This window comes from Schistocerca serialis, chromosome 5 (assembly GCF_023864345.2).
Source record: "Schistocerca serialis cubense isolate TAMUIC-IGC-003099 chromosome 5, iqSchSeri2.2, whole genome shotgun sequence".
Classification (NCBI taxonomy): domain Eukaryota; kingdom Metazoa; phylum Arthropoda; class Insecta; order Orthoptera; family Acrididae; genus Schistocerca; species Schistocerca serialis.
This window is the reverse complement of record NC_064642.1, coordinates 536,663,962-536,736,050: the sequence shown is the minus strand read 5'-3', so window position 1 is coordinate 536,736,050 and position 72,089 is coordinate 536,663,962.

The window sequence follows — 72,089 nt, the reverse complement described above, 5'->3', positions numbered from 1 at the left end:
TAACATAAACTATGTCGGAGTTTTGGTTGATTCTCTGTCGGTAAACAACGTTTGGTACCTGTCTGACTGTCTGGCATCTGGAGGTTTGGGTGCCAGCACTGAGTACAGAAGTGTGTGGCTTGTGAGGAGATAAACAATTAATGTACCACTTTCTTTTTAACTCCCTACACGTAGTCACTGTACTATCTGAAATGTTGGCAGTACTCTGTAACTTGCGAGTGATTCCTCCCGCTGATTTCTGCTGATTTTGGAAGGCCTGCCTCGTGTTGATTAAGCTGTGGTCGATGGCTCCCATAACCGGCGGCAAAGGGGGTGGCGGCTGAGGCCCCCTCCTAGTTCTTCAAAAAACGTTCAAATGTGTGTGAAATTTTATGCGACTGAACTGCTAAGGTCAGCAGTCCCTAAGCTTACACACTACTTAACCTAAATTATCCTAAGGACAAACATACACACCCATGCCCGAGGGGGGACTCGAACCTCCGCCGGGACCTGCCGCACAGTCCTTGACTGCAGCGCCTTACACCGCTCGGCTAATCCCGCGCTAGTTCTTCATGGAAAGGAAAAAATATATTGCAGTCAGGTGTTTTTCTTTCAAGAGGTATCACGCAGGTATTTAACAAGATCGCAGTTGGACCTTTTTAATGGTTACTTGCAAGCCGCCATTCCTCTTCAAAAATAGTAAAAACACTCCATGCCCCCAGGTCTTGCGCCCCACCGTCTCCACCCCTACAAAGTATCACATAGGCGCTCTTGGCTGTAGTTGTTTCTTCGCGTTTCCACTTCACTGGACAGTTTTGGAAGGCCTGAATTATTCTTTATGGATGTTCGAAGGCGGTGAGCTCTCCTGGCCGACTCAATCTGCTGTTACTGCTGTTCTACTGACAATATAATAGTCCCCATCTTCTTTTATACTGGAAGGTCCACCTCTCGTGAGATCTGGTAGTCAAATTCGGATTACGTAGGCGTGTCCAGATACTTTCGATGTTACCTATTTCGGAGGGCAGCCGAGCGTTATGTGGCGGTGATAAGGCAGTGGAGATGACGATTCAGATCCCCGTCCGCCCATCCGGATTGAGGTTCCTCGTGATCCCTCCCCCCCCCCCCCCCCGCCCCTAAATCACTTGAGGCAAATGCCATGATGGTTCCTCTGAGAACGATAGGCCGGTTCCCTTACCCACCCTTTCCCTATCTGAGTTTACGCTCCATTCCTAACGACCTCGTAGTCGATTTGTCATTCAACCCTTTTCTTCCAGCTTTGTTTCTGACAGCGCCGTTGCTGAGAGGTCACGTGTAGCTGCAAGGGCTGTACTCACTGACTGCAAGGCTTTAGGTGGTTTGTTAATTCTTTCCAGATGTTTATATTGAAACTGAAAAGGGTGCGATTATGTTTTCAAAACCTATTGCTACATTTCATTCGTTATACCTCCTTAATCTTACGAAAAACATTTGTCATAGCCTTAAACTCGTCGATGAATCTCTAAATCTATACATGATTCCTTCTCTGCCATCCCGACGCTTTGAGTTTGATGTCTTCAGCGTTACCATGGAAGTGCTCACGGAACAGGATTTTAAATCATCTCACGGTAATATGTTGTGACTGACATTTTTTTTAGGTGTTCCCAGTTGTTTAGAAGTATAGACCTGCTTTTTGATTAGTCTCTACAGCGCCTCTATAAGGACTAAATTTAAATTTTGACTTGATTCTTTTTTGCACATCAATGCGCATGCCTCTCATGGCGGAAGTTCCGTCACAGCCTTGACCGAAAAACTTGTTCAAATCTAACTTCTTTCGTTCAGTATATTCAGTTAACTGATTTTCGTGTCCTAATGGAGGTTTATCTTTGCCCTGTGTCAACGTGGTCAATAATTCGCGTGTCTTTACAACAGAATGGTTTCCAAAGCAACCTTCTAGTATTTTAACATAGTCATAGCCTTCTCTTGGCTGATAGATTTTACTAATATGTCCAGTTTTCCGTCCCCTGTTAATTTTTTATCATTTTTAGGGTACCGTATCTCAATAGGTAAAAAAGGACCCCTTACAAGATCACTTCGTTGTCCTTCTGTTTGTTCGTACCTTTCTCTCAGGAACGGGCAGAGGTATAAAGTTGAAATTTATGTCAAATGCTGAATTCTACTGTTCCCTGGCAGTGTAAAACACTTAAGCTTCTAAGCTAATGCACTCAAAAAGTATGGCAATTAATGTGATATATTTTGATATTTGAAAACTCATTCATCAAAACCTATGTATATAATTAAGTTTGCCTCGGTAGTCCCAGCCTAGTTACGCCCCTGCTATTACTGCCGGGCAGTTTCGTTAATTGAACGCTCATTCTTTACCGCATACCTTCTTGTTAAAGTAAACAACATATCGCGACGTGACGTAGCTCCCAATGTGGTGTCACCGCCAGACACCACACTTGCTAGGTGGTAGCTTAAATCGGCCGCGGTCCATTTAGTACATGTCGGACCCGCGTGTCGCCACTGTGTGATCGCAGACCTAGCGCCACCACAAGGCAGGTCTCGAGATACGGACGAGCACTCGCCCCAGTTGTACGGACGACATTGCTAGCGACAATACGGACAAAGCCTTCCTCTCATTTGCCGAGAGACAGTTAGAATAGCCTTCTGCTAAGTCCATGGCTACGACCTAGCAAGGCGCCAATTGTAACAGTGCATGTATCTTACGAGTCTCATTTGTATAGCCAAGAGAGATGTATCACAAGGAATAAATAAAGTTGAGTATATTCCAAAGCTACGTATTTTCTTGATAGCAGTCATAACGTATCTTGTTCCAGACTTGACGCCAGTCGGCGTGTGTGTACGCGTGCCTTTCTTTCGGCTACTTCAGTGTGGCGTAACAGTCTTGTTACGTCACAACACCCAACAATATAGGTGTCTTTGCAGCGGGCCATGCCGTTTCTGAGCGACAGTTTGTGGCGAGGCGACTGGCGAGCATCGTGAATGTGTTAGACCCTAGTCAGCAGTCTTAAGAAAACCCTAAGTTGCAGTAAGGACACGGAGTAACGATAGCAGTCAGAAGGTAAGTTATTAACAAAGATCTTATGTTAGTTTCACCAATCCTTGGCACCCAAAACACAGGCGTCAAATAAAATGTACCTTTCTGCGGAGGCTTAACTGAAATTCTCACATGCATGAATGTTTAATGTATAGGGAGATCATCTACACTTCAGTTATATTCATAGTAATTTCATTTTGCAAACCAGTCATCTAACCTGTTTGTCAGAGGCAATTTGTGTTGGAGAAGCATGAATTTTATAAATGTTGTAATTACACGAAAATCAGAATACTACGAATTTTCAATGCCTAGTGATCTGTATCTTTCGTGCAGACATTGTTCAAATAGTCAAGACTGTCACCGTGGTGTCTAGAAATACGCATTTTCCATGCGCATCTTGTAAGAAATAATACATTGTACAACAATTTGCAATGATTACAAATTAATATCGCACATTAATCTCAATTTTTGTCAGAAAACTAATTTGTCTTTTAAATGACAAATGTCTTATTAACAGAATAATTTTTTTTTGAAATCGTTTATTCTGCTTATTTATAACTGAATAATGGATCAGCTTTCGTCTTTGTGCAAATGCAGTTCGTATTCTCAATTTCAGCCTAGTGCGCCCACATTTTATTTACTTCTCGTCTTCCCAGTGCAGAATCGAAAGCTGTCGCTGGAATTCGAGCTGCTAATTTGTTGATTGTTCTCCATGACAACTTTGGCAGTCAAATGATGATGTGAGCAATAGATCTGACATATCGTCACTGTTCGGCTGCTAATTCATAGCAGTGAGTATAATTTTTTTCATGGCTTCTTACATCATTCTGTACCCAATTATGTAACCCAACTAGTATTAAGTGTCCAATACCACTCTTCGGCTTTGAACATTAACATCGTAGTAGAGGCAAGGACCGTTGAGGTAAAAAAGGAAGGGAGATGGCATTGTAGATTTACGCTCCACGTTGTTTTGAAGTCAGAGTGGACGGTATCTGCCTAAAACATTAACCAACTGCTTTTTACGATTGCTTCTTGTTCATTATTTCTGTCGGTGCACACAAGTGTTATAAATACTAAAAATTACAGTGCTTACACGAATAACATAATGTCAAGAAGGAAATTTCGAACGTTGCTCTGTGTTTGAATACATATTTGCTCTAGTATACGACACGGTTGGCCTTGTTAATGTAATATGATTTTTGTTTATACATTTCGAATAATCACGAAGTGAAAGAAGTGATGTTAAAAGCATGCTTTCGTAATCTATTTAATTCCACTTTTACTGTATTTGTATCGATAGGAAATGAAGTTGGAACTCCGAAACCAATGCTTGTTTGCGGAATTTTTTATGAAACAACTACGTCTGGTACTCCGAAACCACAAAAGTCTACAAATGTTCCCAACGGTCGCAACTGAACACGGACATGTTACAGTGGCATCGCGGGAAAGTATCACGACGGCAAACCATGGAGGTATAAATATGATAAATCTAATGTTTTGTCTACATAAGATGGCGAACGGCGACTTCAAGTTTGTGACGTAATGACAACTCCCTTCTTTTTTTACCTCTACGGCAAAGGCAATGGTGGTAAAAAAGAAGGGAGGTATCATTATATCACAAACTTGAAGCCGATGTCCGCCATGTTCACTAGTCTAAGACATTAGGTTCACTGCATTCATATCTCCATGGTTCACCGCTTGGATACTTCCCCGGGACGTCATTCTGACGTGCCCGAGCCCAGTTTCGACCGTGTTGGGTGCTTTGATTGTGTGGAGACGTAGTTGTTTCAGAAGAAACGCCAGCTTGCTTTGTTTACGCATCTACTAATCTATCCCATTGTAATCTTAAGTTTAAAGGAATCACATTTCATTCGTAAGTGTAGCAATTCACGCAATATTTTCTTTTGTATACATGAATTATTTCGCACTGTTTACTTTTAGTCTAATGGTTTTATTTCTGTCATTTGACTTATGATTTATCTTAATTTACTTAGTGTCCATTCTTTCACGTCTTACCTGTGATTTTTTATTGCCTTCTAAGTCGCGAATGCTCAGACATCAGAGCCACGCATTATCAACGATCTCGTCCCCACACAACACTCAGCTACGTATCAGCGCTGATAGTTGGGGCAGCATCTGATGCCCTAAATTCCTCTTGCGGATAATTATTATTGATTGTTCATATTTCCTCCCCCTTTAAAAAAGATTTTGGCTAGAACTGCCAGAGACAGGGGTCACGACTGCGTGAGTTTTGTGTGTGTGTGGGGGCTTCTGTTCAAAATTTACGTGAACATTGTTTCGTCGTGCCTGCCGTGTAATCGGCGAGCGAGTAGCAATCTATTCGTTTCACAGTATTGTCATTTCGTCATGAAGTTTGTTGTAAATAATCCACTGCACTTCAACCGGAACAATGTTGCAGATAATTACAACACAAGAATAAAAGTAGCATTCATTAAGCCACATTAAGGTTGTCTGTAGCACAAAAAGAGGTTCACAATGCAGCAACCAAAAGTTCTGATCACTTACCCATTGATCTGAAATGCGTGACACACAGCAAAGTAAAATTTGAAACTAAACTGAAAGTGTTTCTCTTTCCTAACTCCTCCTATGTCGCAGAAGATTATCTGTTACTTAGTGTGCAAATGGTGATGGACAGGAATTACTAACATGTCTGCCTTCAATCAAAAAAAGTAAAAGCTAATAAATGATCAGCATGGACGCATATTTAAAAAAAATTGATGTCAATATATAATGACTCGTTGAATATCATTACGATTTATCATCAAATGATACATGGAACACGAAACTAAGTAACTAACTATTGGTATATCACAAAGCATTGTATAGACTTATATACTTTGAAAACCTCAATATTAAATTCAAAAGTATAATCAAGAAAATGATAAAAATAGACGTAAATTCCAATTGTGCTGTGTTTGGTTATTCCTGACCAATGGTGTCTGTAGAAATCGACATGTCATCTGCAAATAGATTTTGTGAACAGCAGTCAGTTCAAAAAATGGTTCAAATGGCTCTGAGCACTATGGGACTCAACTGCTGAGGTCATTAGTCCCCTAGAACTTAGAACTAGTTAAACCTAACTAACCTAAGGACATCACAAACATCCATGCCCGAGGCAGGATTCGAACCTGCGACCGTAGCGGTCTTGCGGTTCCGGACTGCAGCGCCTTTAACCGCACGGCCACTTCGGCCGGTCGCAGTCAGTTCGGTTTGTAAACGAGATTAACGTTTCAGAAAGGCATTCTATACAGTTTCCTACTATCTTCAGTGAACACAGTGTGACCTTACCGACTATCAGACCACACTTGTGCTTGAATTCAGGACTTACTTGCAGATAAAACTTAATAGTGTTTCTTAACGGAGCAAAATCGAAGATGTTAGGAAATTTCAGGAGTACCCTGAGGAAGTGACATGGTTGTTACTGTTTATAGTATGTACACTGCCAAAAAACTAGTAGTATACCTGGAAAGGCGACGTCGATTTTGATCCGATGACGGAATATGCCACCTGGGGGATAGCAAGTGTTCTGATAATGGTAGAATAGCTACCAGAGCGCTATCTGTATCTATCGTTTAATATGTGGTGCAAACATGTGAAGCAAGCAGCTAACCGTGCCACGGAGACGCGCTCATGTTTCCTACAGCTAACTGAGCGATTTTGAAAGGGGTCAAAGCGCGGCCTTCCGAGTGTCGGGATGATCGTTTCGGAGAATTGCCAAAGTTGCACGTTCTGTGTCAGTTGTGCAACGATGCTGTTATCAGTAGTCACGTAAACATTCTCACAGTGGTAGACGAAGTCCTGGACGCCCACGCAGCACGGACGCCCACCAGGATCATCGTATTGTAAGGACAGCAGCGGCAGATCGTACAGCTAACACAGCTCATTTTAGAGGAGTTGAGCCCAGACGTGTCAACTGCATCCGTTGCGAACCGGTTATTAGCAGTGGGATTGCGGGCATGGATCCCTCTGGTCCATCTTCCATTCACAGCATCAACGTGACCGCGTCGAATCGTGCATTCAGAGGATCACTTGGAAGATACAATGACGCGCCGTGGTCTTCAGTGATGAAAGCAGATTCTGGCTGCACGCAAGTGGTGGTCGTTTGTGTGTGCGATGTAGAGATGGTGATCGCCGTCGCGGAGAGTGCTTTCGTCCAAGACACTGGCCCCACCCCAGGCCTCATGGTCTGGAATGCGATAATCTCCAACCCTCGCTCACCTCTGGTATTTCTGTAGGGGACACTAACCAGCGGTCGGTACGTGCAGAACGTTGTTAGACCCATTCTTCAGCCGTTCTTGCAACAGACAGGCGATGTGTTGTTCCAACATAATGCTCGCCCGCATTGCCTGTGAAACTGGCTCTGCAAAACGTGCAGTAACTTGTCTAGCCAACACGATGTCCGGACTTGTCTCCAATCGAGCACATGTGGTACTCTATGGAACGAGAATTGACTCATGCGAGCCGGTCGGGGTGGCTGAGCGGTTCTAGGCGCCACAGTCTGGAACCGCGCGACCGCTACGGGCGCGGGTTCGAATCCAGCCTCGGGCATGGATGTGTGTGATGTCCTTAGGTTAGTTAAGTTTAAGTAGTTCTAAGTTCTAGGGGACTGATGACCTCAGAAGTTAAGTCCCATAGTGCTCAGAGCCATTTGAACCATTTTTTTGACTCATGCGACTCGTCAACCAACAATTCTCACAGAACTGCTGAAAAGATCGAGCAGGTGCAGCACAACGTATCACAGGACAGTATTCGCCATGTCTACGGTCAACTGGATGCCAGAGTCAGTCTGCATGGCCGCCCGTGGACGCCACACCACGTATTAACATGGGTGTTCCAACATGGATCGATACCTGGTACCTCAAAACTGTTTGTGTAATTGATCCTAAAATGGAATCATATCATGAACTCCACATACACTGTTACTGTTACTACAATAAATCTTGAGTGATTTGGAAACCTCTAAAAGGGTGTACTAATTTTTTTCCGAGAGTAAATAAATGATCTCGTCGATTCCGTCGGAGGCTCCATGACGCTGTTCAAGACGATGAAGTTGTCTGTAGCAACGTAGCAAAGCCACAACATTATAGCGAAATACTGGAATACCTTCAGAAGAACTAAGTTCGTTTTAGGGACTAGCATGTGACCCTGAACATAAATAAATGAAACGTATTGCGCATAAATAAGCGAAAAGATACACTACTGTTCGATTACACTATTGGAGACAAATCACTACAGAAAGCAGCTGTCGCAAAATACCAAGGACTAACAGTCCGGAGCGACATAATGTGGAATGATCACATAAAACAAAAAAGAAGAGATGGAGGGGATTCAACAAAGAACGGCGCATTCATCACAGGTTAGTTAAAGGGACCTGGACTTGAAGATGCATTTTTATACCTCGCTCTCAGTGCACATTACTCTTGATCTACAAAGCGGAGGAAGTTGTGGCTTTTTACCAACAATGAATGACATTAACTCAAGCTATAAAAGGAAATTTATTGAAATATCTCTTATAGTTTAAGAATTACAGCTTTTTGCATAATAGATTTTTTTATAATACACGTTCTCATTCTGATACTATTTTCTGGTCCATCATCAGTCTAATAGCATTAAAACTGTGGCAGGCTGCTGTCAACATTCATAGGATAGGAACACATTATGCCTCTCGTTTTGTAGTTTGGAGTATATCTGAGGAAATAGAAAAACCGTTATCATACCACATTACTATTTTAACTAAGAAAATACCGCTAAAATTATAGACGGAATGAAAAACATAGATCATTTCTGCAATGTATTAGGCATAATACATTATTCACTTGAGAGAAATTTGGTGAACATGGATAAAACCATTGTGAAGTTATATGTACCGAATGTTCTGAAAATGCAGTTTCGAGAAAAGGAGAAAAGAATGTTCAGTGTTTTTGACTCACTGTATGCCTCTTTCAGAACATTCCAGCAGCATAATCTTGCTGACCAGCTGCTTCTTTATCTTCTTTAGATTTCTTCAGTAGCCTTTTCCTTACTCTGGACTCTTTAGTGGTGGCTTCAACAGCCCTTTCAGCTTCAACCATTCTCTGACGATCGATGGCAATCAGAGCAGCTATCGTATTATTTCCTGGCTGGATCCCTAATTTGTCCATTACTTTCGTCCTGCTGATTACACCCTCACTGAAACAGATGACAGCATCCATCACACCCATTTTGAGTACTGTCCATGCCGGTCGTTGTGACCGAGCGGTTCTAGGCGCTTCAGTCTGGATCCGCGCGAGTGCTACGGTCGCAGGTTCGAATCCTGCCTCGGGCATGGATGTCTGTGTTGTCCTTAGGTTAGTTAGGTTTAAGTAGTTCTAAGTTCTAGGGGACTGATGACTTCAGATGTTAAGTCCCATAGTGCTCAGAGCCAATACTGTCCATCCAACAAACACTGTTTTTGGTACTCGTTGTCACACGCAGCTGTTGAAACTCTCATTAGGGTTTTGTGTACGGCCATGTAGACATTTGCTAAGTAATTCTGTATCTGCAAGGTACCTGTATATTGCCTTTACTGTTTACATGACTGTGGCAGGCAAGAAATGTTTATGGTGATATTCATTGCCTGCCGCATGAGCGTCGCTGATTTGCAGAAATTTGTTCAAAGAGCGTTTAAGACCAAATCAACCATTGGGAAGTAGATAAAAAATACATTTTTTTGAAGCGGGATAAAATTGTCTTTCAGATGGTGACATAAAAATGTTTTCGAAAATTTCGGTCATTTCACGTCCAGGTCTCCTTAACTCGGCACAAGAGCGTTACGGAGGTGACCAACAAACTCGAAGTGTTCGAAATCTTTCACCGAAATCCAGGAAGACCTATAGGATGCAGGGCCGCTGACACTCAAATAAATGTAACGTATTGCTGATAGAAAGGCGGAATGGAAATCAGTCACTGAAAACAGTCACAAACGTTAAACTTCAAAGAACTTATATTCGCCCAGGATGATTTACGAGTAAAGGGGTACGGTCACATAAGCTGCATTGCAGGAAAGAAAATTGCCGGAGAGATTGTGATTGGATGAATTCTGAAGTCACTAGAACCGAGCTTACAAAACTGTCGTTCCACCGATTCTTGAGTATCACACGTCAGTTGGGACTCTTTATCAGATGTTGTTGTTGTGGTCTTCATCCCAGAGACTGGTTTGATGCTGTTCTCCATCCTACTCTATCCTGTGCAAGCTTCTTCATCTCCCAGTACCTACTGCAACCTACATCCTTCTGAATCTGTTTAGTGTATTCATCTCTTGGTCTCCCACGCTGCCCTCCAATACTAAATTGGTGATCCCTTGATGCCTCAGAATGTGTACAACCAGCCGATCCCTTCTTCTAGTCAAGTTGTGCCACAAATTTCTCTTCTCCCCAATTCTATTCAATACCTCCTCATTACTTATGTGATCTACCCATCTAATCTTCAGCATTCTCCTGTAGCACCACATTTCGTAAGTTTCTATTCTCCTCTTGTCTAAACTATTTATCGTCCACGTTTCACTTCCATACATGGCTACACTCCATACAAATATTTTCAGAAACGACTTCCTGTCATTTAAATCTATACTCGATGTTAACAAATTTCTCTTCTTCAGAAACGCTTTCCTTGCCATTGCCAGTCTATATTTTATATCCTCTCTACTTCGACCATCATCAGTTATTTTGCTCCCCAAATAGCAAAACTCCTTTACTACTTTAAGTGTCTCATTTCTTATCTAATTCCGGCAGCATCACCCGATTTAATTCGACTACATTCCATTATCCTCGTTTTGCTTTTGTTGATGTTCATCTTATATCCTTCTTTCAAGACACTGTCCATTCCGTTCAACTGCTCTTCCAGGTCCTTTGCTGTCTCTGACAGAATTACAATGTCATCGGCGAACCTCAAAGTTTTTATTTCTTCTCCATGGATTTTAATGCCTTCTCCTGCTTTATCAGATAGGATTAGCAAAAAGGGTTGAGAAGATCCAAAGGAGTACAAGTTCGTTTAGAAGCGCAACAGCAACACGTAGATGCTCTGCAACTCTGGTGTGGTAGGCCTTAAGAGGAACTTAATGCTTCACTAAGAGATTCAAAGAGTGAACGTTCCAGTAGTCAGGGACCTAATACTTCTTCCCTCACATACATCTCGCGAAACACCCATCACGAATAAATAGGAGAAATTGGATCCCATACGTTGATTGACCAACGACGTTCATCGAGTGCTCCATTCGCCACAGAATTTTCTTTTGTTTGGGGGGGGGGGAGGCGGGCGATGGGAGGGGGAGGGGAAAGGGGCGAGTGGGGCATGGGTATCAGTCTTGACTCATTTCATGAGGCCTGCCACAAATTTCTCTCCTAAACCAACCCCCTTAGAGTAACACTTGTATCCAATGTCCAGTTACTTATTGCGCACATTCAGATCTCTGTCTTTTCCACAGCTTTTAACCTAGATGCCTCAACACATGTTCTGTCATTCTATCCCTTTTTATCAATGATTTCGACGTGTTCCTCTCTTCGCCGATTTTACAGACAACCTCCTCATTCCTTACCTTATCAGTTCACCTAATTTTCAACATTCTTCTGTAGCACCACGTCTCAGACGTTTCTATTCTCTTCTTTTCCTGTGTCCCCACAGTCCGTGATTGCTTTGCTCTAAATGTACATTCTCAGATATATCTTCCTCAAATTAGGTTGATGTTTCATAGCAGTAGATTCCTTTTAGCCAGGCACACCCTTTCTTCCTGGGCTAATTTGCTTTTTTGTCCTTCTTGCTTTGTCATATGTCATTTTTGTTTCCGACATAGCAAAATTTCTTCACTTTGTCTACTTCGTGTTCCCCAGTTTTGATATTTAGTCTGTCGATGTTCTCGTTTCTCCTACTTCTCATTGCTTTCATCTTTTTTCAGTTTACTTTCAGTCCAAAGTCTGTTAGTCAGTAGACATTTTCTTCCATTTAGTAGGTCTTCAAACTGTAGTTCACTGTCATCGAGGATAGCAATGTCATCAGCGAATCTAATTTTTGTTATCCTTTCATCTTGAATCTTAATTCCACTTCTGAATCTTTCTTTCATTTCAATCACTGCGTCTTCGATGTATAGGTTAAACAGTGGGGCGAAATACTATATCACCATTTTATATCCTCTTCAATCCAACTCTTCGAGTTAAATAAAAGTTTTCAGGGTCTAAAAGTGTGTAATATACATTATTTGTGGTGTGAATTCGCGAACGCGCGATACAAGACTGTTCTTATTATGTTTATTCCTTATAGCAGTTTTTGTAAGTAATATCTTCCTTTTTGCAACAAACAGGTCAGTTCAGAGAAATGCTAGGAACAAGAACAAATGACGTAAAGACTTAAGGCCACTTACTTTAGTCCAAAAAGAAGACTACCATTCAGGAGCAGTCATTTTCAATAACTTGTCAGAAACCATACAAATTTTAGCTACAAATAAAGTTCGGTTTTGAGGAGCCTGAAAAACTTGTGGCCAATTACTTTTACTCGATTGACGAATTTCCAAACAGAGCCAGTTGATATGCTGTATGTATTATTACTGTTTCTATAATTACTTTTCAACATCTGTAGGGACGAAGGACTACATCTTGTCTTACGCCCTTTTTCATCTGAATACACTGCTCTCTGTCTTCCATTCTTATTGCTCCCTGCTGATTCTTGTATACATTGTATAGTAGCTGCTCCCCGCGGTGTTACCCACGTTTAAACAGTTGTTTATGAAGGAATATAAATGCCGAAATTCACGATCTATGCGACTGCGCCATAACGAAAGTTCTCTTGGAAGTATTGGGGTGTGAGCCACGAACGGCCCAGCAGACCGCGCGTCATCGGCAATAACCCACCAAATTTGACAAAATACATGTCCCTCACAACTCGTTTATTAAAGGAAAAAATGTTCACACGACCGAGTAGCGAATTACAAAATGTTCCAAGTAAGGGAGTAAATAATTTCACGACTGTTTGCAACGGGTAAAGCTCGTTTCACACTTCCCCCAAACGTGACGTCGCTTTGACGCCTCGCGCAATATCGACTATCGCATGATCGGCTATCAACTTTGTCAGCATTCGGTACGAGCCTCTCACAAGACTACATACGCGCCCACCGGAGATTTGCAAAAACACATCATTCTTGGAATGATTCATTATAATTATAGCTATAATAAAATATCCCTAATGTTTTGTCGATGGTTAACGCCTTCATATAAGAGTACTCTCAGGAGTGAGCTATTATCGTCAATAATATGCAAATTAAGCATGCAACATGCTTGTTTTATAATTTGGTGCCTTTCACAAGATAACGGGGCACTGAAAATTTATTACAACCACGTCACCATTATCATTAAATATCACTTAATAACGCATCAACAATATAAGCCTTCAAGAGGGAGTATCGTAATAAAAACAGGAGATAATCAGCAGATGATTAAGTGCTAGCGTAATGGATAACGTCATTGTTTTTGCAGTCGAAGGATGTGGGTTTGCATACTGTCACACGCAACTTTTTTAATTTTTTTTTAGCTTTGTTAACACGTTCTGGGACTTTCTTATAAATGTAATACTAGTACGTTCTGCAATATTCTATGTTATTTACGTTCTGTCTGATTTGAGAACGAGGGATGAAATAGATATTTAGCGATTTCTGAGAGTGTGGTTAGGTAGGAAGCTAAGAGGACAGCTTAAATTGCTGCGACTGAAATGAGCAACAATACAATTCATATTCTTCCTTCTGACAAATATTTGGCGCCTTGTTTCCGAATATATGCCACCTTTCGTGTGTGTGATTAAGCAGGAACCTAAGAGAACAGTTTAAATTGCTGCAAGTGAAGCAAGAAACATTGAAATTCATATTCTTCCTCGTCACAAATATTACGCTGCTTATTTACGAATTTGTGGTGATTTCCGGGTGAGTGGTTAGGCAGCAACCTGGCAGTGCAGCTTTACATGCTGCAGCTGAAACGAGATGCAATTAAATTCGAATTTTTCTTTCACAAATATTTCATTCTGTATCTAAGAATATGAAGCGACTTCCGAGTGTGTGGTTAGTCAGGAAGCTAAGAGGACAGCTTAAATTGCTGCGAATGAATCGAAGAGCAATAACATTAATATACGTCCTTGCAACAAAGTCGATAGCCGATCATGCGGTCGTCGATATTGCATGTGACGTCACAATCACGTCACGTTTCCGGGAAGTAGTGTGCAACAAGCGTTGCCTGCTTGGCGATGTGCCTCACAGGGAAAATACCGTTATTGTCTTGGAGTGTGTATATCATCAGATTCAACCTCACTAAAAGCTTACCACGTTCTGCGCGTAAGGGCACAACGTCTCTGTATTTTCCCAAATACGATACAGTTTAAAAGTCAAAGAGTGAATAACTTTTTCTAAGAATAATTATTGTTCCACATTTCGCGTTATAGCCTTCAAATCAATAAATATCTTGCACTGCACATTTTCAAAGGTAGCCAATGTGTTAATTTAGGGTATAAGCTAATTCCATTCCATATTTCTTCCAAATCTGTGCAGCCGTTTCATCATGGAGTAACAAACATAAACACAAAATTTCGCTTTTATAATATATATGGTATTATCCGTCTTTCCCTGTAGCTTACACTTATTATCCTGACAATTTCGAAGATCTTGCACCATTTTACTTTGTCCGACGCTTTTCTAGGTCGACAAATCCTATGAAGATGTCTTGATTCTTCTTAAGTCTCGCTTCAGTTATCGCATTATCGAGCGCAACTGTGTGTGCTTGCGTGGGTGGTGAGGGGGGGGGGGGAGGGTGTGCGGAGCGAGAGGTACCCTCCACCGTACACTGGAACATGGCTTGCGAAATATGGATCTAATGGGTGAAACCCACTTCTAGGAACGCTAAAATGACCATGACGAATTACACGTGCAATAGTCTTCCTGGCATAAAACAAGTACTTGGACTGCCGTTGTAGCTGCGAGTAACAAATCGAGCGTGTCCCGTTCCTCTGCGTGGCGCCCCTGGCGACGAAAAGCCGCCGCCGTGGCCCTGGCCTTGGCTGTCGCAGGGCGGGACCGGGCGTGGCCTCTCCGGATGCGAAGCCTTGTCTCACCTCGTAAGGCCGAGTCACCATCCGGCCTTGCCATTGAAATAGTCCTCCTTTTGTAGCGCGAATGTTTATCGATCGAGGTAGCGGGGGGCTTACAATCTGGAACATTCGAAGCCCAGCTACCGGAAAAGACCACGCCTCTACTATGTTTGATGACGGGAAAAGAATCAAGTGGCCATGGTTTCAAATTTTTAAAGGACACATTTTGTCGACGTTGCTTGCTGCAAATAATGTAAACATTAATTAAAACCACCACAGCTGTAATTCACGATCGTTTATTACGCCACAACCGGTTTCGTTCTAATAAGCATCTTCAGATTACCTGCAGTTCAACAAGACAGAAATTACGCTAAAAGCTAGCAAAACACGCACGTAATATACGACATATAACGCGCATAGAAAACTCGCAAACAGTCGCCGTAACTAGTTCTCGTAAATTGGTAGAAATGTGGTGGTGTCATGACTTACAAATGTCTAATCGCCATACACAGCGCTATAAGGCATATCCAAGAACACAATGAGCACACTGAGTTACTTCGTCGACCACCTGCTAGTACCTGCAGGGAACATAACTACACACTGCACTATACTTCGCGAGATATCGGCACAGTCCTAGCACTTTTTGAGAACAATTTACGAAGACTGTTGATGAATTTTCGATGTGAGCTAGATATCATACATTATCTGCATGTTTTAGTAGCTTTTAATCTAATTAGTGTCTTATTGAACTTCAAGTCGCCTGAACAAAATAGTTCAAATGGCTCTGACCACTATGCGTCTTAACTTCCGAGGTCATCAGTCGCCTAGAACTTAGAACTAATTAAACCTAACTAACCTAAGAACATCACACACATCCATGCCCGAGGCAGGATTCGAACCTGCGACCGTAGCGGTCGCTCGGTTCCAGACTGTAGCGCCTAGAACCGCACGGCCACTCCGGCCGGCGGTACGGAGGTGTGATGTTAAAAATTAAGCTGGTAGAGGGAGTACTAACAAGGGATTGGAAGGAATATGTATTGCAATCAAGTCTATTGGTAACTAATACCAGAACAATAGAGCGGCTAGTTGGTCATTCACTGCGCTATCAAACAAATGTAAATCTCTCTCTGAAACAGTGCTATAAAACATTATGAGCAAACAAAAAATACAATATGTAGAACAGACTATACCGTGAGTTTTGGATTTAACGTATGTGAAAGAATGAAAATTAACACAGTGCAACAAGAGATGAATGACGCCACGGAAACCTTATGAATGTCGATTTTTAAAAGGGAGCATTATATATTATTAACGGCAAGCATTAGTATGCAAGTCGAAGCTGCGTTTCCCTTAGCACCGGGGAAGGGACCAGTCCGAGCCACTGGCTATGGTCCATTCGCCGTGTATCTGCGTCTACATACATACTTCGCAAGCCACCGTATAGTGCGTGGCGGAGGATACCTTATACCAATACTAGTTATTTCCTTTCCTATTCCGTTAACAAATAGAACACGAGGAAAACGACTGTTTGTATGCCTTCGTACGGGCGTTAATTTCTCTTATCTTCGTCGTCCTTACTCGAAATGTACGTTGGTGGCGGTAGAATACGTCTGCAATCAGCTTCAAATACGGACTCCCTAAATTTACTACACAGTGTTCCTCAAAATGAACGTCACCTTCCATCTAGGGATTCCCATCTGAGTTGACGAACCATCTCCGTAGCACTTGCGTGTCGTTCGAACCTACCGGTGACAAATATAGCATCCCGCTTCTGCGTAGCTTCGATGTCTTCCTTTATCCAACCTGGTACGGATTCCAAACAATCGAGGAGTACTCAAGAATGGGTGTCATTAGTGTTCTACATGAATTCTCTAACAGATGAACCACACTTTTCCTAAGGTTCTTCCAATAAACCGCAGTCCACCATTCGTCTTCCCCACTACAACTCTTACATGTTCGTACCATCTCGTATCGCTCTGCAACGTTACGCATGGATATTTAATCGATGTGATTGTGCCAAGTAGGAAACTACTAATGATGTATTCGAACATTTCGGGGTTGTTTTCTTACTCATTCGCAATAACTTACATTTCTCTTCATTTAGAAAAAGCTGCCATTCATGACGCCACCCAGACATTTTGTCTAAGTCATCTTGCATCCTCTTACAGTCTCTCAGCAAAGACATCTGCCCGTACACAACAGCATCATCAGCAAACAGCTGCAGATTGCCGCTCACCCTGTCCGTCAGGTCATTTATGTATATTATGTATATAGAGGATAATATCGGTCCTATCACACTTCCCTGAGGCACTCTTGAAGATACAATTGTCTCTGATGAACATTCGCCGTCGAGGGCGACGTACTGGGTTCTATTACTTCAGAAGTCTTCCAGCCACTCACGTATCAGGAAACCTATAAAGAATACTCGTGTACTCCAGAATAACTTCTGCCTAAGAATTACTATAAATATTGTTATCAAAGGCAGCAGCAGTCGCACTTAGCATACGTGGCGCGTGACGTAAGAAAGGAACTTTCCGAGAACTCAATAGAAGGAAACCAACTTCTAGTAAGGCAATAATGGACAACGCGTGTCTGTTGTCAAGCAGAGTAATATGTGGACCTCCGCGTTGAGAGTCCTAAGAGAGTGAATATAGTCAGCAGTTGGGGGTTGTTGATCTTGTGACTTCTGCCTTGCTCACCCTACAGTAGCACTGCTCAGCGAAGTCTTGCCTGTGTATTTCAAAACTCTGAGTGTTTGTAGCTGTCAGCTCCATTCTTAACATAGCCTCAGTATTGGGTCAACTGAGAGAAAAAGCAGTGTAATCCTCGAGTGGTATATTAAAACTTTTGTATCAGAGTCCTCCTCTTGAAACAGCTTCAGAATCTTCTAAGTTTCCAGACGACTTCTTAACTCAAAATTACAGCTTTTGCTCTTGTGCCTTCTGCTAGATGATCCCACCTCTGGTGACATCTTGAAACCGCTCACAGGTCGAATTCAGAGGTAACCGTTCTGTTTTATTGGTAAGGATAGCACAGGGACATTAGTCATGTAGATAATCAGGCACAACGTAAAGTGATTTCTGGAGTCTTCCCCACCTAATGTGTCAGATTATTTCTTTTCTGATAAATATGTTCGCAGAATTACTTTTTGCAACCGGAAAAGAGCTAAAGCTTATACACTGGTTTGCGAATTTTATTCTCGTCAAAAAAGGACCAAAATACAATGTTGAGTTCTAGATATCTGGCTTTCTTGAATTTCTTCCTCAATCCCACATAAATACTTAATAGCAGAAGCGCTCTTTCATTGAAAATAAATCTATTCTATTCTGCCAATCGATTTTCAGTACTTTGCTTCACGCACCCTGAGGAATCCGAGATATGAGAACTACTTTGCTTGTTTTTCTACTGTGTCATTCCTAGTAGAGGTGATTAGTAAGTTTCAGTTCTTCTTTCCACGCCAAAAATCTTCATCACCTTTGTATTAGCATCAGTTTTTCTCAATCCACATGGTGTGCTGCATTTTCAACAGATATGGTTAAGTGTCCTTCCTTCGATCACATGTAGCTCACATATTTCACCACTGTATTTTTTTTTCCAAATAGCAATGATGATTAAGGGAGGTTTGCTACAGTGAGGAATGGGAATGATCCACCATAGTTCAGTACTGAAATTACATTGATGAACCAAAACATCATGATCATTGTCCACCACGAATTTCTATGACAGGCTGGCGGTGTTTCGGCAAATGATACGGTAAGTAAAGTACGTAAGCGGAGCAGAGGCGAATGAAGATTCATTCTAGCGACAATGCGGACCACAAATAAGGAAATCCAGTTCACTGTCATTTCAAATTTTTTTTTTAATCAGCGCTTTCCTGGCTGGTTTCTGGCAGCCCGTTCACATTCCTCTCTGGTGCCAGCCTCTTCACGTTAGAGTTGCACTCCTCATTCCTTACCTTATCAGTCGAACTAATTATTAACTTTATTTCGTAGCAGCACATCTCAAACACTTCGATTCTCTTCCGTTCCGGGTTCCCATAGTCTCTGTTTCACTATCATACAACGCTGTACTCCAAACACAGATTCACAGAAACTTTTTCTCAAGTTAAATTCTATGTTTGATACTAGTAGACATATTTTGGCCAGAAATGCCCTTTTTGCCTGCGATGGTCTGCTTTCAATGTCTTCCTTGCTCCGCCCGTCATGGGTTATTGTGCAGAGGTTCTCCACAAGCTCCCATGCTAAACCAAGGACATAGTCAATTACGACTGCAGTTGGCACAGGATTATTGAGATTGGATCGTGGAGCAATGGAACCGTGTCGCATGATAGGGCGGTCATGTCTGAACATAATATGTCGCCCTCCAATAGAACTTTTGCAGCCTGGCTGGTTATTTCTTATTTCTAAACTAAATCTTTCAGAACAGGACGTGGTTGAAGAGATACTCCCATGGGTTATTCTCGAGGACAGACTTGCGACAACTCTGATAAAAGCTGAGAAGATTCCTTTACGATGGTCACGGTTGAGTTCTACTCCCTTCTCCTCGTCCATTCTCATCAGCTAATGCTCACTTTCCACTGACATCGACATTGACGAGACATTATTGTGTAGCCATTCTTTCCTTTTTCGGAGAGGAACCAGCCAGTGAGAAGAAAGGAAAACGGTCTCAGAGGTGAATGGAAGCTATAAGGAATTATTTCAGGTTATCTACCTTCATTTTTTACTATTGGTGACCATTTTCGAAATTTATTATCCGCTTAATCAGAGTGGATGATCCCAGCCAACCCAAAATTCACATTTTCGCCCTCATCCAATATAACTGATGGAGGATATTAATTACAAATAACTGTCAAAATAAATGACATTTATAAAATTGTACGGAGTAAATTCGTTCTTTATATGTTTCCTTTTCTGTTAGTAGTCTTCAGACACAGTAATGTCATCAGAGAACTTCTAATTACCACAGTTGCAAGGGAAACACAGTTTTCACGTAAAGAGTCTCTCCGATGGAGATTGGTACTGGTAGACTGACGGGAAAATAGGAAATGGAAAAGGAATATGCAGTATGGAAAATTAACGACAGATGTTTTTCGTGCCAAAACCGTTACCAAGGAGGTGCGTTTCCGGTTATTCAACTGTATTGGCGACTCCATTTTTCTGTACCATATTTCGACCACTATCACAGTCGTTTTTTGTTCAAATGTATGTGGAATCTTATGGGACTTAACTGCTAAGGTCATCAGTCCCTAAGCTTATACACTAGTTAACCTAAATTATCCTAAGGACAAACGCACACACCCGTGCCCGAGGGAGGACTCGAACCTCCGCCGGGACCAGCCGCACAGTGCATGACTGCAGCGCCTTAGACCGCTCGGCTACCGTTTTTTGTCCAGGCTGTGATGTGCTGCTGGCAATACTAAGTTATGTAGACTCAAGCTCAATTCCTGCGATCTGGCATATTCTTTTCTTGTTTTCCTTAAAACGTATGTTGCGGAGAAACATAGTCGATCACCCCTTTTTGGGACATGGAACAATTCAGAAATTAAAATACGGTATTTGTCTGCGCCATGCTACTGTGAGTGGGTTGCGAACCTGCCTTAATCTAGTTGCGTATCAGTTTAGTGGCGCTCCATGAGCTCGTTTATTTTTTAAAAACAAGCTGAGGGAAGTAGATTGCGGCCTGGAGCCGCAGAAGTCAGTTTTACTGGGCGCTACACAGCGTCACATTGTAGAACGCACCAGTATTTCGGTCAGCATTGCTAAGTGTCCCTCGTAAGAGTTGTAATACTGTATTCTAGACCCTGATGAACGGCTCTTTGAACAGACAGAAAAGTTAGTTCATGCTACAGTCTTACTGGGTACATGGCCCAAAACAATTTTGTAGAAACTAATGATTGTAAAACAAAGTCTATTGTGAGGAAGGAAAAACACAGAAAATGAATGGTTGAATGCTGGGCAGAATGTAAAGCCCAGACGCAAGGCAAGAAAAATTGCAGTTGAAACAGCATTGTCCGGAGGTGGCCAATGTGAAAGGAAGAAGAAGAAGGGGAAGAAGAAAAAGAAGAAGACAGCTGAATATTTCTGGTTTGTCGCTGTTCTCAAAGCACGGAACGCAAATTCCAAAGAAATTGTCAGCAGTAGCTCAAGTGGGAATAAACGTGCTGTCACGTAACGTTGGTGATCGCAGGTTAACAGAGATTGTGATTAAAGCGGTAACAACAACTTTTCGAACGTAGCTCGTATCAGACGAGCTGCTACGCAATAAGAGACTGGGCGTATCCTTCAAAGGCAATAGCAGTCTTTAACATCAAATACTGCGCAAAAAGCGCACAGAAATTGCACAGTATTCGCAGAGAATAATTTTTTTACAGGACTGCTGTATCAGAGGCGAGTTGAAGACTGAACTGGACGCGAAGCATGCGGAAACAGAGCCCAAGTGTCCAGGGCTGTGTAACGAGGGGGCGGAGCGCGCTGTCTGCAAGACAGATGCCAGCGGCGATGGGACAGAGATAACAACTGCCGGCTGCTGCCTGCTGGCTGCTGGGTGCAACCCGTTCTCCTGCCATTACCAGCCTAACGGCACGCACGTCCGAGCACTGCTGGGGCGGTAATACTAGCCCAACTGCCAAACACTGGCGGCAGTCCTTAGTGTAGTGCTCTGTGCGGGGTACTTCAGGTATATCACAAACCAGAACATTACCATCTGCAAAACAACTAGTACAGTAGGCTCACCTGAGAGTGTACTTTCACAGTTTTGCAAATGGAGACGCCAACTAAACCCAGGTAAAATAGAGGTGACAGCGTTCCATCTCAATAATAAAGGGGCATACGGTAACCTGTACGTGTTATTTGACAGGGTCGAAGCTTCGCACACCTGCGTCCCAATATAGTTAAGTATCATTTCCTATGAACACTTATTTAAGCAGTAGTTATTTATTTGTTTATTGCTTCTATGAGACCTACTCTTTCTATTTACATTACACATGGTGTTATTAACATTTTTGAAGCTGTTCCGTGTTCCAACTGATTACAAATTTGTGTCCCGATAACAGTAATAATAGCAGTTTTAATGGTAATGACGACGGTAATGATGATTAAATAATGATGAAAGATATGAATCAGTAACTATGTTAATTATGAATAAATTCAATAGCATCACCTTATAAAAATATGAGGACTTTATAAATTATTTACATAGGCGATTCTTGTTAAGGGGGGTAGGTCGTGAAACGGGCCGACTTGGAGCAGGAGAGGCACCACAGGACATTTTAATTTAGACTGTCTATTCTTTTACAAATAAATTCATAAGACTTTGTTAGCATGACCAGGAAGGATTCAGGATTCACACTCATAGCAGAGGAAGTTCAAAAACATAACAAAACAATTTTTTTTATATGTGAAATTTCATCATTTTTTCACTTGGTATTGGCTGCATTTGTTGCTGTAGGTACACTTTTCTTCATAAGTAAGAGAGATTCTTCGATGAATTTTGCATAGCATACAAAAACCGTACTTACAGGTGTATGAAACCTATAATTTCCCAAATCTATTAAAAACTGTGGTAAAAATTGAGATAATTAACTATAAAATTCGAGCTTTCTCTAAACACGAAGTTTAAAACGTAACAGCCCATTCATTTTTCCATACAGTAAATAAATTCTAGAGTTTCATACACCTGTAAGTATGGTTTGTAAGCTGTGCAAAATTCATCGAAGAATCTCTCTTACTTACGAAGAAAAGTGTACCTATAGCAACAAATGCAGTCAACAGTAAGTGAAAAAAATCATGAAATTTCACATTTAAAAAATATTATTTTTTCGTGTTTTTGAACTTCCACTGCTATGAGTGTGAATTATGAATCCTTCCTGGTCATGCTGACAAAGTTTTATGAATTTATTTGTAAAAGTATAGACAGTGCAAATTAAAATGTCCTGTGGTGCCTCTCCTTCTCGCAGTCGCCCCGTTTGACGTCCTACCTCCCTTAACGTTTAAAATACCCCAAAGCGACGTAAATGGCGCTGCGACTAGTAATTTAATACAGGACCCACGGTGCCGCAAATGTCGGAAAATACGCGAGAAATGGATGACAAATATTGAACATGTGACGTCACCAGATGACGCACCCGATTGCACGTGCAGCAGCTGCTCTTGTCGATCCTGCCCTCGCCTGTAGAGAGCACTGCTGAACATCACTCCTCTAGGCTACTGTTCTTTCGAATACCTTTTGTAAATGTGATCTGTTCTAAGCGTAGAAGTTGCGAAATTATTTTCCCCGTTCTACCCAAGCAGAACTTGTTCTTATTTTGTGTTTCTTCCATTTGTCCCTTCTTTTTCTTGTTTACAGACATTGTTTACTAAATAAAAGGTAGATAGCCATAAATCCCCAGAGAATTGGATGAACTTCCTGAAAACGCAGAAACAATCAAGCGAAATCATTCGCAGTGAAAAACGACAGTATGATAAACGGCGACTGACGGAGATCGAATCGGACTTCACGAAGAACAATACAAGAAACTTCTACAGAACGTTCAGAGAAAATGTGACTGGATATCAACCACCCAACGTGTGCCTCAGAAGACCGGATGGAACCCTAGAAACCAATAACAAAAACAATTTTGACATTCGGGCAAAGTACTTCGAAAAACTCCTCAACACGGGCCCCCCGCCCCCCACCCTATGGAAAAACTGATGACAGAAACGAGTACGTACAATCCAGGTAGTGAACCTCCAACTCTAGAAGAAGTTAAAGAAATAATCAAGTCACTCAATAATCGTAGAGCACCAGGAGAAGAAGGCATCAACACGGAAATCTGGAAGTAACAAGACCCAGAACTCACCAAAGACATCCACAGGATCTTGGAAGATATCTGGGAGACCATGAAGATTCCTGACGACTGGAAAACTGCCCTGATAGACCCACTACACAAAAATAGTGACTAGACTGACCCGAACAAATACAGAGGAATATCCCTACTACCGGTCACATTCAAGATCCTCTCTAAAGCTTTACTAAACAGACTAGAATGCCAGACCGACCAGTTGATTGGGGAATACCAAGCAGGCCTCCGTAAAGGGCGGCCTTGTGCGGAACAAATTTGCAAAATGGTTCAAATGGCTCTGAGCACTATGGGACTCAACTGCTGAGGTCATTAGTCCCCTAGAACTTAGAACTAGTTAAACCTAACTAACCTAAGGACATCACAAACATCCATGCCCGGGGCAGGATTCGAACCTGCGACCGTAGCGGTCTTGCGGTTCCAGACTGCAGCGCCTTTAACCGCACGGCCACTTCGGCCGGCCACAAATTTGCAACCTGAAAATGATTTTACAACACAAACAGAACCTAATCATTACCTTTGTCGACTTCAAAAAGGCGTACGACTCTATCGACCGGAAAACTCTCTTCAAAATTCTAGCTGAATACAAAGTAGACAACAAAATACGGAGCAAACCTTGACCAACACGACCTCCATAGTAAAGTTATGTGGGGAACTATCAGAGCCCTTTGAAATTCGCACAGGTGTCCGACAAGGCGATGGCCTCTCACCTCTCCTTTTCAATCTAATGTCAGAGAAGGTAATAAAAGAATGGGAAATACCACAAAAGGGGATAACCTTAAGAAACCTACAGATTTTAAATGCCTGGCTTTTGCAGACGATTTGGCGATTGTCACGAAAGGTATAAACGAAACAACAGAAGCTATAGAAAAACTACACGAAATCGCTTCCAAACTGGACTACAGACCTCTTGCGAAAAGACACAGTTTATGAGCACAAAGCAACTCTCATACCTGAACACAAAGTACGGCACGATTTACAAAACGGCAAACTTCAAATACCTCAGTGAAACACTACAGATGAGCGGACATAAGAGACTCAAACGAAGAAAGAAAAACTGAACTGGACAAGACATACAAAGTAGTGTGGAATAATTATAACAAGAAGCCCGTCTAAAAAAAAAAGCCAAATTACGCCACTACTACACGGTGGTGCTCCCTGAAGCACTGTATGCAGCAAGACCACGCTAATCCTAGGGCATACACGTATCACACAACTAGAAAAAGTAGAACGAAAAATACTTAGGAAAATATTTGGCGCAACTAACAGCCATGGAATATGGATTAAGAAACCTACAGAGGAACTATACAAACATACGGAGGCAATCACAGAAAAAATTAGAAAACGCAGTCTACAATTCTATGGACACCTATACAGAATGCCATCACACAGACTGACCAAACAGATCTTTGACTGGGTAACCACTAGAAACAACAAATGGATGTCAGAGGTAAAAAAGACCTGAACCAACTCAACGTTACACCAGACACAATAAACGACAGAATAAAATTTAGATACATCATTAAGAAAAGTAAACTACATCAGATACACTGTGACAAATGAACAGGCGTAAAATGGACCGAAGAACGCAAACAAGATCACAGCCAGAAGATGGAAGAAATATGGGCAACCAAAAAGGCAACTAAGATGGAAGACACGAAGCCGACAAGAAGCATGGAAGGTGATGAAAGCCATTGGATACCTCCTTTTCCCGGGTAGTGCAGCAGCTGGACTTAGCATGGACTCAACAAGCCGCTGGAAGTCCCCTACAGAAAGACCGAGCCATGCTGTCTCTATGGCCATCAATAATTGCGAAAAGGTTGCCAGTGAAGGATGACCTCTCGAACATGTTCAGTGGGATTCATGTCGGGCGATCTGAGTAGCCAAATAACTCATTCGACTTGATCAGAATATTCTTCAAACCAGTCCCGAACAATTGTCACCTGGTGACATGGCACATTGCATCTATCGTTATTTGGAAATATGAAGCCCATAAATGGCTACAAATGGTCTCCAAGTATCCGAACATAACCATTTACAATCAATGATCAGTTCAGATATCCAGTCAATTCCATGTAAACACAACCCACACTATTATGGACCCACCATTGTGGACCCACCACCAGCTTCCAACACAGTCCCTTATTGACAACTTGGATCTATTGCTTCGTGGGGCCTGCCATAAGCTCTTACCAATTGAAATCAGGACTCATCCGGCCAGGCCACGGTTTTCTGTCGTCTTCGGGCCAACCGGGATGGTCACGAGGCCATGAGAGGCGCTGCAGGCGATGTGCTTTTAGGAAAGGCACTCGCGTCGTTCGTCTGCTGCCATTGGCTATCAACGGCACATTTCGACGCAGAGACATAACGGATACATTCGCCGTACGCCCACATTGATTTCTGTGGTTATTTCATTCAGCGTTGCTTCTCTGTTAACACTGACAACTCTACGTAAACGCCGCTGCTCTCGGTCGTTAAGTGAAGGCCGTCGGCCTCTGCGTTGTCTGTGGAGAGAGGTAATGCATGAAATTTGGTATTCTTGGCACACTCTTGAAACTGTGGATCTCGGAATACTGAATTCCCTTACGAATTCCGAAATGGCCATTTCGCGTTCATGTCTGCAGATTCCCGTCTTGCTGCTATAACCACGTCTGAAACCTTTTCACATGAATCACTTTGACTATAAATGACAGCTCCGTCAATACACTGCCCTTTTATACCTTGTGTACGCGATACTACTGCCATCTGTATATGTATATATTACTATCCCATGACGTTTGTCACATCAGTATATATCTGTTGTGTCCACAAATAAATAAGTAAAGTTTCAGTTTCAAGACGCTGTAAAAAGGGAACCACTGTTCAGAATCATGTCAAATTTGAACAGAATGTTATTGACAAGGGGGAGACATCGTAAAAGAGAGAGAGAGAGAGAGAGAGAGAGAAACATATGCCGCTGTAAGCATCTTAAATGCGATCGGCTGCAAATAACAAATGAATCACTATACGACAGCTATGGTTGAAGTTGCACGTTACACCATCCGTACTGTTCGATGTGCACCACTGCGCCGGCCGAAGTGGCCGTGCGGTTAAAGGCGCTGCAGTCTGGAACCGCAAGACCGCTACGGTCGCAGGTTCAAATCCTGCCTCGGGCATGGATGTTTGTGATGTCCTTAGGTTAGTTAGGTTTAACTAGTTCTAAGTTCTAGGGGACTAATGACCTCAGCAATTGAGTCCCATAGTGCTCAGAGCCATTTTTTGCACCACTGCACAGCAGCTAACAGTCATGGGACTGTTAGTTAGGTAAGCCCATTCACCACGGGAAGGTCGAACCGGACCGGACAGGAAAAATCGGTTTTTACTTGTCCTGAGTCCAAAAACCGCATAAGACGTAAAATGACATCGGTTTTTAATTATCTTGTGCCAAAAACCGCATAAAACGCAAAGTTACATATATTTCTAACTATCATGTGACTGGTACAAGATATTTTCATTATGCTGCCCACCGTTTTCGGCCACTAGTTGAAATCGAGAAAGGCATGTTCCATAAATGATCAGGGAGACTCAAGGCCCACGTTGAGAATGCGTTACGCAGGGCGTGCCTTTAGTTCAGCCACGTTCGTAATTGGAGCACGGAACATAATATATTTCGGACAACTCCACAGTCAGGAGTCACACGGATTAAGGTCAGGTGATCTGGACAGGCAGGCTATAGGAAAATGACAGCTGATAAGAAGAATATTTCCGAGATGCCTCTGTAGCAGCCGCTTCACTGGCTGTGCTGTGTACGGAGGAGTGTCATCTTGCATAAAAATGACGTTGGTGCGCAAAGGACTCTCATAGCGTTTACCAGTGACGGAGCAGGTAACAGGACCGGCAGGACTCATTTACTCCAAGCAACACGGCTCTACGACAAACGGTGCTATCAACCCGTACCACACAGTCACCTTTGCAGAATGAAGTGTTACCGGCTGATGTCCGGGAGGATTTTCCATTGCCCTTGTTCTGTAATTCTGCGCACTGACATGTCCTTGGCGCTACAGTCTGGAACCGCGTGACCGCTACGGTCGCAGGTTCGAATCCTGCCTCGGGCATGGATGTGTGTGATGTCCTTAAGTTAGTTAGGTTTAAGTAGTTATAAGTTCTAGGGGACTGATGACCTTAGAAGTTAAGTCCCATAGTGCTCAGAGCCATTTGAACATATCCTTGGAGATGGAGATGGGCTTCGTCTGTCCACAGAATGTTCGATGTTCATTGTTCACATCCATGCGAGCAATGAATTTCAGAGTGAAGGTTTGTCTTGGTGGCAGATCAGCAGCAAGCAACTCCTGAAGATGGGTCATTTTGTATGAATAGCAGTGTAGGATGTTTCGTAGGATTTTATGTACTGTGGTCGCAGGCGTGTCCAACTTCCGGGCAATGACCCGTGCACTGCGTGTTTGCACATCACCGCTCGACCACTCCTGCAGTGCTGTGACCAGTCCTTCGACAAACCTGGGATCAACTGCTTTCCCGCCTCTGCCACGTTACACTTAAAAAAACCTGCCTCTTATAATTTTGTAATCATTTTCTCCAGACCCTTAGCAGACAGTGGACCAACACTTTTTTTTTTATACCCTTGAGTCTCCAGAACTCCAGCAGGGCTAAAGGCGCACAGTCACTGTTCTTATAAAAGAGCTTTACCAGCTGTGCATGAATCCTTCATGGAAATAATCGTGTTGGGCGACGCTTATAGCAGCATATATTACTCAAACAATCGTGAAATTTTTTTGTCCCATGACGTTTGCCCCTGCGTCAATAGCACGCCGTTTAAATTTGACGTCACCCTGAGCAGTGGGTTCTCTTTCTACAGCTTTGAAACTGTAACTTTAATTATTGCAACGTTACGCGTATGTAGGCGAGGTAATCGGCCGCCTAGAGTTGATGCAAGGTAAGGTCAATTTGTTTGCGAAGCTGCGGGGCCCAGGCAGCGACACCACGACGCGACCGGACGAGCCGCCACGGCCGCTCCAGGAGAGCGTTAGCAAAGGACCGGAAACTGGGTAAATCCCAGAGCTGGCAATTTGGACGTCTCGCCTTACCTTTGTGCATAATATGCTTCAGGAAACGGCAGTGTTTCAGGCAGTATTCAAGATGAAATTACAATAAAATCCAGACCATTAGCCGCTTGCAGGCGTTCATTAGTATCAACAGGGAAATTTTGGAAATTTGTAGTAAATTCCTATGAGACCAAACTGCTGAGGTCATCGATCCCTAGGCTTACACATTACTTAATCTAACTTAAAGTAACTTACGCTAACGACAACACACACACCCATGCCCAAGGGAGGACTCGAACCTCAGACGGGGGCGAGCCGTGACAATGCACCCAAGACCGCGCGGCTGTCAATTGGGACAGTTGAAAATGTGCGCCCTGACCGGGGCTCGAACCCGGATCTCCTGCTTACATGGCAGACGCTCAGTTCGCCTGAGCCACCGAGGACACAGAGGACAGTGCGACTGCAGGGACTTCTCTCTGGCACGCTACTCATGAGACCCACATTTCCAACTTATTGTCCACACAATACCTTTCTAGTGCCCCTGCCCACGATACTCATTACTCGCGGCAGTCTACCGATTCCCGTAAGAGTTTGAGCAATGTGAGTGCATCCGCACTGAAGAAAATCCTTGGCCTGTAAGCCACTATCTATATGAAGATGGTAATTGTTCTTTCGGACATGTTTCGGACATGTCCGGAAAAACAGATACCATCTGCATGCTGCATGTCTGTTCGCACTGACTACGCATACGCGGCTGCTCTCGGTCGGTAAGTAAAGGTCGTCGGCTACTGCGTTGACCGTGATGAGAGGTTGTAACGTCCTTCGAATCTTCGGTCTTGGCTAACACTCAGCGGTAGAGCAATGAAATTGTTATTTCTTATTTATCGGTATCGACGTAACAAAAAGAACATTGATGAACTGAACTCGCGACTTGGGCGAGATATTTACTCCATCAAATGTCGTAATTAAATCGTTTATAATCGATGGTTTATCAGTTGCTATTTAAATATTAATGATAAGTTCAAATTAGTTCCAGCGACACCAAATTCCCTATAGACTGGTTGTAATCTCAAATCTATAACCAGTCGCAACAGTGTTATTAATTCCTAAAGTCAAGGAGTTTCTATATAAGCGCCGAGCGCTTCAGTCAAATAATATCGCAGCACGTTATCTATATAAATAATATTGTAAAACTTGAATGATAAATGCGTGAATTGACACGATATGCTGGTTTGTTACACAATATTAGTCACTTCCTAACAGAGCCGTGAGGAAGAAGCTTTCCCAGGTGTTGGGGGGAACTATAAATTATATGCTTCAAAAAAATGGTTCAAATGGCTCTGAGTACTACGGGACTTAACATCTGAGGTCATCAGTCCCCTAGAACTTAGAACTACTTAAACGTAACTAACCTAAGGACATCACACACATCCATGCCCAAGGCAGGATTCGAACCTGCGACCCTAGCGGTCACGCGGTTCCAGACTGAAGCGCCTAGAACCGCACGGCCACGCCGGCCGGCCTATATGCTTCGTAACTATCGCCAAGTTCCATAGTCCGTTAGTTATTACGAATGAAATTGTCTATCTGTGTTCACTTCCTAAATAATGTTAACTTCAGGTTATCTAATTAAAGGTTACTTCTGTCTAATATATGCAAGTCCTCTATTTGAATTGTAAATAACGTAATATTTGAAGTCAAAGTATCGTTTCACTGCGTCATAGTAGATCGTAATAATCAATTCTGAAAAAACAATCTAATTGCGCCTACATATACGAGCATTCAAAAGTATGACCTGCTTCGGCTAACTCTCGTAACGCAGTGACAATGGATTGAACTATCCTTAGCCATTACTCACGAATCTCAAAGAGTATTCACATGGAGTATTCTTTGGGAACGTTGGTTCTACTTTGCGAATTTTAATTATAGTGATTTTGCAATTTACTACGATTTTGAATTTTGAGTTTCCAGCATGAGATTTTCACTCTGCAGCGGAAAGTGCGCTGATATGAAACTTCCTGGCAGATTAAAACTGTGTGCCCAACCAAGCCTCGAACTCGGGACCTTTGCCTTTCGCGGGCAAGTGCTCTACCATCTGAGCTACCGAAGCATGACTCACGTCCGGTACTCACAGCTTTACTTCTGCCAGTATCTCGTCTCCTACCTTCCAAACTTTACAGAAGCTCTCCTGCGAAACTTGCAGAACTAGCACTTCTGAGAGAAAGGATATTGCGGAGACATGGCTTAGCCACAGCCTGGGGGATGTTTCCAGAACAAGAGTTTCACTCTGCAGCGGAGTGTGCGCTGATATGAAACTTCCTGGCAGATTACAACTGTGTGCCCGACCGAGACTCGAACTCGGGACCTTTGTCTTTCGCGGGCAAGTGCTCTACCATCTGAGCTACCAAAGCACGACTCACGTCCGGTACTCACAGCTTTACTTCTGCCAGTATCTCGTCTCCTACCTTCCAAACTTGCCCGCGAAAGGCGAAAGGCAAAGGTCCCGAGTTCGAGTCTCGGTCGGGCACACAGTTTTAATCTGCCAGGAAGTTTCATATCAGCGCACACTCCGCTGCAGAGTGAAAATCTCATTCTGGAAACATCCCCCAGGCTGTGGCTAAGCCATGTCTCCGCAATATCCTTTCTTTCAGAAGTGCTAGTTCTACAAGTCCCGCAGGAGAGCTTCTGTAAAGTTTGGAAGGTAGGAGACGAGATACTGGCAGAAGTAAAGCTGTGAGTACCGGACGTGAGTCGTGCTTCGGTAGCTCAGATGGTAGAGCACTTGCCCGTGAAAGGCAAAGGTCCCGAGTTCGAGTCTCGGTCGGGCACACAGTTTTAATTCGCCAGGAAGTTTCAATTTTGAGTTTGATTTTACTGGAATACTATCTTTCTTTCGTATGTTAATAAGTTACTAAGTACTAGATTCCTGATTCAGTTACTGGTTAATAACCAAATAATAGTGTTAACTGGAAATTTGTTTGCTTGTTCATTTTTCATGGAATTTGGAGCTTGTTTTTGGGAAATCTTTGGGAATTTTGGAGCTAATTTTTGATTTTCATTTCTCGTCCGAGGAAGTGGCATTACAAGGTAATGCCTAAAATTTGATACTCTCAGAACACTCTTGACACCGTGGACCTCAGAATATTAAATTCCCTAACGATTTCCGAAAGGGAATGTCATATGCGTCTAGCTCCAACTACCATTCCGCGTTCAGAGTTGGGTCGTGCGGCAATATTCACATCGGAAACCTCTGCATGAATCACCTGAGTACAAATGACAACTCCGCCAATGCATTGCCCTTTTATACGTTGTGTATCCTATACCATCGCCATCTGTATATGTGCATATCGTTATCCCATGACTTTCGTCACGTCAATCTATAGGACACGGGTGGAATCGGTTAACAAACGAATAGGTATCAGTGAAGACCAAACGTATGATAAACGCAGTATAATGTTAGGAAAGGCGACAAAGATTACTCGTCATGAATAAATACAAGGATCGGAATAAGCTGTTTACATCCCCCTCCGAACATCATAGCGCAACAAAATCTAAAATAAAGTTATGAACTTCCGATACATGAATTTGAAAATGAGAGAAGCTGTTTGTAAGCCTTTTGAAATTACTGATGGTTCAGTCAAAAGTGGATACTGATCATCACGCCTTATGATGAGATCAAAAGCGCGATCAAAGGCATAACGTTTCCCACGCCAAGTTAGAACGCAATATATAACGCAAAAAGGACACACTTCTATATAAACCCAAAGCCTGTGTCAATGCCAGTTGCATAAATTCAAGTCGAATGCTCGGCGCTAGAGGAACATTGCGTCGTTCTTCTTAAAAACACAGGCACTGCAATACCTTGTTTATCGGCCGATACCAGGTTGCGACTTTCATTTAAAATGTCCTTCCCTGTACGGGAATTACATAATGTGTGTACGACTACAGGTTCACAAAGGAAGACGACATATCGTCGTTTGGGTGTAGCCGTGCCGGCCGGTGTAGCCGAGCGGTTCTAGGCGCTTCAGTCTGGAACCACGCGACCGCTACGATCGCAGGTTCGAATACTGCTTCGGGCATGGATGTGTGTGATGTCCTTAGGTTAGTTAGGTTTAAGTAGTTCTGAGTTCTAGGGGACTGATGACCTCAGATGTTAAGTCCCATAGTGCTCAGAGCCATTTGGACCATCTTTGGTGTGGCCGTGAGTAGTGCACGGATAGCCAAAGCAGTTACGGCGACCGCTCGCGTAAAGAGGGACATCTGGATTCTAGCCCCGGTCCGGCACAAGTTTTCACTGTCGTCATTTCGTCATTCCCTTATACAGCTTTTACATTTTCTTTTATTATTAATTCTGAAGGGGTCGTGCTCGGATAAATACTAGGGAGTGAGCCAGCTTATTAAAATAATTAAGTAATTTCTTAAATAAATAATATTTGTAAATGCATTACTTTTTTTAGGCGCGCTTGACAATGGCTTTCTGTGTAAGGTCCATTCTGATTCTTTTACTCGCCCGTGGATATCTCTTCAAATGAAAACTGCTTTTATCTGACTTCGAAAACATGTATTCACCGAACAAATGGTTCGTACTGGACTATTTACGTGCATTTAATGATCACGGAACCTTTCGTCATGTCAAGATGGAGTATAGCCGAGGATGACTTTTAACATAAAATGAAACAAATAGTAAGTAATATCATTATATTCAATTATCACACACAAACAATAAATTTACAGTGAGACTTACAGTACAGTTGTTGCTGTAATCAACAACATGCCGCGCAGGATTAGCCGAGCGGTCTTAGGCGCTACAGTCATGGACTGTGCGGCTGGTCCCGGCGGAGGTTCGATTCCTCCCTCGGGCATGGGTGTGTGTGTTTGTCCTTAGGATAATTTAGGTTAAGTAGTGTGTAAGCTTAGGGACTGATGACCTTAGCAGTTAAGTCCCATTAAGATTTCACACACAATTCCTTCAACAACATGTGAGTGCGCTTAGTTGATAGCGCCTCATATAAATGATAATGGCGGTGTGCCGTATAAATCTGCCGTAATCACGGAAAAGCTTCCGTCTTGGCTCGCTTCTAAAACAGAAAGGTGCCATCCCCGTGACAAAAATAATCGAAGGAGGTAATTCTACATTTGTTTCTGCGGTTGTATCCCATAGTCGATACAACCGTTCATAATACTTAATTTTTAATTAATACTTTATGTACTTATTTATTACGTTCCATATATTTCGTATGCAAATTCCGCACATCCTACAGATGGTTCTTCGTATACGCAACTGCGAATATATTTCATGTAACACAAGAGGCGTGTCTCGTCCGCTGCATGTGGTGCCAGGAATCGGAGTGCTTTCTGGTTAAACTGCACGAGCCGTCCCAACTGAAAAATGCTCTAACTGCTTGCTATCTGTCAAAGCTTTTGTATGTCCCTAAGAGATACTCGCCCGTTCTTATTGCAAAGCTGAAACGCTCCAGCGGAGAGAGTCGGCTAGAATCGGATTACCATTTCCCATAAACATTTTATTACGGTCAAAACAGTTTTTAATTCAACTTTAAATTTTGAAATGTAGAATGGCATATGTGGAAAAAGCTTCCTTCGACAAAGACGTTCTACTGATTCCAGATAAAAAAAATGGCTCTGAGCACTATGGGACTCAGCTGCTGAGGTCACTAGTCCCCTAGAACTTAGAACTAGTTAAACCTAACTAACCTAAGGACATCACAAACATCCACTCCCGAGGCAGGATTCGAACCTGCGACCGTAGCGGTCTTGCGGTTCCAGACTGCAGCGCCTTTAACCACACGGCCACTTCGGCCGGCTGATTTCAGATATTTATATGAAAATGAGACAGGAATTGTCGAAAGTTAACGTGTAGAGAGCAGCATTGAATGGAAGCGAAATACTTGTATGCACCATCAGAAATCCTGAGAAGACGAAAATGGGAGCATTTGAAATTGTCAGCTATCGAAAAATATAAAAATTAGGTGGGCAGAACAAGTACGAAATGAAGATGCACTTAAGGAGAATACGGTGGTCGCAGGTTCGAATCCTGCCTGGAGCATGGATGTGTGTGATGTCCTTAGGTTAGTTAGGTTTAAGTAGTTCTGAGTTCTAGTGGTCTGATGACCTCAGAAGTTAAGTCCCATAGTGCTCAGAGCCATTTGAACCATTCTTTAAGGAGAATAGGTGAAGAAAGAAGTGTGTGGGAGACCCTCACGAGAAGAAGGGACGACAAGGTCATACATCTGTTACAGCTTACAGGAAATACAACAACTTACCTGGTTCAAATGGCTTTGAGCACTATGGGACTTAACATCTGTGGTCATCAGTCCCCTAGAACTTAGAACTACTTAAACCTAACTAACCTAAGGACATCACACACATCCATGCCCTAGGCAGGATTCGAACCTGCGACCGTAGCGGTCGCGCGTTTCCAGACTGAAGCGCCTAGAACCGCTCGGTCACGCCGGCCGGCCAACAACTTAACTGATCGCTGAAAGGAGCAGTAGAAGGGGAAAATAGTAGAGGAAGACAAATACAATCAGTTAAGTAGAGATGCAAAGATCGTTCCAACATAGAAAAAAGATGAATAACAGCTCTAATCTGTCGAAAGTCTGGTGACTTAAAAAGGATGGACGATGGAATGGAAGGGACACGATAAGGTATATATAGCTGTTGCTGTGCTTAAGTCTGGAGTTTGTAAAGGAGACTGGAACCTCTACACTAACATAGATTTTTTTCAGTTACAAGGAACCGAAAAATTATCTTTTTAGAGTAATTCATTTGCTTTGAGCGAAGACAGTACTGATATGAAATATTGAGCGCTACAGATTAAATTTATCTTCGTAGCAAGTAAGTTGGTATGCATGCAACAGTATGCGTGTTCCAAAACACCGCGAGCCGGCCGGTGTGACCGAGCGGTTCTAGCCACTTCAGTCTGGAACGGCGCGACCGCTACGGTCGCAGGTTCGAATCTTGCCTCGGGCATGGATGTGTGTGATGGTCTTAGGTAGTTTTAAGTAGTTCTAAGTTCTAGGGGACTGGTGACCTCAGATATTAAGTCCCATAGTGCGCAGAGCCATATGCACCATTTGAAAACACCGCGCATAAAAACGGGATTTTCCCCTGCTCATACCTTGGGTTCTGTTGGTGATAAAAAGGTAGGGTCAAGTGTTCTGGATAGCCCTTGGCTAGGGACCATTCGTATACACATCGAAGGATCGTCTTAGTGCCACTATCCGACAGTACAGGGCCAAAGTTTGAATATTACACACCACCTTCTGCTTATGCAATTGAAGCAAATAGGTTGGTTCTTCTTACATTTTATGTGGTCTACGTTGGGCTTGATGGGACGTACGGAGGCATCATTAGTTCGTGCGAGGTTCCTCGGAAAATCTCAAAAAACGGTATTTTACCAGCGGACCAAAACCCAGCCGAGGATTCCTAGACTGCTACGCACAGAAAATGGCTGAAATTTGTGCGATATATTCCTAAGATCCCAATCTCTAACGGTCTTGAAAATTTTCTTGATATCTTTACCCATTTCCAAGATACAGACCTTCAAAGATACCTACTTCTACACGTGAAATCCTGTAAGAGGCGAAATCTAAATAATAAATAACCGCAGCCAATTGCTCAAACTTTAACGTTATGTGCTCCACACCTTTATATAGAAGAGCCATCTCCCCGCTTTCAGAAATACGCCAAAAATTTCTTTTTGTATACCAAACTAAGCGAAGGATTCTGATGAGGCTATGCACAGCAAATGACTGTAATTTTTTCGATATTTTCCTAAGATACCGATATTAAACCGCTTCGGAAAATTTTTTCATATCTTTATTCGTTTCAGAGGTACAGAATTCAAAATTATACCACTTCTACACGTAAAATACACACGTTAAGTCTGGCGTGAAGAGAGAATGTAGCTTATAAAGTGACGTAGCATGGAGAAATATGCTATGAAGTGTCTACGTTATCGTCTAGAAACCCAATGTTGTAGTACTGAAGCGCATACATTACACTTAAAATTCGGTGTGAGGTGTAAAATCAGTTTTGCATTATTTCAGTTTCGCATAATTAACTTCTAAATTTTACTGACCAGTACATTTCTTTTCATATGAGTTACTTGCCCTGCTGCACAGGGAAAAGATGGGAATCAACGAAAAAATGCTCCTATCGGAACACAAAAAAGACTATGACTGACAAATGGAGTACCACTTGCCTCATTCAACCATCCTCACCACCTTCAAAAAATTTTCCAACAAATTTTGGCACGCGAATATATTCGCGCATTTTTATGCTGAGAGAAAGAAGGCAGTGGCAGTGGCAAAGAGATGAAAAAGTAATAAATTCTGGAAGATAGTAGACAGTGTTTGTGTTATAGAAAGAGCGAAGGGGACGATGGCAGAGTGAGAGAAAAAGAGGAACACAGTGGCAGTGGAACATAGATGGCAGTGACAGAAAAATGCTAGGGGGTGAGGAATAAAGAGAACGAGAGAGACAAAGTTAAAGTGGGTGAGAGTCAGTGATAACGAGAGACAGAGAGCATGGCAGTCACGACGAGAAAGAGAGAATAGTAACAGTGTGAAGAGACAGCAGCTGTAGGAATGACGGAACGAGATATTAGCAGTAAGAGAGAGCAAGAGGGAGGCAATGGCAATGAGAGGAGATTATAGTAGTAGGACAGAACGAAGGGGCTGTTGTTGTGACACAAGAGACAACGATAGAGAGATAGAATGACAATGAAATGGTCTCAGAGGATGAAAAGGGACAACTGGGAATGGATAGGTATGAGTGGCTTACGGCGATGGACTAGAGAGTGATAGTGAGCTACAGTTAGGAAAACTTGTGGGAGTTTGAGGTGAGTTGCATATTAAAGAAAACTCGAATATGTTTACAAGCAAAATTTTGGCAGAAATTTTTAAAGGTGCTGGGGAAGACAGAATGAGACAGCTGGTATCCCACGTTTCAGTCAGAGCCTTCTAAATAAATAGGAACATATTCCCATTTTTGTGATGTGATAGGAGCATTTTTCCACTGGCCACAAGATGTATAAACGGTTTACAAATAGCAAGAAAAAGAGAACCTATATTTTACTATCTGCAGCATTTACTATACGACGATATAAGTTTTAGTATGAGGTTTAACAGAACAACAGATTTTATTTCTTACTATTGCTAATTATAAATAAAAGCAAAAATGTATAATTAAGAGTTCAGAAAACATCCCATTCCAGGAACCGTGTTGTTATTACAATTTTACTTTCCATTTCCTTGCTTTGAACGAAGCAAATTCATCATTTAGTTGCAGTCAAGTTTAGCAGCTATGTCGTGTTTTATCGACAAGATAGCTAAATTGGAGAAATGGGCTTCACTCGTACTCGACGTTGCGTGATTTTTTTATCATATTTAATTTGCTACAAGACGTTGCAGTCAGTAGCATTGTCATCCTTTAATCTGTTTAGATCTTTGGACAAGCATATCTTAACCCCAAATTTGACAAATTTAAAATATCCAAATGGAAGGCCGTATTAATTCTTTTCATCAGATCTTTCATCTAGAACTTGAAATCAGTATTTCGTTAACTTATTCCGATGCAGCAATATCCATGCTACATGTGCCAACATTATCAGCTGCACATTTTTCAAGATAACATCTAGAGCTTTTATTTAAGGTGTTTCTTGACAGGAAATTAAAAGTCAGATGAAACGGTGTGATACACGCGAAATCTGTTTTCCGTGTCGCTTATTATTCTACTAAATACTTCGAAGATCTCTAACTCAGTCACGCTCGATATCTCTGCAAATATCGGAAGCATTCGGTCAAGTATCCTTTGAGATCCTACAATATTGTAGCGAAGGCTGGAAGATCTCCAGAGTTGAACATGAGCGAACTGTGTTGGTGGCACCTGTGTGAAAACGCGCACTGTTATCACATAAAACCATGTTAGCGATAGGTGTCTGTTCGGTAGCAGTCGTTTCTGTATGATGGTACATCGACGAAATAATACTATAAATGATATAGTCACAACAGCGTGCATTTACACTTGCATTTCGAGGGAAAGGCTTCTTGTCGTAGGCAGAATATAGGAAATGAAGGATAGAATAATTCATGTACCTCTCACTGTACCTGTACTTGCTGTCTCCGTGACTTCTATCTTACCACTTACAACCACCCTATCCAGATAGTTAATTCACTAAATTATCTGGGACTAAGGCTCGAATGGCAACGTGGGAACGTCAGTAGTAGGGTAAGGACAGTGCGAGCACATTTTTGATATCAAATTGATATGCAAATTAATGAAATTTATCAGTTAATTACCCCCACCCCAGATGACGTCATGTGTTTACCTCAGCTGGCATGTGCATCCCTGCCCCCTCCCCCTCCCTACTTCTCTCCTTCCCCAGCCTACTCTTTTGGTGGGAATATCGAATTTTGGCGGGAATTTCGAATTTTGATGGGAATTGCTTTGCTCCAGGACTGTGGCGACGTCCCACCCCGCGCCACCCCTCCCCCACCCGGTAATTGGTGGGAAATTAAAAATGGCGGTGCCATTTCTGAGACTCAAACACTAGTCCTTCTGGATGAAAAGCCCAAGGGCACTCCCGCACCCCCACAAATGGAAACTGTCCAGATGTGGCAGAGGAAGGTTAGGTTAGTGTACTTTATTTATTGTGGTTGGGAAACTGAAGCAAAGATAAGCGCTACACAAGGAGCACCTAAAATCGCAAAACAGCTCAAAAATTGACACTGCCGTACAACTGGTGTCATACAACTGGCAAAAATTTCACAATACCACTCGAATGATGGCAGACATAACTCAAACTCTACCCTTCACCTACAGGCTGGCGAGAAAAGGCTGGAGTGGAAGGTACTATCTTTATTTTTGACCGGAAATATCTTCAACTGATGAGATGCCGGTATTGGACAGAGAGGAGTTTAAGAAGTGTATCACCTGTAAGCGTACAGCTGAGAACTGTATCTATCGCTGTTTGACGCCAGAGTCATCTTGTACACTATGGCAATATGTTGCTATTTTGAGTGGCGCTTATGAAACACATTGTGAGAGTCTGTCTTGTAATAGAACGTCCTAATGTCACCTAGTAGAGAACCCTATAAGATTCCAGCCATACTTCGAAAACGAATATCATGTGTGTGCTGACATCTCAAAATTTTTGCTCCATAACTCGCCTCTGGCAAATTAAGCTTCCACCGATACATCGAAAACAAATACTGTATGCATGCTGGCTTCTCACATGAGCAAAATCAGTGTAGTTTTTTGAGAGCCTTCCACATGTTCAAATTACAAATTGTCATGCACGAGGCCATTACATTCATTTCGAATGTATGAAACACCGATATAAATCAGCATCTGTACAGTCATTTAGTACATTTGAGAGCACTCCTCATTGTTATTTTGTAACACCTGAAGTAGGTAAAAAAACTTCAAAGTATATCAATACGAACTTTAACCAGTCATACCACTCTGTGTAATAGAAACTCCTATGGGATTTTGCCATGTCTCTCTCTTCCAAAATATCGAAAAACAAATACTGTCTGCATGTTGACATGAGGTATGTTACATACACGCGTATTGCTCCACTGGAACAGGTGGGCAGTGATCGAAGTAGCCTGAACAGACCTGTGTAAAGTTTTGTCGCCTTTACTGGAGCAAGACCATATCCCACAGACTATCAATCGCAAGAGAGGGTTCCTGTATTGTTCTTTCATAAGCAGTTTAATATATTGCTTTTCAACTGTAACACATCCAAGCAGTGTATGACTACAGCTTTGTACACTGCCATACATTTTGTTTTTCTGCCATGACTTCAAGGTCTGTGTCAGAAGCTAAACTGACATTAACATGCTTCAATCCATGTGTTACAAAAACGTAAGTAGTTTACAAGGGGAGGGGGAGGTTAAAACTGAATGCAGACAGAGCATAATTTTTAAGCTTTTCTCGGTCTTGAGCGTCTGGGTGCCACAACCCATCCCAGTTCCCAGCATTTTGTGCTACTTTTCCTCTAATTTTCAGTATTCTCACTCAAATTACGTAATTTTGCACGTTTTTCTCAATTTTACATATCTCGTCGTATTTCCAAAAATTTTATGTATTTCTCATTAATATGTTGTAATTATATCATGTTTTTCTCAATTTTTACCGATTTTATTCATATTTTTTCGATAGTTTTTCTTATGTAAATGGACATATTGCTGGCATACCCATGCACTGTTTGAGTTTATACGAGGATATTTGCACATTTTATACACGAGACAACTAAAAATAATAAGAATTCACTTTTTCCTCATGATATGTGTGCATGTATTTTGGATAGGAGTATCATGAGAAGTTTAGTAACACTCGTCTTGTGTCTAGATGAAGCTCAACAAGTTTGCAAATTGGAAACTCGAAGTCTGGGAACAATTCTGTGTACAGCTACAACACATCAGAGTGCTTATCTGCAGACCCATGTAGTGATGCACTTGATGGAAACCCAAAGCTTGGCATATTTCTACATACCATTTGGTTTCACTGTTCTGTGTAGGGATAAGCAACAGGAAGTTGACATGAGCACAGAGTTGATTTCTGATGATGCTCTGATATTTTTCCAGTAATTATATGCTCTTATTGCCTACCAGATGAGCTTCACTACTTTTGTTTACACTTTCCAACTATGATAAATTCACACAACCCTGTCAGGACATGTACAAACTGAGAGGACATCTAAAAACTGTATATATTGCTAGAAGCGAGCTATGGAGCAAAAATTGTCGGATATCACCATCCACACAGTACTAGATTTCGATGTATCACTGGAATCTTACATGGTTCTCTACTAGGTGAGTTAGGAGGTTCTGTTACATGACAGGCTATCACAAATTGTCTCATAAACGCAAGTTCGAAATAACAACACATTGGTAAAACAGGACTTGCTACAGAGTACAAAACAACAGTGTCCTCTTGAGTTATAGCTTCTTGTTGTCAAATGTAAAATTATTGTATTTTTTCTGACATGTGAGCGAATGGTGCTAAAGATTCTATTCTGTAATGTTATTTCACACGTCTGAAATATTTGTAATACGCAACTGTATGACAGTTTGTTTGCAGACACTGATTTGAAGGTGAGGGAATCTGTCAAGCCATGTAATTTTGTCCATCAAGCTGAAAGAAACTGCTTAACATCGACGTTTTTTTCTTCGGAGTTTAAATTATCGCTGTTTCTTTACTCTGATGGCAGTTTCGAAACAACACGGAAATTCCTGCAGTGATCGGGAGGTTCCACAGCAAAACAGAGGAATTTTTTTCAATGTAGGGTGGACATGCATAGGAGATGTGGGACAAATCAGTACAACTGATAGAAGTGTAATACCGATCCTGCTGTTTGGTCATCTGTAATTGGCAGCAGTGCTGTAATTTCTTTTTTTTTCAGTTCATTGGATGTGGCAAAATAATGGGGGGTTGGGGGGAGAGAAAGAGAGAGACGCAAATTGTATCCTGCAGTCGAACGTAAAAATTATGCCGATTTTGCTCAAAAAACAAAAAGAAACTGGACTGTGGCTATTTCTGTGGGAACAGGACATTTATTACAATTGTAATTGTGTTTTCTTTTTTAAAATAGATGCTCACTTACAGGAGGTGTGTTGATGTTAAATACAAGTGTTCTCCATAGCAGACCGGCATTCAGTTGTGGGTAGGGCTGCTGGGGATGTAGGGGCGTTGTGCGGGGGTGTGTGGTGTGGCTAGATTTCAGACAAACAACTTGTGGTCAAGATGGCCATCATGTATCTCGCTATCATCAGTGAGGCCACCAACATTGCTGTCTAACATGTATGTCGGCAGACTAACATGTATGCAGACTGAGTGCCTGGACTGTGCAGCCATGTGCTTGCTGGAGATTCATTGGACTGAAGACTCTGCCTCCAGATAGGGCAGGGGGGCTGTGGTTAGCATAGACAGTGTGCAGAAGCGGTAGCAGCTGGCCATTAGAAAAAGCGATCTGGAGAGTTCTCCGGAATTTCGTTGTTGTTCCACTCTTTCTGAGACGTATGTTTAATAAGTTGCAGGAAGAGTCCATCTGTAACAGAGTTCCACAGACTGGAGACAGTGAAGCACTTCCACCAGATGGATCTCTTTGTGGACCATTGGTGACAAGATAAAAGACCCCTGCATCCCTACCTAAGGTGGGGAAAGGGAGGGAGAGGGGGGCATGAGGGGAGGTTAAGAGTGGCTGTAAGTTGCCTGTTTCGTGACTGCACATTGATGAGAACTCACGTGGAGCTGCTGCCGCCCTGTCCTGGTGCAATTTTTTGGTACAACGGTTTTCTTCTGTCCCAAGTACATGTGTTGCATTATGCCTCACTGGTTATGAGTGCTGGCTTTTTTCAAGACAATTTCGATGTATATTTAGTACAGTGAAGCATTTTCCATTAGTCGTGGTAGCTTGTATTGGCTTTTCTGAATTTCGATTTCGTGGGTTGCAGGGTGATTGTTGAGCAACGCAATAGGAGGTGTCTGTAGCGAACTCTGGCGTCAAACAGCGTTAGACACAGTTCTCAGCTGTATGCTTTCAGGCAATACACATTTTAAAGTCCCTTCCATCCAACATCAGCATCTCAACAGTTGAAGATATTTCCCACTCCAGCCTGTTCCCCCCCACCCCCCCACCCCCCAACAGCTGATAGGTGAAGGGTAGAGTCTGAGTAGGCCTGCCACTAGTTTCAAGTGGTACTGTGAAATTTTTTCCCAGCAGGATAACACGAGTTGTGTGGCACCGTCCGTCTGTCCGTTTTTGAGTTGTATTGTGATTTTGTGCACTACTTGTGTAGTCCCATGCATACAGTTGTGTAATTAGGACCGATCTTTATGATTAGTTTCGTAATTAGACCGATCTTTACCTCAGTTTCCCACCCAAAATAAATAATGTACACCTACCTAACCTTTCTGTCCATCTCGACAGTTACAATGTGTTTCGAGGTGGGGGTGGGGGGGGGGTGCACTTGGGCTTTCTATCCAGAAGAACTGGGGTTTGAGTCCCAGAAATTGCCATTTTTAATTTCCCGCTAATTTCCGGGTTGAGGGTGGGGTTTAACATCATCACAGCTCTGGAATAAAGAAATTCCTGACAAAATTCGAAATCCCCAACAAAATTCTAAATTCGAACTTCCTACCATTAAATTTAGTTTATTTGCATGTCAATTTGATATCAAAATTGCGCTTGTGTCACCCTTGCCCTACTATTAACAATACCTATTAATCTTTCGACAGAAGCCCACAACAGAGTAAAACTAGTAAAACTACTAACTGACCGAACTTTTGATTTCACCGCTCCACTATCCTCCACACCTAGAGCACGTTGATATGTCCCATACGTTGCATGGATTTCTACCCCACCTAAGTTCTTAAGTCCCTCCAAATCCTTGAATGTCATGCACTCTGCTTCACATTCTGCATCTGTTCATCTTTTCCTACATGCATCCCTTACCATCTCATAAAATTCTCACCTCACCTCGCTTACATTGAACACTTTAGAACAACCTGCACAGTTCATCAGTTCGACTCCAATAATCCTATAGTTGCCCCTCTGATTTCCAATCCTTCTACACTCCATGCTCCTACCGATGCATACCACCAAACTTTCACCAGCAAACACTCCACACATCGTTTCCCAGAGAAATTTCAGCAGTCTTCCTCTCCCAGACCATGAACTCCACTCCGACATTAACACACCCTACCAACTGTAAATTCTCCCCACTCATTCCACCTCGTCAGAGCCCCTTTCTCGTTTCCTCTCCACTTTTCCCTACACATTTTTTCCTTCCCCCTTCTTTCCCCTTCTTCCCCTACCCCCTTTTTCCTAATAAAATTATGGCCTTACTGACACCAGCTACTCCTCGCTTCCTGTCTTCCCACATCCACTCCTTCTCCATCGACACTACTCATTGGACCCCATCCTTATACAATCACACTCCTATCCTATCAAAGCCGTATTTTTTCACAAAAAGAGACGAAATTTCCTAGTGCTCATGCTTCAAGTTTTATCAGTGAAGTGAAGTGTCGGTTTAAGATCAGTGTTTTTTAGCGTGTTCTAATGTTTTAAACTTATTTTAGAATCACTATTTTGAAATAAAAACTAAGCAACTCAAGTTTCTTTTACATGGCACTTTCCATTAATTTCACCCTTACAATTGTTTAAATTCTCTTTTAAATATGTCACCTTTTGTTTAGTGTTTTTTCGTCTTTGTTAGTATTATTTGTCCCTTGGCTGAAGAGCGGATTGAATGTACTGCTGTAAGCCTACCCCCTGCCCTTATCGGGGGAGGGGGATGAAATGATAATAAAGAAAGAAAAAACTCTCCCGGTTAATTCCTTAACCGTCTTTTTTCTTGTCTTTCTTCTGGTCAGTTTTCCGACCTACTGTGACTCCACTCTTAGTGGAGGCCTAAGTCACTACGCCCACGGCACGATTCTCTAACGAAGGGTAGAATACAGGAAATTTTCCTAGCCCAGGCCAGTACCCTTTTCGAAGGATTGCGCGCCAAAGTTTTTTTTTTTATTTCTTGAAAGTATTAAGCTTTTCCTCTGAGGTATCAATAGTGTTTATAGGCTAAGCGGACGAAAGTGTAGTCAAAATTGTAAAGATATTGGAGTAGCAGAATATAAATTGGTAGTCTTTGCCTAGGTTATCTTGCAAATTGTGCTTAATATGCTGAGTTATCGCGGAAAGACAGTGAACAGTTTGCGACTTCCTAGACGAGTTTCTTACTAGTGTAGGGGGGGGAGGGGGCGTTGGTGTATTTTTGCCCGAATCCCGAAATTTCATTTCTTCTATTACACATAAAGTTGATATCAAGGGGATGATTACTTTCAGGACAAGTATTCTGTTGAAAGAATACCATGCCACTTTGAAGGGTAAGGGTACCATGCCAACTTTAAGGATGTTAGTAAACTGAGATCACCACCTGTTTTCTCGAGGACTGACTGATTTTTTTTTTTTTTTTTTTTTTTTTACTTCGTTTCATTCTAGTTTTAAGGATAGAGCAGAATTTCCTGCTCGAGATCCGATTCACTGCAAAGCCTAATTTCTTCAGCCAAATACCAGGAGAGCTGATGGATCGTCTGCGACAGCAGATCGCTTTAATAAGTTTTTTAGTATTGGTCCTTATTAGATTGTCCACCCACGTACCAAGGGCCAGTGAACTATCGAAATAGATAACCTCAAAATAATAGTAAAGGAGTTACCTGTAGTCTGCTTCCCTCTTGCTGACATTTCTAGCTCTCTTCAACTCAAGTAAAGTTTTTTTTTTTTTTTACTTGATAATCTGAGGAAATTAGGAAACAGATGAAAATGGAAATGAAGTCACCGCCGTACTAGGCAAGGTCTTAATGGAGGTGGTTTGCCGTTGCCTTCCTCCGACCGTAATGGGGATGAATGATACTGATGATGAAGACGACACAACACCCAGTCACCTCGGGGCAGGTGAAAATCCCTGGCCCCGCCGGGAATCGAACCCGGGACCCCGTGCTCGGGACGCGAGAACGCTACCGCGAGACCAGGAGCGGCGGATAGAAAACTGCTCCTGAAATTATATATCCATTGTTCCTAGAAAAAATTCATGTTTTGAAATTTCGTTGGTTTCACGCCCACAAAATATTAATATGTCACATAAACTGTATTTTTTTCCCAGCAAATGGTGAAGTCCTATCAAAGTTCTATTAATTACAACTTCTATCACACACCAGCCAGACTATTCAGCTCTGATATTGCTCACCTACAAATAGAAAGTCTAATGCTCCACTTACCACGCGGATTTTGGATACAGGCGGCACACATCATCTTGCGAAACCGAAGCGAATGAGGCAAATATCGTCTGATGCACACACAAAACTTCAGTTTTGCTCAGTTCCAACAGAGCGATCGAATACCAACTCCAGACTCACTGATACTGACAATGAATGCTCTAATGGATTTGCTTAAATGTCCAGGCTGCAGACGGCAAATACAACTCTCAACTCTTAACAGGCACAGTACCCAGTTCCTAGTTAGAAAATCACCCTCCTGCCAAATTAAATGTCTAATAATGCTTCCAATGCGGACTGTATCTGCTTCCTAATTTTTGTACAGTAGAAAAACGATTTAAGAACATACTGTTTAAATTCTGACTATATTCCAATAAATACGGCTAGTACGGTTTTTATAGCCAGAATATGGTTCTGAAATATCTAGATCCTAATTTATATGTAACTGGTGGACAATTTGTAATATTTTACTGAATTTTAGGCCAAATTTTGTAATTCCTTGGAAAACGTGAAAAGTATTAAAGCTTAACGCTGCATAAACTTCCATATGACGGTCTTATACCATAACACATTTGCTACCAAAATATCACATTCGTAGCTAAAATTTCAGCGGTTATAAATTTTTGTGAAACGTCGATTTTTGTGAAAATTATTGATGCGCTGAAATTCAGATTCTGGCTTGAGTACTTACTTTTACAAGTTTCCGAGCCGTTTTCGTAACACGTTGCATAATTTTACATCATCAAACCTTTTAATGTGTTGTTGCTCATTCTTATAGACGAAAGGACGGATTGGCAATGCACATGCTTGACATAGCAGCCCCCCCATCTGAAAGAATATCTGGTAAATGAATCCTGATTCAATATTGGCTTGCAGCTTTGAGAAACCGCCCCAGAAACCTTGGTCACAATCGGAAGATTGAAGCAATTTTTAATATATTTCCATGACAATATGTCTTCAACGAAAATATAAACGCCTAATGCGTGTTTGAGTGTATGTTTATATGTATAAAAGAGTAAAGGTGATAAATAACTCGACTTGTGCACTATACCTACTCGCTGGCTTGTTCTATTAATAATTTTTACTTATGGACCGTCTGACAGCAACTGAATAAAATACAATTTTAGTGCCATACGCGTTTCGCCTTTATTTTCTGCAAGGCATCATCAGTGGCCTGGAATATGTACATATGTTAGCTATTTTATTTACATTTTTGTCATTGTGCCTATAGGTTATAAACAGTTCTGGTGGTTGGTATTTCCTATTAAAAAGTAATGTTTTGAACTGTACCTACAGGTTGCGTGGACAATTTCCTACATATTACGCTCCTGTTGCATTTTTGGTGTTGTTCTTCTTCTTATGCACGCCAATTTGCGGTTTTCTTTCCCCATTCCACAACACTACGCACTGACGCTTGTTTTAAAGCAATATTTTGGTTTCTGTTGCCGACTGTCAAATGTTTTTGCCAAAGATCGAATGTTATTGCCAAACTTATGAGTGTAACTATTGAAGTATCTGTGATCTGTTTGTGTGTGCGTTTGTGTGTGCGTTTGTGTATGTGTGTGTGTGTGTGTGTGTGCGTGCGTGTGTGTGTGTGTGTTTTTTTTTTTGGTGTGATATATATTTTTTGTGCTGTGTGTGTGTGTGTCTATTTTGGTGTGTGTGTGTGTGTGAGTGTGTGTGTGTCCAGATGATGTGGGGAAGAGTTTTCTTTTTTATTATTATTATTTTTTGTTTTATGTTATCATTTCCTTTACTAAGTGTAGTAGGGAGCCTGTGCTGATGTGTGTTTGTTCATTTATCACATGTTTGTTTTCTACTATGGCTTTCTGGATGTGGAAGTTTTCTTGCATTTGTATAAGATGTTTGTCATGGTTGCTTATTCTCATTATTTTCATTTCTTGTTCCATGTTTGTAGGATGATGGTTGTAGTGTTTTAAATGCTCTGCAAATGTGGAATGGTTTGTTTCATACTTCCAACATCTGATATGTTCTTTGTATCTTGTTTGAAAATTCCTGCATGTTATGCCTATGTATACTACATCACAACTTTGACATTCAAGTTTATATGTTCCTGATTGTTGGAATTTGTCTCTCTTGGTAGCTGGCTGGCTTAGGTGTGATTGAAGGGTTTGCCCAGGCTTATACGCTATTTTGAACCCCTGTCTCTTTAGGATGTTTGCAACTCTGTGTGTTAGTTTATGTGTGTAGGTCATGGTGTACCATCTGGTTCTTTTCTGTGTGGTGTTGTCATTGTGTGTGTTTGTAAGTTTTCAGCTTGTGAGTTCTTTTGCATTGTGGAACTGTTGCGTTTGTTTCTTATTTGTGTTTTTATATTTTGATTGAGCTTGTGTACCACATGTGTGTCATACCCATTGTTCCTAGCTATTTGTATGATTGTACTCATTTCTTGTTCATAGTTTCTCTTGCTGAGTGGGATTCTGTTTAATCTATGTAACATGGTCTTAGTGCTGCAAGTTTCTGGCTGTGGGGGTGGTTGGATGTGGAATGTATTATTGTGTCTGTGGCTGTTGGTTTTCTAAAGATGTTAAATGTATGTTTACCATTTTCTTTTTTAATTGTAATGTCAAGAAAATTTATTTGCTTTTCTTTTTCTTTTTCAAGTGTGAATTTCATGTTCTGATGAGCTTTGTTTATTTCTGAATGGAGTTCATCTATTTTTTCACTTGGCTCATCTACCACATATCTGTACCAATATATGATTTTGAAACTTTCATTTGTAGTTGTCTTATCAAATATCTGATTTTCTAGGTGACTGATGAAAATGTTTGCTAGTGTTCCTGATATTGGGGATCCCATGGGGAGTCCATCAGTTTGTAGATAATATTCTTTCTCAAACTGAAAGTAGTTTTGTTCAGTTGTCAGTCTGAGCATATCTGTTATTTCTTTTATTGCATCTGTGGTGAGGTTGCTGTGGGATGAGAGGTTTTGTTGTATGATTTCTATTGTTTCTGTGATAGGGATGGAGGTATACATATTTTCTATATCGAATGAAATCAGTGATGCTGTGTGTGGTACCTGTATGTTCTGTATGTTTTCTATTAGGTTTCCTGTGTTTATCACTGTTCTGTTGTTTTCTACTTTATAGTGTTTTGTAACTAACTTTTGGAGGTGTTTGGCTATGTGGTATGTTGGTCCTTTCTTGAAGTTGATAACAGCTCTCATTGGCATTCCGTCTTTATGTACTTTCGGTTGACTGCAGAGTGTCAGTGCTTGTGGGTTTTTCTGTGTTAAGTAGTATTTCTGTTTCTCTGTGAGTGTGTGTTATATGGTTTCAGTGTTCATTTCACATTTGCCTGGAATCGTGTAGTTGGATCTGTCTTCAGGTTTTGTATGGCGTTGGTGTTTATGTATTCCTTGGTTTTTGTGATGTATTGCTCTTTATCCATGAGTACTGTTACATTTCCCTTGTCTGCTCTTGTTATTAATATGTTATTGTCTGTTAACTTTTGTTTTAACCTTTTCATAGTAGCTGCTTCTGTTTGGTTGTTCTTATTGTGTGTCTGCTGTGTTTGTTTTATTATGCCTTTTATTTCTTCTTTTACCAGTTCTCTTGTCAGTCTTATGTTTATTTCACAATTATTTTGTTGTTCTTCACGTGTAAGGATGTGTTCGGTTTCTACTGTGAGATTTTCTATGTATTGATTGTTCACTTTGCTATTGGTGTAGTGTTTCAAACCTTTTTCCAAGAGCATTTTTTCGTTTTCGTGTCTCTGTTAGGTTAACTAAGCGTGGATCGAATGTGTGTTGGTGTTCATGTGGTTTCACATTTAAAATGTAAATGTGTTTTTGCGTCTTTTTTACTGTTAGTTTCATTATCTTCTGTTTATGTTTGGTTTGTAAATGTTTCATTGCTTTGTATGTGTTGTGTTCAGATTTTTCTACTAGTGCCATGAAAACTACGGCGTTTCCTACGTTTTTTGCCAATTCTAGATGAGTCTCATAGAGCATCATGTTTAGGTGCTGTTTTTTCGAATAGAGCATCTTAATTTCATGTAGTAACCAATATCGTTCTGCAAATGATTTCGACTTTTGTGCCACTGTGGAACTGTTTTTAACCTTTACATTAATCTAACTTGGAATTAAATCGTTCTTTTTGCATGTTTTGTTGAATTTTATATGCTGTGTCGTCTTATGGAGTCTCATATGTATTTTCTTGAACCTGTTGTACACGTTGACAGGGAATGTTTGACATAGCTGTATTGACATCTTCAACTTTTATAGACCTGTCTTCCTCAGTTGCGTGTAATATTACGGTATATTAATAATTTTTACTTATGGACCGTCTGACAGCAACTGAATAAAACACAATTTTAGTGCCATACGCGTTTCGCCTTTATTTTCTGCAAGGCATCATCAGTGGCCTGGAATATGTACATATGTTAGCTACTTTATTTACATTTTTGTCATTGTGCCTATAGGTTATAAACAGTTCTCGTGGTTGGTATTTCCTATTAAGTAGTAATGTTTTGAACTGTACTTACACGTTGCGTGGACAATTTCCTACATATTACGCTCCTGTTGCATATTTGGTGTTGTTCTTCTTCTTATGAACGCCAATTTGCGGTTTTTTTCCCCATTCCACAACACTATGCACTGAACGCTTGTTTTAAAGCAATGTTTTGGTTTCTGTTGCCGACTGTCAAATGTTTTTGCCAAAGATCGAATGTTATTGCCAAACTTATGAGTGTAACTATTGAAGTATCTGTGACCTGTTCGTGTATGCATTTGTGTGTACATTTGTGTATGCGTGTGTGTGTGTGTGTGTGTGTGTGTGTGTGTGTGTGTGTGTGTGTGTGTGTGTGTGTGTGTGTGTGTTTTTGGTGTGATATATATTTTTTGTGCTGTGTGTGTGTGTATTTTGGTGTTATATATATATATATATATATATAGTGTATGCATTTGTGTGTACATTTGTGTATGCGTGTGTGTGTGTGTGTGTGTGTGTGTGTGTGTGTGTGTGTGTGTCCAGATGATGTGGGGAAGAGTTTTCTTTTTTTTATTATTTTTTGTTTTATGTTATCATTTCCTTTACTAAGTGTAGTAGGGAGCCTGTGCTGATGTGTGTTTGTTCATTTATCATATGTTTGTTTTCTGCTATGGCTTTCTGGATGTGGAAGTTTTCTTACATTTGTATAAGATGTTTGTCATGGTTGCTTATTCTCATTATTTTCATTTCTTGTTCCATGTTTGTAGGATGATGGTTGTAGTGTTTTAAATGCTCTGCAAATGTGGAATGGTTTGTTTCATACTTCCAACATCTGATATTTTCTTTGTATCTTGTTTGAAAATTCCTGCATGTCATGCCTATCTATACTGCATCACAACTTTGACATTCAAGTTTATATATTCCTGATTGTTGGAATTTGTCTCTCTTGGTAGCTGGCTGGCTTAGGTGTGATTGAAGGGTTTGCCCAGGCTTATACGCTATTTTGATGCCCTGTCTCTTTAGGATGTTTGCAACTCTGTGTGTTAGTTCATGTGTGTAGGTCATGGTGTACCATCTGGTTCTTTTCTGTGTGGTGTTGTCATTGTGTGTGTTTGTTGAGTGTGTTTGTAAGTTTTCAGCTTGTGAGTTCTTTTGTATTGTGGAACTGTTGCGTTTGTTTTTTATTTGTGTTTTTATTTTTTGATTGAGCTTGTGTACCACATGTGTGTCATACCCGTTGTTCCTAGCTATTTGTATGATTGTACTCATTTCTTGTTCATAGTTTCTCTTGCTGAGTGGGATTATGTTTAATGTATGTAACATGGTCTTAATGCTGCAAGTTTCTGGCTGTGGGGGTGGTTGGATGTGGAATGTATTATTGTGTCTGTGGCTGTTGGTTTTCTAAAGATGTTAAATGTATGTTTACCAGTTTCTTTTTTAATTGTAATGTCAAGAAAATTTATTTGATTTTCTTTTTCTTTTTCAAGTGTGAATTTCATGTTCTGATGAGCTTTGTTTATTTCTGAATGGAGTTCATCTATTTTTTCACTTGGCTCATCTACCAGACAAATAATGTCATCCACGTATCTGTACCAATATATGATTTTGAAACTTTCGTTTGTGGTTATCTTATCAAATATCTGATTTTCTAGGTGACTGATGAAAATGTTTGCTAGTGTTCCTGATATTGGGGATCCCATGGGGAGTAGAAAACAACTGAACAGTGATAAACACAGGAAACCTAATAGAAAACATACACAACATACAGGTACCACACACAGCATCACTGATTTCATTCGATATAGAAAATATGTATACCCCCATCCCTATCACAGAAACAATAGAAATCATAGAACAAAATCTCTCATCCCACAGCAACCTCACCACAGATGCAATAAAAGAAATAACAGATATGCTCAGACTGACAACTGAACAAAACTACTTTCAGTTTGAGAAAGAATATTATCTACAAACTGATGGACTCCCCATGGGATCCCCAATACCAGGAACACTAGCAAACATTTTCATCAGTCACCTAGAAAATCAGATATTTGATAAGATAACCACAAATGAAAGTTTCAAAATCATATATTGGTACAGATACGTGGATGACATTATTTGTCTGGTAGATGAGCCAAGTGAAAAAATAGATGAACTCCATTCAGAAATAAACAAAGCTCATCAGAACATGAAATTCACACTTGAAAAAGAAAATCAAATAAATTTTCTTGACATTATAATTAAAAAAGAAAATGGTAAACATACATTTAACATCTTTTGAAAACCAACAGCCACAGACACAATAATACATTCCACATCCAACCACCCCCACAGCCAGAAACTTGCAGCACGAAGACCATGTTACATAGATTAAACAGAATCCCACTCAGCAAGAGAAACTATGAACAAGAAATGAGTACAATCATACAAATAGCTAGGAACAACGGGTATGACACACATGTGGTACACAAGCTCAATCAAAATATAAAAACACAAATAAGAAACAAACACAACAGTTCCACAATGCAAAAGAACTCACAAGCTGAAAACTTACAAACACACACAATGACAACACCACACAGAAAAGAACCAGATGGTACACCATGACCTACACACATAAACTAACACACAGAGTTGCAAACATCCTAAAGAGACAAGACTTCAAAATAGCATATAAGCGTGGGCAAACTCTTCAATCACACCTAAGCCAGCCAGCTACCAAGAGAGACAAATTCCACCAATCAGGAATATATAAACTTGAATGTCAATGTTGTGATGCAGTATACATAGGCATGACATGCAGGAATTTTCAAACAAGATACAAAGAACATATCAGATGTTGGAAGTATGAAACAAACCATTCCACATTTGCAGAGCATTTAAAACACTACAACCATCATCCTACAAACATGGAACAAGAAATGAAAATAATGAGAATAAGCAACCATGACAAACATCTTATACAAATGCAAGAAAACTTCCACATCCAGAAAGCCATAGCAGAAAACAAACATATGATAAATGAACTAACACACATCATCACAGGCTCGCTATTACACTTAGTAAAGGAAATGATAACATAAAACAAAAAATAATAAAAAAAAAGAAAACTGTTCCCCACATCATCTGGACACACACACACACACACACAGCAATATATATATATACTCCTGGAAATTGAAATAAGAACACCGTGAATTCATTGTCCCAGTAAGGGGAAACTTTATTGACACATTCCTGGGGTCAGATACATCACATGATCACACTGACAGAACCACACGCACATAGACACAGGCAACAGAGCATGCACAATGTCGGCACTAGTACAGTGTATATCCACCTTTCGCAGCAATGCAGGCTGCTATTCTCCCATGGAGACGATCGTAGAGATGCTGGATGTAGTCCTGTGGAACGGCTTGCCATGCCATTTCCACCTGGCGCCTCAGTTGGACCAGCGTTCGTGCTGGACGTGCAGACCGCGTGAGACGACGCTTCATCCAGTCCCAAACATGCTAAATTGGGGACAGATCCGGAGATCTTGCTGGCCAGGGTAGTTGACTTACACCTTCTAGAGCACGTTGGGTGGCACGGGATACATGCGGACGTGCATTGTCCTGTTGGAACAGCAAGTTCCCTTGCCGGTCTAGGAATGGTAGAATGATGGGTTCGATGACGGTTTGGATGTACCGTGCACTATTCAGTGTCCCCTCGACGATCACCAGTGGTGTACGGCCAGTGTAGGAGATCGCTCCCCACACCATGATGCCGGGTGTTGGCCCTGTGTGCCTCGGTCGTATGCAGTCCTGATTGTGGCGCTCACCTGCACGGCGCCAAACACGTAAACGACCATCATTGGCACCAAGGCAGAAGCGACTCTCATCGCTGAAGACGACACGTCTCCATTCGTCCCTCCATTCACGCCTGCCGCGACACCACTGGAGGCGGGCTGCACGATGTTGGGGTGTGAGCGGAAGACGGCCTAACGGTGTGCGGGACCGTAGCCCAGCTTCATGGAGACGGTTGCGAATGGTCCTCGCCGATACCCCAGGAGCAACAGTGTCCCTAATTTGCTGGGAAGTGGCGGTGCGGTCCCCTACGGCACTGCGTAGGATCCTACGGTCTTGGCGTGCGTCCGTGCGTCGCTGCGGTCCGGTCCCAGGTCGACGGGCACGTGCACCTTCCGCCGACCACTGGCGACAACATCGATGTACTGTGGAGACCTCACGCCCCACGTGTTGAGCAATTCGGCGGTACGTCCACCCGGCCTCCCGCATGCCCACTATACGCCCTCGCTCAAAGTCCGTCAACTGCACATACGGTTCACGTCCACGCTGTCGCGGCATGCTACCAGTGTTAAAGACTGCGATGGAGCTCCGTATGCCACGGCAAACTGGCTGACACTGACGGCGGCGGTGCACAAATGCTGCGCAGCTAGCGCCATTCGACGGCCAACACCGCGGTTCCTGGTGTGTCCGCTGTGCCGTGCGTGTGATCATTGCTTGTACAGCCCTCTCGCAGTGTCCGGAGCAAGTATGGTGGGTCTGAGACACCGGTGTCAATGTGTTCTTTTTTCCATCTCCCTAACACCAAAATACACACACACACACAGGACAAAAAAATATATATCACACCAAAAAAATACACACACACACACACACACACATACACAAACGCACACACAAATGCATACACGAACAGATCACAGATACTTCAATAGTTACACTCATAAGTTTGGCAATAACATTCGATCTTTGGAAAAAACATTTGACAGGCGGCAACAGAAACTAAAACATTGCTTTAAAACAAGCGTTCAGTGCATAGTGTTGTGGAATGGGGAAAAAAACCGCAAATTGGCATTCATAAGAAGAAGAACAACACCAAAAATGCAACAGGAGCGTAATATGTAGGAAATTGTCCACGCAACGTGTAAGTACAGTTCAAAACATTACTACTTAATAGGAAATACCAACCACGAGAACTGTTTATAACCTATAGGCACAATGACAAAAATGTAAATAAAGTAGCTAACATATGTACATATTTCAGGCCACTGATGATGCCTTGCAGAAAATAAAGGCGAAACGCGTATGGCACTAAAATTGTGTTTTATTCAGTTGCTGTCAGACGGTCCATAAGTAAAAATTATTAATATACCGTAATATTACACGCAACTGAGGAAGACAGGACTATAAAAGTTGAAGGTACGGTCTATGTGCGAGATGACGTCATAAGGTATGGTTGTGGATTGGATATACAGAGTGGCACATGTGACGGCTAGCGTTTTCAATACAAGAATGAGTATGAGGTGAAGGCATAGGTATTGTACAAGCGTTGTGGATGAACGGGAAATGTTATTCTGGTGGTCAACAGTGACTCCACCTCGGTCTGTGGGACGTGGGTTAAAATCCTGATGTTAGTTATTGACGGAAGTAAGGATGATGCGTTATGGTTGAAGGAGATTTCTTTGAGAGTTGGTGTTGAGTTGGAGTATGCTTGAATTGCGATTTTTTTCTGGTGACGGGTGCACATTGTGGAAAGGACGTTGTATTGTTGTTTCGGTTTAGTGTAAGCTTACAGGAAAGCCGGAATAGGAGGGGGTCTCGACTAGGGTTTCACTAAAGTGTCGAGGCGGTTAGTAAGTGGCTTATGCATTTACATTGATTACGTAACGGGTTACAACAGAGATATGTTGGAGGTTGTATGGGTCTTTAATTTAGCGTATATTTTGAAAGATAATGGTCGGGAAATGAATTAGATCTTCGGCAGTGGCAGATGGATTACTTGAGTTTTGGGTCGAAGAGAACTGTCGAGATAGCTGATACGAACTATGTGTTCTAGTTCGGTTGCTAGTGGTTTGCCTTACAATTTCAGGGGTAGGTTAGAGGTGCCACTGAATGCGTGTAGCACTGAAGGTAAGATTTTGACATTGTTTAAGCAAGTCGTTGCATCTACGATATGGGAATTGACAGGAGGATCTTTCCAGTCACTGGCCATGTGTGGATGTGTTCGTTACATATGCTTGGAGTTGGGAGTTTGATGAAAGTTCACCTTTATGTCTACATTCATGTATCAGTGCTCTATAAATAATTCGGTGAGATGATGTGGATGGGAATTCTTTGAAGATTCGAAGTTGGTAAGTCGGTTGGTGTCGTTGTCTATACAGAGGGCATTCATGGTTTCCCAATTTAAGGTTGTCAGTCCTACACGAAACTGAAAAGAACGACGTAAAGCAGGCAATAATTACGACAAAAAACTGCTGGAAACCAATCTTCGCACTCTAATATCTGGGCAATGAAAACTGAAGGAATCTAATGGTGCTGTCTATGGACAGATTTGATGTCTAGTCAGGATATAGTGCTAACATTTGACACTTGTTTCCCAGGAACTGGAAAGAAGGAAATGAACAGAAAAATAACGATATAAATACACGGACTGAAAAAATCGCAACATCAGAAAGAAACTGTGCAGCATAAACGAAAGTTGGTAGGCATGTTTCTACACCTGAAAGATAATGCCTCTTCAGATTTCACTTCAGTCTCATGACAGTCGAGGTAGTAGCGCCGTTATGAGGATGCAGATCAGTTGTGCTTTAAATACATGCTGTAACGGTCGTGAGCATTAGATACCTTTGACACTGGACGTTGTGAACTAATGTTAGTCAAGAATGCCTTCAAGGCGACAAAAGCGCCAATATCAACCTCACTGAGTTTCAACGATTTAGTGTTATAGGGCAACCGGAAGCTGGATGTTCCTTCTATGATACTGCAGAAAGATTTGGAAGGAATGCAGCACCTGTACATGATCGCTGGCAGCGGTGGGCACGAAAAGATACCGTCGCAAGAGGACTGGACTCCGTAGGGCACCTATCAATACCGACAGGAAAGACCATCGTGTTCGGCGTGTGGCTCTGGCGCATTGTATTCGATTTGCAGCAGCAATATGAGCAGCTGTTGGTACCACAGTCACACAACGAGCGCTTATAAATCGGTTACTTTGAGAATAGCTCCGAGCCAGACGCCCTGTAGCGTGCGTTCCACGACCCAAACCACAGCCATTTGTGATTTCATTTCTGTCAAGCGAGAGATCATCGGAGGACAGGGTGGAAGTCTGTTGTGCGATGGAAGCTGGTTCTTTCTTGGTGCCAGCGGTGGCCGTCTGCTGGTTAGGAGCAGGCTAGTTGAGGACCTGCAAACCAATCTGTCTAGAGTTCCAGACGCACTGGACCTACACCTGGAACTATTGTCTGAGGTATAACAGCAGGGGCACTCTCGTGATCATCCCACGCACCCTGACTACAGGTTTATATGTCAGTCTCATGATTCGACTCGCTGTGCTGCAATTCATGAACAGCATTCCAGGGTGTGTTATCCAGCAAGCTAACGCTCGCCCACGTACCGATGTTGTAACCCAACGTGCTCTACAGATTGTCGACATGTTGCCTTGGTCTGCTCGATCACTAAATCTGTGTCCAATCGAGCACATATGGGACATCATCGGCCCTCAACTCCAGCGTCATCCACAGAGAGCATTAATCGCCCTTGTATTGCTCGAACAAATGCAACAGGCGTGGAACTCGAGCACACAAACTGATATCCGGCACTGGTATGACACAATGCATTAGCGTTTGCATGATTGCATTCAACATTGTGGTGGTTACACCGGTTATTGATGTACCAGCGTTTTACATTTGCAACGGCTTAATCACGCTTATATTAACCTATGATCTTGCAATGTTAAGCATTTAAATATGTTACCTAGACAAATGTATTCCCGAAATTTCGCTGCTCTACCACCGTAAAAATTCATTTCACGAAATACACTGATAATTGAATTACTGAGAACCTTAATTTTAGTAATCCATGTTATTCTATTAAAAGAGACTGGCGGAACGGCAACAGTCAGTTTTCGTAATAGCAGAGACGTAGGATGATTATACCTCAGGTTTTTCCTTTCGTAATAGGTGATTATGGGTTACTTCAGTTGCCGCTGTTACTCACTGCAGCCATAATTTTACAATTACAGAAAAACATCGTCAAGTGCAAGCCGGATTATAGCGCAATTCCGTTTTCTGCTCGTTCATGGTTGAAAAACTTCTTAACGACTGCGGCCTTCCTGGAGAAGTTGGCTCTGCGAATTTTCAAGTCGGTAGGCACGCGGAGAAGAGCATTTCGTTCTGCAGTGGACGTTTTGCTACTCGCGTCGTTGAAATTCTTGTCTTTTTTTTATTTTTCCGCCAATGTGTTTCACCCTATTCGTGCAACAACATAAACTGACCCGGCTGGCAGTAGAAGAAAGCAAGTAAGGGTACAGCGTAAGCTAAGACAGAATAGTTGATAACAATACTTATGCCGAAATGCGGGCTAGCAAGTCTTAAATTTTGTATAAAATGCGGCTGTTTACTGTCTTTTACAACTTAAGTGATTCCATCGCTAAACAACTTGTAAGACCTTTAAGGCTTCATGAAAACATAGCACACAAGACTGTAAGCCGGAGTGCATTTTCACTCTGCAGAGGCATGAGCGCTTATTCGAAAGTTCCTAGTAGGTTAAAAGTGTTTGCTGGACCAGTATTCGTACCTGAGACATCTGACTTGAGTGGGCAAGTATTCAACCGACTGAACTTTCCACGAACAACGAACTCGCTGCCCTTATACCTTCCAAACTTCACATAAGTGAAGGCGAATTTCTGTGAAATTTGGAAGGGTGGAGAAGTAATGGTCAAAGTAAAGCTGTGAGAATGGGTCGTGAGCCGTTCGTGGATAGATCAGTCAGTTCATTTTGAATGAGACCTTTGACACAATTTCACACAAAGTAATTCGACTGCAGCTAAGTAAAAATCAGAAAATTCGCAAAAGAAAGTATCATGGTAGTCAGTCGCCAAATGAATGCCTCCTACCTTCTGTTTTATCTGCGTATATAACCAGTCTGAATTCAGTATCAATGCCCTGACAATATTCTTTTATGAAAAAAATTTGACCCATGAATGATTAACAACTCGATATGACTTCTATTGACGAAATAGGCAGAACTCTCATAGTGCAATAGTAACCTAATGGGATCTTGTACATGGATTCACGTAACACAAGACGTTCAAATCTTCTCAGGCAGTCTGAAAGTGTGAGGCGTCTCTTTTGAAGAGCAGTCATGTGCTGTGGACATGTAGACTACACTTCGTAGCCTAACATCTAGTACAAAGAAAAAATCACTACAGCCACTCTCAACATACTCAGAATCAGCAGATGTGTCGAAGTTTTCAGCAGCTCAGACCTACTTTATACTTGCTGTGATACGCAGGCAAGGAATGCAGTTTATCAGAACAACAAAAATGGTTCAAATGGCTCTGAGCACTATGGGACTTAACATCTATGGTCATCATTCCCCTAGAACTTAGAACTACTTAAACCTAACTAACCTAAGGACATCACACAACACCCAGCCATCACGAGGCAGAGAAAATCCCTGACCCCGCCGGGAATCGAACTCGGGTCAGAACAACAATTCTGCTGCTGAAGGCATAACGGATTCATACATTGTGCTCTGATGAAGTATGCGGATGAAGCATTAACTTAGGCAAAAGATTAGTGATCACATAGTAATGAAATATGAAAAACATAGTAATGTGTAAGTTAATCTGGAATGAAAATTAATTAAAGGGAGCCGGCCGGTGTGGCCGAGCGGTTCTAGGCGCTACGGTCGCAGGTTCGAATCCTGCCTCGGGCATGGATGTGTGTGATGTCATTAGGTTAGTTAGGTTTAAGTAGTTCTTAGTTCTAGGGGACTGATGACCTCAAATGTTAAGTCCCATAGTGCTCAGAGCCATTTGAACCATTTAATTAAAGAGAATTTGAAATAATTTTCAGTTACTGTTCAATAAACAAGAACGACAAATTAGCGATGCGTGCTAAATACAGTACTACAAACCATCAAAAACCAGAATCAAAGGAACCCCATATAACCTCAAATTCCTACGACGCTATTACGTACCTGTAAAAGTAACATGAAATATTACTTGCATTCACGGATGAATTGATGAAAGACCGACATTGATCCTTGTACATGGAACGAAGCCTCGATTGGAACAACAAATTTAACATTGGTCACAAAGAAAGCACGTCTGCAGAGCTGAAAATCATGTAAACAGAATATTATGCAAAAGCACGCTACGAGGCAACGCTCTCACCATGAATTCTGGTATTTTGCAGCATATAAATGGCCATCACTATAGAATACAACACAAAGGCATTTGATAGCTGCAGGTTGGGCCCACGCGTCAAGGGGTATACAATTAGACCCAATGGTCGGCAAAAGAAGATTGATGCTTTGTCTGTCGTTTGTGCGGCCAAGATACGAGGCGTTTCGAAAAGTAAGAAACGATCGATAGCGAAATGAAAACCACAGTGAAAACTTAAAACTGTTTTATTTTCAACAGTTAGTATACTTTCCAGCTACTTTTCTACATAGTCGTCGCTCCGACTTAGACATCTGCCTTAGCGTTGTACAAATTTTCCAGTAACCTTATTATAAAAGGCAGCCTCCTGTGCTTTTCGTCAATTTTCTGAGCTGTTCTCCAGCTCGTTGTCCGTACCAAAAAGTTGTCTTCATAGACAGAGGTTCATTTGGGAAATATGAAAATCAGAGGAAGCCAAGTCGAGGCTGGACGGTGGGTGATCAAACACTTCCCATCGAAAACGCTCCGGGAGTGTCCTCGTTACCCCTGCAGTGTGCAGCCGAGAACTGTCAAAAGAAGGAAATGCATGACAGTTACATTATGTAACGTCATGCATAAAATCAGCCTAATCTAACGGCAGACACCCATACTTGGCGAGTGCACTTCTAAGCACCTACGCACCTTTACGAGCTCACTGTGCGCTCAGAAGTCAGAAAAGTGATTTGACGCTATCTACTAGCATACTAGAGACACTGCCCATCACATCTATACAAAACTTTATCGTATCTTCGCTGTGGTTTCCATTTTGCAACGGATCGTTCCTTACTTTCCGAATGGCCCTCGTAACCCAGGTCTTAACTGGCCAGTCACCTGACCAGAATAATTCCGCGTCAAAGTACAGTGCACAATCATGCTGTCACTACACAGTCAGAAATGTGTGTTTACCTAGTAGTCGAGGACAGTACATGAAAGTCTTGCCCCTCGTCAGCGACTTATAACATGCGTAGCGATAAATAACAATGAGAGACGTTTTCTATCAGACAACATCTAATTTCAGATCAGTAATAGCAAGTAATAACAGGACAGAGCACTTCCTCAGGTAAAGCAAAGGTCGCAGCTTTGAGTCCCAGCACAGCACAAAGTTGTAATTCGTCAAGAAATTTCAAGCTAAAAAATTTTTTTCTTAATTTTGCTGTGCGTAGCTCTCGTGTGGCCCCGTTAATCAATGGATGATATAGTTCCAGTAGCTCAATAATTAGTGTATAAATACAATTATTACAATCTGGTTTCTATATTGTAACCGTTGTCAATGTTAGTGGATAGTCTGTGTATGGCTGTACGAAGAAAATTAAGTTTTTAGAATGTCGACAAGTAACAGAACAAACATTACTTTAAATCACGTGCATGTTATTACTAGGTTTCGAGCGCCAGCTCATCGCCGTGCGACCATTCAGAACATGTTACCTTACTGTACTAAGCTAAATTTAATTCCCAGATGTCAGCTGTGACATCCAGCGGATATTGCTGTTATTTTGCTCCGGATATTCACATACCTTTGTTACCCAAGTTCTCGCTTGTAAGGAAGACTTTCATGCACACACTTTAGTGTAGTATATTTGGTTATAGAGCTTTACTGATTACCTTCGCAGTATACTTTGCCTTGAATGTGTATGTTAAGTAACGAACACAAGCGGCTTTCAATTAAGAGAATAGATGCTTCCATCTTAAAGGTCGCTAAACCATAAGACTTCTCCTGAAAGCAGGCAATTATCGTCGAATTTTTCCAGTAAAAGAGGAGATTCCATACGTTTACACAAAGTGTTTCTTGCAAGGACACAAAATGCTGATTATAGTGATCTCTTGGATGCTCATATTCGCAAGAACTGAAGACCAGCTCACATTCTCTGGATTAGTTTCATTGCATCCTCGCCCATAAAAACAGATAACTGTACTTTGCATAAGTGCCACGCACTTTACCTCTCGATACAGACAACAAGCGGTATATCAACCACACTGCAGACTGAGGCGATGGTAAAACATCCTAGTAGGAGCTTTACAAAAAAAGTAATGGGAGATTAGATTGTTATACTAAAATCGCATTCATTACAAATTACTGACTCGTTTTTCCCTCACGCTTCACCTTAATGGATTAGGACACAAAGTCATAATTTTCGTACGAAATGCCCACCATCATGCACTTTACAGTGGCTTGCACAGTATAAAGGATGAACCAGAACTTCACCGACGAAATTTCAGAGAGGTAGTATGGATAAAAACAAGAAAAAAATGTCTATTTGTTTAAATGCATACAGTAAGAGGTATGGGCACTTCTTCGGCAGAAGAGATGGTTTTCATAGTAGAGAAGGTAGACAAGTGTCCGTAACTCTTAAGCTATGCTCCTTAGAGCTCGTGTTCACTGCACATTTTTTTCTTGTTTTGGTACCGAGCGAGGTGGCGCAGTGGTTAGCACACTGGACTCGCATTCGGGAGAACGACGGTTCAATCCCACGTCCGGCCATCCTGATTTAGGTTTTCCGTGATTTCCCTAAATCGCTCTAGGCAAATGCCGGGATGGTTCCTCTGAAAGGGCACGGCCGACTTCCTTCCCCGTCCTTCCCTAATCCGATGAGACCGATAACCTCGCTGTTTGGTCTCTTCCCCCAACCAACCTTGTTTTGGTCTATGCTACCATCTCTCAAAATATGGAAAGCAAAGTGTTTTCAGTAGGAGGTACGTGTAGCATGGTTGCGAAGATGAACTATTGTCATAATTCTTAAGGTATGCATTTTAGAGCCCATGCTTACCAGAAAGTTTTCTTGTTTTTGTCCATACTACCACCTCTCAAAGTTCGTCGGTGGAATTCGGGCTCGCCCTGTATGTGCGGACGTAACGTGATAAGTAAAGGACTTCCCATTGTTCTCAAATGACCAAGTATGATGGGGAGGAAAGTTATTAATACGTTCAATATAAAGTTATTCGTCTTAAGCTAATGTAGTAAATGGAAATAATTATCACTTGCCTTGTCTTAACTGTCAGCAAATCCTTTATTAAGAGCTTGCTGTTGTTTCCTGAATAAGTAAAATACTGACTTCTGTCGCATGAATCTCGGGGACAAATTGGTTGTTTACTGCGAATTCGTGAGGGGAGATCTCATCGCCTGCACTGCAGTTTCCATGAATAAACCAGTGGTAATATTTCTAAAAGTCGTCTCGTTAAAGCGTGAAACTTGTTTTAGTTTCACGAATTTCTGCAGGAGATGTTCCAAGCATTTTTTGCTGTGCAGGTACACGATTTTCGTGACGCATGGGTCTATGACAGTACTACCAGTAGCTCCTTCCTTCCTCACCTGATTCTTTAAAGAATCGAACTGCCATGTATAAAATGACGTAACTCCTGAACGATGTGTCATACAATGGTATAATTTTGCAGGTACATTCAGTGGTATATGTGGATACTGCCTGCAAAATGTGTTGCAAATAGAGTTCGCAGTAAAGAAGTAATAAATTAAGATGTCATACCTTACCTGATGCTGAAGTTTTAGTGTGCGTCATTTTAACGAAAAGCAAGTGTTTCATGCATCTGAATGAAGCAGCGAAAATATAGTAAGCGTTAAAGTTTTTTTCTTTTCTGCATTTTGTGTGTATATGTGTGTTTGGGGGGGGGGGGGGGGGGAGAGGGTGGGTGTCAGCTTGAAAATCTTTAGTAAAGAGGTTTGAAAATTAAGTTTTTTGGAAGTCGCTGAGTACTCTCAATCTCCACTATTGGATGAATATAGTCTGGGTATTCGTTATGAATGGGAAGGTAGGGCAGAGAGTGAGTTACTGAGAACAGTTTGGTGATAGGGTTGTTCTCATCAGAATCGACAGCAAACCATCACTGACAACGATAATTCAGGTACACATGCCGACGTCATAAGCTAAAGATGAAGAGATAGAGGAGGTATATGAGGATACTGAACGGGTAATTCAACATGTAGTGGGAGATGAATATATAACTGTCGCGGAGCAACTAGAATGCCGTTGTAGGGGAAAAAGTGGAAGAACGGGTTACGGTTTACTAGGGATGAGAGAGGAGAAATACTAATTGATTTCTGCAATAAATTTCAGCTATTAATAGCGGATACTCTTCAACAATCACAAGAGGAGGAGGTATACTTGGAAAAAGCCCAGAGGTACGAGAAGATTAAAGTTATGTTACGTCATGGTCAGGATGGTAAGGCGTACTCTGGAGTAGATATAGACTCAGGTCATAATTTTGTACTGATGTAGAGTAGTCTCAGTTTTAAGAGACTAGTCAGGAAGAATCAATCCGCAAAGAAGGGTGTACGGAACTACTAAGGAATGAATAGATCTCTAAGGCTATTAATATTGCGATAAGGAATCCGCAGTAGGCGGTTCAGTTGAAGAGGAATGGACATCTCTAAAACGCGCAATCACAGAAGATGGAATGAAAAACATAGGTACAAAGAATGAAACGGCAAGAAACCATGGGTAACATAAGAAATACTTCAGTTGATAGATGAAATAAGGAAGCACAAAAATGTTCAGGGAAACTGAGGAATACAAAAATACACGTCACTGAAGAATGAAATAAATAGGAAGTGTAGGGAAGCTGAAGAGAAATGGCTGCATGAAAAATGTGAAAAAATCGAAAAAGAAATGATTGTCGGAAGGACTGATCAGCATATAAAAAAGTCAAAATAGCCTTCGGTGAAATTAAAAGCAAGGGTAGTAACATTAAGCGTACAATGGGAATTCCTGTGTTCAATGCAGAGGAGAGAGCGGATAGATGGAAAAAGTACACTGAAGGCCTCTATGAGGGTGAAGATTAGTCTGATGTGATAGAAGAAGAACTAGGAGTCAATTTAGAAGAGATAGCGAATCCAGCATTGGAATCACAATTTAAAAGAGCTTTGGAAGATTTAAGATCAAATAAGGCAGAAGGAACAGATAACATTCCATCAAGATTTCTAAAATCATTGGGGGGAAATGGCAACACTACTCACACTAGTGGGTAGAATGTATAAGTCTGGCGATATACCATCTGACTTTCAGAAAAACATCATCCACAAAATTCCGAAGATTTCAAGAGTTGACAGGTGCGAGAATTGTCGCACATTCAGCTTAACACCTCATGCACCCAAATTGCCTGACAACAATAATATACAGAAAATGGCAAAGAAAATTGAGGATGTGTCAGATGACGATCAGTTTGGCTTTAGAGAAGGTAAAGGGAACAGAAAGGCATTTTTGTCTACTCACATAAGAAAAAGGGACAGGAAACGCTGAAGAGGCAGTCTGGCCGTAAACAAAAAAGTGAGCACCACTCGTGGAGGGGGAAGTCGCCTTTCCTGAAAGAACGCTACAACTGCCGTACAGGATAACTAAGAAACAATTTCCTCTCTAGCCACGTATAATAGTGTACAGAAATTTACGTAGATTCAGTCCACATCCATTCCTTACATTGGTATTATTGGTATCTCATGTCCATATTCCATGTACTGATGACACTCTTTGTGGAAAATAAACACCTCCAAGGTAAGAGTGCACATTGCGTCACCAGTGAAACGTAAGCCGAACTCTGGGACGGACGGTATATCTTTGTGAAACACACTGTAGTTGTTTCTTGTGACCTAATGGGGTAATGAGAGCGGGGACTTACTTGCGCTCTTTGGTTTGCAGACCCATCTACCACCACACTTCTATCCTCCACCCTCCTTCCACCCTCCCCCCCCCCCCCCCTTCCATCCTGTTATACCACCAGAAATATTTCAACACTGCCCTACTGCTCTTAGATGTGACACACAATTGAATATTTGCTCATAAACCACATCATTTAACCATAAGCATTAATTTCATACTATTAAAAACTGTTTTAAAAGATCTGCGGGTTTTTTTATCACCTGCAATGAGGAAACTATTAGTCAAATGGCTCTGAGCACTATGGGACCTAACTTCTGAGGTCATCAGTCCCCTAGAACTTAGAACTACTTAAACCTAACTAACCTAAGGACATCACACATATCCATGCCCGAGGCAGGATTCGAACCTGCGAACGTAGCGGTCACGCGGTTCCAGACTGTAGCGCCTAGAACCGCTCGGCCATCCTGGCCGGCTAATTATTAGTCCTAGAGAACAATAAATAGGACCTTTTTTCTAAGCATTTGATTTAGTTTAATTTTGCACTGGGACACATTTTCGCTAGAAGCCGCCGATTTCGAGTTGTTAGAGAAAAACATGAGAAAGTAACCTTTAAACGCTCTTCCCCGCCCCACCCCCTCCCTCACAATCCACTGGTGAGGAATTTTAGTGGTTGTTTCTGGCAATCTTCTTTCGCCTTCGTTGACTCGGTTGTTGTAACTCCGAACCTGTTTTGAGCCCTGCGCCGAATCAACAATTCAGTCTTATTGGTTTTTTCTACTCTGATGGAAGACATGAATACGAGTACTACGTTACGTCGACGTCATGACCATTATATGTGAAATGTTGAGAAAAAGTACAAAACTACTGACACTGGTGTATTAAACGTGGCACTATCTGAATTTGGAATGACGAAATTATGCACCTGTGTGCTCGTCCGTCTACACGACCACCAAATTTAGAGCATGTTTTATTATTTCACGCGTATGTAAGAAAATTAAAAAAGAACCGGACGTGTATCGTGGGAGGAGCCAGTCCTGCAAGTCTGCCGTTCGGATGGCCGCAAATTGCGTTCTTATGCGGACGTTGGCGTGTGTCATAGGGACCCGGAGAGCGGGCCAAACCATTAGACAGGCGGAATGACGAGTGCTTTAAAAACCTGTTTCACTCGTCCTTCTCGCAGAGGAAACTGTTCCTCAGCGGATAACACGAATTTCCAGGTATTCTATCATCATAATTCTCGTCTGTAATTATTGGAGAACCCTCATCAGAAGATTAAACGCCACGCGAGACTATAGATAACAACGCGAACGTCTGTATTTCTAACTAGTGTAGTGAACAGTCACTCCCCAGATGGCATCTTCTCTGCTGTGAAATCATTTACAGTAGTTGGACTAAAAAAAAAAAGCACGACTACGTATGGAGAAAATAAACACACACACACGCACACACAGTTCCGAGCAAAGAAGCACTAATATGGAAAGAAACAGGTTTTTAAAAGAAGAGTGAAATCCAAAGGGACAGTCACCTATTACACCAGATTTGTTGTGAATTTATGTTTGAGACCCTCCTGCGTTATCCCACGAACCATTCCTTTTACTGAATTGACAGGAACACCCATTCTCTGAAATTTACAATGCTCGTCTCTGGTTTTATAATAGTATTACGATCAATTTGGTAATGGTGAAAGAAGAGTGAGCTAAATATCTCGTCGACGATGAGGTACTGTAGTCGTAGTTATAGTAGTAGTAGTAGTAGTAGTAGTAGTAGTAGTGTTGGTTGTTGTTTTATACATCCATAGATAACTTCTACAAGGATAATGCATGTGTCATGGTATTAAATTTAAAAAGAAAATTAATATAATTCAAATATACTACCACTTACATACTAACGGGCCTAGTTTGACAAGGATATGACAGGTAATCGACTGTAACCTTATAGTGGGAACCATCTGGTCATTTGTTTATGATAATTCAGGGTAACCACAGAAAACCTAAATTAGGAGACGAAATCGGACCATAAGCTAGGATAGGACAACAACGAGGAAGAAAATTGGTTGCGTTATTTTCAAATGAAACGCAATGGTATTTGGGGGGATTTTGAACCCAGCGTGCTAAACACTGCGCCATCCATTCGGATCCTGAAAAAGTAATAAGTGCGCATCAGGAACAAATATGAGGAGAGAGAGCATGCTATGCAGTTTGCCATGTAGCCCGCACAAAGAATAACTGTAACTATAACTGTAACTATATGACTTAAATGCGCAAATTGAGAGGGAAAAGAAATTTAGGACTGTTGTAGGTGAATATCCAGCACACTCAAGAACAAACAGAAATGGTGAAAGACCGATCAGTATGTGCAAAATGTTCCAGTTAAAACTCATGTCCACACATTTCCGCAAACTACCAAGAAAAGCTAAAACTTGGAGACATCCAAATCCAAACCTAGGAGAATTTCAACTGGATCACGTAGCCATATCTAAAAGGTATATCACAGAAATGATGAATGTTAAAATAGAAATGGGGAATTCGATTCAAATCATTATCTCTCTAAGATTAAAATAAAATTTCTCCCATCTAAAACAAAAAAGTCAACCAAGAAAGTGATCAGATACAACACCACTGCAGCTAATATTACAAAAGAAAATATAGAAAAATTTAGAGAAGAAATTGAGGCAAGTAAAGAAGGTGATTGGCGTGAACTCCAGATGCAAATAATTCAAGCACTAGAGAGACTTTAGGATTGGCCAAGAACAAAAGGAAGACACGTTAGAATGAACAGTGTGAAGAAGCACTAATACAAACAAAAAAATGGCTCTGAGCACTATGGGACTTAACTTCTGAGGTCATCAATCCCCTAGAACTTAGAACTACTTAAACCTAACTAATCCTAAGGACATCACACACATCCATGCCCGAGGCAGGATTCGAACCTGCGACCGTAGCGGTCACGCGGTTCCAGACTGTAGCGCCTAGAACCACAGGGCCTCTCTGGCCGACACTAATACAAGCAGCTCAAAAATGGAGAAAATGGATATGTTCGAGAAAAGAGGAAAACCTTGAACAATTCAGACAACACAGAAAAGAAACATCAAAAATAATCTGGAAAGTCAAAAGAAACTTTGTCAATTCTCAGCTTTTTGAAATAGAAGAAAATTTCACCACAAACAATTCCAGAAATTTTTATCAAACTTTTAAACACATCCTTAAAGGATATCAGGCACCAAGTATTTGTTTCAAAAATGAAAATGGCAAAATGGGATTAAATAACAAAGAAAATTGTGAAATTTTAGCAAATTTTTTTTGAAAAGTTGTTAAACTGTCCAGTTCCAACAGATAAATTAGCATTAAAGTGACACCTCAAAATCTAGAGGAAGATTTCCCACCAACAGAGTTAGAAATTCATGAAGCCATCAAAACACTCAAAAACAATAAAGCAAGTGGTGAAGACTCCATTACAGCAGAATTATTGAAGTGGTCAGAACCAAAAACCGTAACGGATCTATATCTGCTTTTTGCGAATATTTGGAAAACTGAAAAGATTCCAGTTGAATGGAAAACAGCATTAATCCACCCGCTACATAAAAAGGGAGACAAACAAAATGTCAATAATTACACAGGAGTGTCCCTTCTGCCAGTGGCATACAAAATATTATCAACAATTCTCCTGAACGGTGTGATAGATGGGGGTAGTTTTTTAAAGGGAAGATCCTGTGCAAAACAAATTTTTAACTTAAAGTCAATAATTCGCCATAGAATGTTAACCAGCAAATCAATAATAGAGTCATTTATTGATTTCAAGAAAGCATTTGATTGTATAGGCAGAGAAACGATAGATAAGGTCATTAGAGAATTTGGTGTTACATCAAAATTAGCAAATTTTATTAGTAAAACACTAACAGGTACAATATCTTAAGTCAAATATGTGGAAGAAGTATCTGAGCCATTTGAAATAAAAACTGGTAGTAGACAAGGTGATGGTTTATCACCTTTACTGTTTAATTGTGTTCTAGAAAAAATTGTAAGGTTCTGGAATTCCGGCCAAAATAGGGGCCAACATTCTGGTGTCTGTAGATGGTTGAGACAGTGATGACTTCAAACATCACCTGCGACTGCTAACACATATGGTTTTATGTAAGATGGCGTAATATGTCGCCGAAACTGGTAGCCCAATAAAATAACAATATGGAAATTTAGTCTGCGGAAAGATGTTTGATTTGACATTCTGTACTGAACAGCCTAGGTTCCGAACCATCTCACACTGGACAAGGAGGGGTTCCATTGATAAACCGTCCGTCAGGCTTCCATCGCCTTGGCTGTCGTCAGTGATGGACACACGGGGAGAGTGAGCTTCAGGTGCTGTCGAAGCGTTCGATGCCGTGATCACTTTCGCCGGAGGTGCACAACGTACGTATCAGCCACTACTAACCGCCATCGGACACTGCGGGAGCAGCAGCGAGCCTCAAAAGCAGCTGCCTCCTGATTCATTAACGTGAGCCGTATATGAGACAGTATGACTAATTTTATTCTGGCTTCTCTTAAGCACGTGTGTCAGGACCAGATGAACATTCAGCGTTCGGAGCTGGGGAGAGGACGGGGGTCAAAGTCTCAAGGTGTTAAAAAAAGGGCCGGGGAGAGTGGGGGGAATTTGGCGCAGCGAGTAAAATGACACACGTCAATATGTCTTTCACTGTGCGCGGTGCTGCTATCTGGTGCTCAGTTATACTAATAAACATACAAAACGCGGGAGCCGTTATTTGCTAATTGTCGGCGCAAGCCGGCCGTTGTGGCCGAGCGGTTCTAGGCACTTCAGTCCGGAACCGCGCTGCTGCTACGGTCGCAGGTTCGAATCTTGCCTCGGGCATGGATATGTGTGATGTCCTTAGGTTAGTTAAGTTTAAGTAGGTCTAAGTCTAGGGGACTGATGACCTCAGATGTTAAGTCCCATAACGCTTAGAGCCATATGAACCATTTGTCGGCGCAAGAAGCAACAGTGTATATTGTCTTTGCTTCTTCTAACATTTTACCTCCACTTCCTGATATGTTAAAAT